Below are 72089 nucleotides of genomic sequence, written 5' to 3'. Positions count from 1 at the left end.
GGTCATCAGTCTTGGACTGCTGCAATCCAGTGAAGTGCAGTCCTAGTACTGTAACGTACAGTGGACCAGACTGCAGAGAGAGAGAGCGAGGGAGAGAGAGAGGGAGAGAGAGAGAGAGAGAGAGGCCAGAGCGTTACATTTACTGTGGTGCTGAGCTCTGCCGCTGCACTGCAACTCTGCCTGGTGATGAAGTTTCTCTAGAGCGCTGGGCTCTGTGCGTTACTGCTCTGGTGCCTCACTTCAATTAGGGTTTGTGTTTCATTGCTACATAAATCAGTGCTGGCTAATATCTGAGAAATCATTTGTGTGGATGCATATTCCACTGAGGATTTGGGTAAGTGTAAATATTTGTGTAAAGATTCTCTGTGATAATTTGACTAAGCAATGCTTAATGGTGTCTTTCAGTAGATCAACCATGTATTTAGAATATGCTATGCTCTTTTTTTATTTTTTGCAAAAAAATGCATTATTAATTATTACATCATTATTAATAGTTATTTTTATTATATACACATTTTTAGATACATATATTACTTTATACATTGTGAAAAATATTATTTGAAGAAATTCATTAGTAATTGAATTAGATACAGATATTATTTTGATTTTATTTTTTTATTACTTAATATTTATTCATATTATATATATATATATATATATATATATATATATATATATATATATATATATATATATATATATATATATATATATATATATAATTAAAATGAGCTTATATCCTAAAAGTAGAACAGTACACCTTCAATTTGAACTTTGGTGCAGTAAGTCTTCACCACCAGGGGGAGCAGTGCAGGGTCCCATGAAAATCTCCCTCAGGGAACAAACCGGCTTACTGCGCGTCACTGACAAAACAGATCTGCTCTGTCTGTTGTACATGATTAAAAGTGAACTAAATTGAGTTAGTAAGACGCTCACTCTTCTATTTATATTTTAAATGAAAACCTATAAAGTTTTAATAGATTTAATAACCGTGCTACGATTATGTTATGCCCACTCCTAATCGTATTTTATCTTTAATTATTGTTAATATGTAATTCATTATTTCAAGGATCTAATTGCTTCTACCTTAAAATTAAACTGCTAACAGTTATTGTAAATTTAACTGCCTAAATTATTACTGCAAGATTATATGTACATTTCTGAAACCACATACATCGGACAGTCACCTCTCATGCCAGATTCTCTATTGTAATGTTGACATGCATTCTCTGTAAAGCTGCTTTGAAACGATATGTATCATGGTTTTAATTGAAATATTAAACAAAATAGCCTATAAAATAGAATAGGAAAACCTACTGTGGCAATTATTTTATAGGCTTCTTTTAGAGGCCTACTTTAATCCAACTTAAGTGAATGGGTTGGAAATGCCTGTGCACACAAAAAGTGTAAATGTGAATGAAATATAGTAGTTTTAACACATTGAATAATACCCGTCATGTTGAATTTGGCGTAACTGTTTTCTTGCGTGTGTCTGTACGTACCTTTCCTCACACATCCTGTCTGAGTCACTTATTCGCGTGTTGTTGTATTGCGCAGTGACTGTCTGAACATGCTCCTGCCTGTAAAGAGAGTGCAGTGACCTCTGAGAGAGAGGTATCTCTGATTAGTCCTGTCACCTCTGATGCTAAGCCTTCTCTTCTCTCTTTGCTCCTCCTCCAGTTCTCCCAGTTGAAGCGGTAGAGCAGAGGGCGCTGTGCTGAGCAACAAGAACATGCCTTGACTTGTACCGGCTTGTCAGGAGGGAGTTGAGACTTGTGGTCAGCCCCAATAACTGTTTCTCATCCAACTGACCGGTGAAAGACGAAAACAGCATAGTATCGACTGTATGGATATTGGGACTGACTGAACAGACCCAGGTAAGTGTGTCACTCCTCAGGTGTAGCTTAAGAATAGAAGTGCTTTTATTCAAAATGCCTTTTTGCTATTTTATAATTACAGTGTAGGCTACTTAAAAGTACATCATTACACTGCATACAATTCTTTCTTAATCTTAAAGAAGCAAAACTGCATGAGATAAGACTTGATTTTAGAGAATGTCTTGAATTCAGTTTCTGACAATTTCTTACTTGTTTTAAGCATAAATCTAACAAAATGCAGTGTAATATATATATATATATATATTAAAATATATATTAAATTTTAAAAAAGATTAAGAATTTTTGCCATGTAATTGACTGCAAAATAGATTATTTTGATTTATGAGCTGCTGTTTGAGCTGAAGTGAAAAGGCTATAAAAATCATTGGTGTCTCTTAGTAAACCTTGCCATTAATTCATTTCTTCAAGAGTCACATTATTTCCGCCTCTGTGTCTAAATGTAAGCTGATTTTCACAGACATTATTGATAAATTGTTCAATGACTCTGCGCTCATCACCTTTGGTGCGCCGTGAACAATTACTGCTGACCTTAAAAATAGAGAAAATCAATCTGAAGCAATGGACGAATAATGAATCTCTTTGTGACTCAGTCTTTTGTGTTGTCCGAGCAAACACATATATGAACTTGACTGACTGTATAAAGGAATGTTTTTGCCTTTGATTAAACAGTTTCTGCACTGGATGTTCCCTCTCTGGAAGATCCCTGACCTCACCTCGGCTTATCGGATGTCTTCTGACGACACGACCCCTGAGACAAAAGGTGAGATGTTTTGCCAGTCTTGTTTTATGTGCTGACTGATGTCTGTACATTTATTTGGTGGCTTCCAAAGTGTTGGTTACTCCCGTGAACCAGTGGTTAGCTCGTAAGCACCTCTGCTGTTGCCAGAAGCATCAGTGTGCTGATAGTAATGTATTTTACTGGCTGAAAGGTGGGCTGTGTGAATTATTAATGCATTCTAGCTCTACAAATAGAGCTTGCATTGATCAACAGTCTCTTGAGTAAACTGATATTGTTTAGGAATGCAATGTTTGCACTTTGTCTCCCCATATAGCCTTGCAAAGACTTGAGGTTCTAGCTTTTTTTGGTAAACAAACTGTTTTTGACCTATCAGTCCCCTATGACTTTTTCCAGTATCCCTCAAAAATGTTTGCCTATTGTTAGTCATTCTTCTTCTGAAATATTATTTATAGCTACCAGGGTCAGAATTTAATGAGGGCTCAGGGCAAAAATGCAATTAAAATGTGAGAAAAGTATCCCTGAAATTTAAATTTTTGTCTGATATATTTCTTAATATAGTTTTATATTATGAATTTTAATAAATATACTTCAATTTAAGTATTAGGGTGTATTCAAGCTTTATTTCAGTTCTCTTGGTTCTTCTGGTCCGGACCGGACCTCTTATTTTTAAGACTGGACCTAAAGATACAAAAAAAGTGTATTTTGCGACGGAACTTACCAAACTTCCAAAACAATGTTGTGTTCGGGGCTAAATACGCTCGATGTATGTACGTACGTATGATGGTATTTTGCCAGCTGAGAACTCGTGAAGAGTTTATAAAATGTGTAAAGGAGTCAAAACAGCTCCAGCAATTCCTCCGTTGCACACAAACAGAGATCTGCTGCAAGGAGACAGCATTTCTGACGCCTGTACCAAACTCTAATGGGCAGCGTAGCTCCTATGATGAGAAAAAACAGGTATGCTTCAGCATTCTGTCCTTTTTAGGGTCGCATTTGGTGAAGTCACGTCCTGTTTTTGATTCATTTAGATGTCTTTGGTCCATGTTGGGTTCATATTTCAATCGAGTTCATTTGGAACCGGGTCGAAACCCACCTTTCCAGGGGTCTCGGTCCGCTTGTTTGGTGCGCACCAGGGTTCGGATGGCCGAACTAACAGAGCAATCGCACCAGCGTTAATTTTAATTGAAACAAACATGCCTAGTGTGAATACACCCCCTTAGACATAAAATAATGACCATTTTATATGGTTTGAAGAATATAGGCTCTTAAAGTATTGCCGTGTAGTGGAGAAATTAATTTCTGACCCTAATAGCAACTTTATTCATTTATTTATTTGTATTTATCTTTTGATTATAAGCTAAAATCATTCTTTGGTTTCCAGTGACTTAACTCACCCTGTTTAATCTAAAAAAATAATAATAATAATGAAAAAAAATCTATTTTTATCATATTATTTCTAACAGTGAAATACCAACTACTCAACTAAAATCCCAGAGAGAAGCTTGCTGGCACAGTAATAGTTGAGAAGTTTTGCCAGTGACATTTATCAGTACTTTCCCTTTAAGATGATTAAGTCTGAGGAATTTAAATGACTGTTGTACTATAGACAAAGTGACAATCGTGGGAGAAAGAGGGCGAGAAAACAACAATGCAGACGGTGGTAAAAACAAAGTGCTTCTTTTTTTTCTTTTTTTTAACAGAAGTGTATCCAGATGTCCTGGAGACGATGAGAGATCTGGAGTCAGCAGTAAGGTGAGTATCTGATTCTAGTTATTCAAAATTTTAACTTGATATACAGTTTTCTTTCTTAAATTAGTTTCAGTTTTAAGTGTAGTTGCATTCGACATATTTTTTGACATACTATATGTTGTCAAAATGTCGAAAGACTTGTTTTTAAGAAATCTAAAAAAAGGAAAAAATGCATATTTAACCCGAACATTTTAATTTTGTTATTAACTCATGGATTTACTCATGAATCCTTAATGCAGCGCCTGTGTTTCTTGGTTCTGATGTACGTCAGAGTCGTACAGGCACACGCCAGTGCCAGCTGGCAGGTGTGTGTGTGTGTGTGTGTATGTTTTTCCCCTGCTTCCTGAAAGCCTGTATTAGAGATTACATCAGGCCCAAAGCAGCCAGGAATTCCTGCCATCATGTGGCCTCAGCAAGCCGTCAGCCTCACGAGACAGACACAGGGACACAACACTGCAATTTAGCAACTGCAGCAGAAACCAGATCACGAGGCGTGTGTTTGTGTACGAGTGTGTGTGGGGCTATATGAGGGTCTGAATGCTTTTACAAGGCGCTGCATGTGATATAATGATTTTATACATCTGTGCTGGTTTGGGTGGCATACATGTAGCGTTCCTCTTTTTCTAAAGACCGCTGTCAGACAGCTGCGTGTGTGCTCATCCATGGGTGCGTGTGTTTATCTTTGTCTGTCCAAAGAGGTGATCAGATTTCCTCAAAGCAGCCTTCAGATGTGGTCTAATGATATTTTTGGCTGATAGAATTCAAAGCCTTTAATATGATAATACATACCAGTGCTGGGGATGTCATTTAGCATGCATCCTGTCATGTTATATCGCACAAAACACCTACGTTTGACGCAGTATACACATCCAGTAACTAAAAAGGCAGCCAAGCAGGACTGACAGGTTGACAAAAACAGAAATTATGATGTACAGTCTGATGGGCTTCATATTTTATAATCTTTATCATCTGTATTTTTGTCTTGTATTTCAGTACTTAATACTTTGTGGATTTATTAAAAAACTTTAACTTTAAATAACATCTTTTTTAAACTTTTTTAAATAAAATCCTTAAAGTAACAATTAAACAAACCTGCATAAGATGTTTGCAAAAGGCTTATTATGTCTTGAATTTTCTTTTTTTGTAATCTAACAAAATTTAATGCTTAAACGATATACTGTAAAAAACATAAGCATACATGTATGTATATATATATATATATATATATATGCGCTTGTATGCATGTTTATAAATGTGTCCATTTATACTTATTATATATTATTTCTTATATATATGTATATGTAAATATATATATATATATATATATATATATATATATATATATATATACACACAGAAAATTTTATTTTTATTTTATTTTAAAAATAAATTAAAAATGTTTAATAAAAAATTAAGAAATTATAATTACAATTATATGAAGATTTATGATATATATATATATATATATATATATATATATATATATATATACACACACACACAGAAAATATTGAAATGTATTTTACATACAAGTATATATTTATATCTTAAATTGTTTACTGTTTAAAAAATTTAAAAATGTTTAATAAAAAAATTAAGAAATTATAATTACAATTATATGAAGATTTATGATATATATATATATATATATATATATATATATATATATATATATACACAGAAAATATTAAAATATATTTGACATACAATTATATATTTATATCTTAAATTTTTTATTGTTTAAAAAAATTTAAAATTTTTAATAAAAAAAAATAAGAAATTATAATTACAATTATAAGAGGATTTATGATACATATACACACATTAAATTTATATCAGCATATCATAAAATACGCATAAGAATTTATTTATTAGTTTATTTATTTATTGGTTCTACAAATTCGGTGAAACTTTCCATTTACTGTTTGTTGTTCCTTGAAAACCAGTCAAAGAAATCCCCCCAAATATATATAAATATATATATAAATTTCATAAATTGTTAACAGTTTGGGTGAATTGTAGAAGTAAAAGAAGCTGTTTGAAGTTTCTTCTAGGAAAGCCTCACCCTGTTTCTGCCCCCTCCTTGGTCCTGCGGTGATGTAAGCATTCATGTGATGTACTGTAGCAGTCAGCGCAGGGCTGTTACTGAAATAGTCTCATAATTACAGGTGTGTTTGCTCAGACTCAGATAACGCTGCGGACGCAACGGAATATTGTATCAGCAGTTGCTGTAAAAAGGCTTTACTGGTGCCTCTCGCTCAGACTGAAGAGTAGGGAATGAAGATAATATCACATGCACTACTTAGCCCTCTCCTAACCTCAACCTGTTTTCATAGGCAAATGCTCATTTCAAGGGATAACGTGCATGCGCGCACTTGACAACTCAGCTCTATGGACTTATTACGTGCCGTAACACGTCACCAAACAGCACAGGAAAAAGAGTGGTACAAAAGGATGCCGATCCACCTCATCTGGGTCACAATGCCTCGTATTGCTTGAGTATGGGATTTCGAGCGTCTGATGACAGTGACTAAGCCTGGTGTTGCGCACATCTATTGCCGCAAGCGCTTCTACCGCATTTCAAGACCCTGATCTGATTTAACTGTCACCCGCAGCCACACAACCCTTTTTTCCATCACTTTCTTTCTCTCTTTCACTTTTTATTTCTCTTTAATTGTGCCTCCACTTTCTCTTTCTCACTCTTCCGCTCTCCCACGCACACGCTAACTCTCTCCCACTCTGTTCTAAGCCTTCTTGCTAAGTGAGCAGAGGCCCTTCTTCTCTGGCAGAGCCCTTAAGAGAGAGGCTGTCTGCCCAAAATAGCTGCACTGTGGGGAATACCAACAGATAGGGCCTTCACACTGCTTCTGTAGGTGAACAACAAATCAGGGACTGGACCAACCCCCTTCAGTCATCTAACTCATAAACATATGACACACTCATGCGAGCGATCTTGCTCTTTCACACACATCTGTTCTCAGAGTTTCTTACTGGCAAATATAGGCTGAACCCTTTGAACCTAGATTCAGCGTTTATTTGAGAATAAGTGAGTCACGGCTCTATTTGCGGTGTAGAGGGTGAGCATAGTTCATATAAGTAATAAAGGAAGGTGTGCTCTCCCCTCCCTGAGGTGTGGCGGTCTCTCAAACTCTTTCTCTTGTAAGCTTTGCAGGCTTGTTTACATTGGAAGGAGTATTAGCAAGCTAGCGTTACTGTCGTAAAGTGTAGGAAGAGAGCTACGTCAGTGTATCCTCAGGGTTTTTTTTCATCTATCTTCTGATTATTGAAGGTAAGTGTTCTGTAAGGGTTCTGTCATAGCTTTTCATTGAATGCTAACCTGGAAGTCACGCAGCTCTGATGAAATGACATCACAGATAACTGTGATTTTTGGTACTTTCTACCCTTAGTAATACAGTTGTCATTGTCCCTTTGTACTTTGGTTTAATTTGGTTTAAAAAAAAATCTTAATCGGTACTTTTGTCTTCCAATGTTCCCAGTATTTATATATTTCCAGTGAAAAATATTATTATAAAAATAAATATTTTAGACAGTTTTAAAATTATTTTAAACAGCAAGGATGTGTTAAATTGATTAGAAATCATTTAAATAAATCAAAGAAAAAATATTAAGCATCACAGCTGCTAATTGAGCATCAAATCAGCATATTAGAATGATTTTTGAAGGATCATGTGACACTGAAGACTGGAGTAATGATGCTGAAAACTCAGCTTTGACATCAGAGGAATAAATTATATTTTAAAATATATTAAAATAAAAACAGTTATTTTAAATTGTAATAACATTCACTATATTACTGTATTTTTTGTAAAAGAGGTGGGTTTTTTTAACCTTTTTTATTATACATTTATAATAATATTCTATTTTTATTGTTTATTTTAATATTTTTTCACTGGAAAACAATGTTTTTGAATGTCGTCATTCCCTGTTTTATGTCACACAGTTCTGTTTTCGTATTCAGCAATGGTGAGGTGTAATAAACTGGAAGTATGAGATGTTTTCTGTGTTTTCAGGCGACCTCTCTACTACTGTCATCTTTTGGAAAGTGAAAGCAGAACAAAGGCTTATTCGGTAAGGGGAAATCTACCTCTGTCCCTGGCTGTCATACAAGAACTCTGGACATTCCATGAGCAGAGTATTAAAGTGTCCAGAGCTCACCTGCAGCAGACGGGAGAGTCATATATATACGAGGAGCCTTTACAGTCACCGACGGATGATGGCGAGAGATGCTGAAGTGATGGAAGGAGAGCGAGCGAGCGTTGGAAGGGCGCTGCTGTGAGTGGTTCTTTGGCAGTGTCTTAGCTGGTTGTTGTGTGGAGTGAGAACGAAGCAATCAGCAAGTATACTGCCGCAGAAACTCGTCACCTTGGGAGGCCCATCTATCCGACTCCGCTCAGGCACTCTGAGCCTGGAGAGAGACAAGAAAAGAGAACCTCAGTCTGTACATATTACCAGGCTTCTCTTTCCATTCATTCTTCTAATTGTGAGTGTGAGCTTTTGTTTTCGTCACTGCCGCTTGATCACGTACAGCGACTTATTTCATGAGTGTTTCAAGTGAAAGACTGATTCATGGTCACAGTATCTTTGGTCATTCTTTCCATGACGTTATTGTCATAGTTTAGATTAAATTGGTTTTTTTTTTTCTTTCTCTTCCATGAGATCAGGAGTGATTTAGTCATGTGTTATTGTGAATATCAGCTGACCAGATTTCAGTATTGCCATTACATGGTGTGACCTGTTTATGCTTGGACTATATGATGACATATTCAGATGACATTGTGTTGTAATATGTTCTTTATGAAGTTTGGTTTACATTATCATCAATGATGAACAAAAATACTTATCATTCTGGTTAGAAAAAAATGTCTAGAATATTTTTTGAAAATAAAAATATATAAATACACAAATATGTAGAATGTAATTATTTAATAACTATTTTAAAAATATATTTTTAATATTTGTATTAATATTTATTTACATTTATATTTAATAGACTGTATTTTTCCAAACAACAATAAAAACAAAAAAGAGTTTTTAAAATGTCGTCATGTTGTGTTATTTCCCTATTTCTGGTTTCTCTTTAAAGCGATTCATGTGTATCAAGTCAAGTTTCATTTTCAGGGAATTTCATTAGTGATTTGGTTTCGGTTGTTGATCATCAAAAGGGCGGTTTGCGCAGGTGAATGAATTGCTCGTAACTCACTTGAGGTTTCGATTTAAACAAAAAAGGTGGAAATCAATTTAGTAAGGTCTTTCACAACTTATTAAAGCACTTTGTTTTAAATCATACCGTAAAAGTGTGCTTATATTGCAATGCAACTGTGTAGCCTTCACAAATTCAATATCACAAATGTTACTTTAAAAGGTTGGAACAAAAAGCAGAATTCATATGAACTGTGTGGATAATCTCAGATATATGTCTTTTAGACCAGTTTACTCACTTGGTTTGGATCTTAATGTCACAGACACTGTCAATCACATTTTTATGCACAAAGCAATGTGCATGACACATTTTTGGGGCAAACTCCATAGCAAACGTATCATGTTGTTTCTGCTGTATGATTAATATAGCCAGTAAGTATTTTGAATTTGTTTAACTCTTAAGTCTGAATTGTATTATGGCAGTGGCTCCAGAATTTTATTTGCATATTTTATCTGTGATAACCGATCGAAACTGTACTCGCCTTGTTAACCAGACCTCCTGATGTCACATATCATAATACAAAATGGAAAAGTCCCTCTCAAATATGTACATTGGATCACACAACATATAAAATATATTTTTTAATGTGGTAATATATATTATTCAACACATTTAGAATATAACCAGTGTTACTTTTAAAAATAATGCATTACAATATTGCATTACTCCCTAAATATTGCATTACTTGGTTACTTTTTATGAAAAGTAATGTGTTACATTACTTCTTCGTTACTTTTTCTCACCTGGGCTAAGCTTGCTTGTCTGTTCTTTAATAACAACAAAAAGAGTTCTATTTTTGACAAATGTAAAGGCCTTTAAACACCAAAAGTGAAATGAATAAGCCTCAGGCTGAAGGAAATGCATATTTACGCCTGTACAGTAGAGGGTGCAGCTCAAACAAACCTTTCAGATGTGCAGCCATTCTGGATTAAAGAGGAATAGGATACAAGAGAAGGAAGCTCAACACTCTTTTTTCTAAATCAAATTTAAAGTCATTTTTGCTTGTTATTAAGGTTGAATTAGGTAAATAAAGATCAACAGACAGTGAGATTAAATACATAAAGTATATTTGTGTAATTTAACATATTTAATTATTACATATATATATATATATATATATATATATATATATATATATATATATATATATATATATATATATATATATATATATATATATATATATATTATATTTAAGGTTTGCATAAAATTCTGAGATTACATTTGACTTTTTATTCATTTTGTGGAATACTGAATGTTTTCGTGCAAGTGAGATGATTAAATGCATGTTCACATTTAGTCTAGAACTACAATAACCATCATGTTCACACAGCGCACACAACACCTCTGCACTTTATTACTCTCAACATTGAGACAGGAGAGGTGTCAGTCAATAAATGTGAAAAAGTAACTTGTGTTACTTATTTGAAACAATAACTTGGATATGTTGTTGTAAATTGAAAAATGTGTTACTTTACTAGTTACTTGAAAAAGTAATCTGATTACATAACTCAAGTTACTTGTAATGCGTTACCCCCAACACTGAATATAGCTTTGCCCTCTGCTGAAAGCCTCATAATTTCCACTCCCTGTCAACAAAGTTTAGGCTGCATCTTTACACCTTACGGGCAGAATTTAGGAATTCATATAATTAATTATGGATGCACGGCAGGAGAATGCAGAGAGCCGATGTCATATTTATGTTGGTGATATCTGTCAAGTTTAACAGTATAGTTAAGAGCAAAAAAGAATACACTCACCTGGAGAAATGAGAATGAAAAACACTGAAATTCCTCTTAATAATACTCTGAATGCACAGCTCACAAAGGTGATGAGAAGAAAACTAAGGGTTGCCTTTAATGGAGGATCAAGCAAAGCATTGATTTTCCTTTTCTCTTCTCCTCTCTTTTTCTCTGCCGGAAATAAAATGATGCAGCACATTGGTACAGAATGCTGCCGTTCTCTGGGAGTTTAAACATCTTTGCTCTATTTGTGACAGTGAGATGAAAGGAGATGCATCTTCCTCAAATGAATCCTGGCCTAAATAGTAGACCAATGGGCACATAAATCATGCTGGAAACTGAAATATGGGATACTGTTTTTTACTCCAAACATTCCAGCAAGACAGCTCCAAAAACTGATAGGTCTACAATGAGTTTAATGCAATGCAGGTTAATGCATTGCAAAAATTAGCTTGATTACGTTACACAAATGTTTCACAAAGAAAAGAAAATGACTAAGATCTTGAATCTTGATGGAAGTTCATATTACGCCATCTAATGGTGCATTATTGTGATTGCAGATGTAGCCTGCTGTCAATAATTACAGACACATTTGCAGTGCCGCATTGCTTACACATAATAGTATTGCATAATTCTCTCACAGTTCCAGTTGGAATGCTGGAATGTAGTTGTTTAAAATGAACTAGACCCATCACCAATAAATAATAACCTATTGGATGAATGACAATTTTGGTTGACAAGGATGTTTGGAATATTTGCTCAGTCAACTGCTTTCTAGAGGTGTTCCGGAATGAATCTTTGAAATGAACGAATCAAATCTTGTGAGGGAAAAAAAAACAATAGCTCTACTTTATCGTCTTTTGTGAGGGAAAAGATTAAACATTCACCCTTTTAATAAAGCACAATACTTGTTTCGGTCGATTCTTTGTGTTTTTTAGCGAACGAATGGTTCCTTCCGTGACTTGAATCCACACTCACCTCGTGTCTGCTGTCGTGACGGTGAAACCAAAAGAAAGAGTCACTAAACGAATCAGTGAACCGTTCTGTATGAATCTTTTTAGTGAGTTGTTTCAAAGGATTCGAATCACTTAATGAATCAAGTCCCCAGCATTTCACCTTCTCAAACTATACAGCGCAAAAACAAATCTGAGTGAGTTTAGATTTTAAAGACTGGGGTACGTATGGTCTGTTTTTTAAAGACAATCGGGATTAGTAAGAAGAAGGCTGACAAATTGCAACATGTTTTGATTTGTTGTTATTGCCAAGACATTGTTTCACTGCCTCAGCTGTTTTGAAGAAGCTGTTGGACTGGCTTTTATAAAGTCTTTTACACCACTGGATCTTAAAGCCCGTCTTGTTTTCGGGGTAATGCTTCGTCAGGTGAAAGGTGGACTGGAAATATCTTTATTTACAAGAGGATTCGATAGTTTAAATAAGACTAAACTTTAACAAACATAAACACACAAACGAGGCGCCTGTAGATTTTACAGGAAAACTATGGCCGAGACGAACCGGACCGACGTGTATGTTTACGAACAGGTTGTTATCCTGGCATCATGTATACTTTCGTTTTTTGGGTCATTTTTAATCATATGCACATATGTACATTGGCTCGATCTGAGAACTACACCGAGAAAACTGCTCGTGTATCTGTCTGTCTCTGATCTTCTGTCTGCACTTTCGTACTTTTACGGAGTTGTCCGGATTTTTGACTCTGATTCTGCGGATTGTATTGCGCAAGGAGCAATTTCCACATTCGCGAACACCAGCTCATTCTTCTGGACCGTGGCTATTGCCATCTACTTATACGTTTTTATTGTGAAGTCCAGCCAGAGACAGGCCGACAACTTGGTGCTGTATTTTCATCTCATCAGGTAAACTCTTCAAAGCATAGCATTTCTTCACTGTGTAAGGAAAGTCTTAAAGGAACAGTTAACCAAAAAAATCCCTCAAAATTCTGTCAAAATGTACTCACCACCATTATGATGTTCCAAACCTGTATGACTTTTTATTCAGTGGAACACAAAAGCAAATGTTTGAAGAGTGACTGAGTCACCATTCACTTTAATAGTCTGGGAAAATGTGAACTTTCCAGGGTTGCTTATAGCGTCAATTAAATGAATTTCTTAACTGCCTCTTTGCATTCAATCTTAATTCTTCGTATTTATGTATTAAAGGATTAGTCCACTTTCAAATAAAATTTCCCTGATAATTCACCCCCTCACCCCCTTCATGTCATCCAAGATGTTCATGTCTTGCTTTCTTCAGTAGAAAAGTAATTAAGGTTTTTGATGAAAACGTTCCAGGATTATTCTCCTTATAGTGGACTTCAATGGACACCGCTGTTGAAGGTCAAGCTTCAAAGGGCTTTAAATAATACCAGACAAAGAATAAGGGTCTTATCTAGCGAAACAATCGGTCAGTTTCAGAAAAAAATACAACTGTATGCTTTATAAACACAAATGATCACCTTGCATGTGCTTCCGCCAAAACTGCACTTTCGTATTCTTCAAAAAGCTTACGCCGTATGTCCTACGCCTTCCCTATTCTACTTACGGAAAAAAATGGAACTGGTTCATTCCGTAAGTAGAATAGGAAAGGCGTAGGACATACAGCGTAAGCTTTTTAAAGAATACGGAAGTGCGGTTTTGGTGGAAGCATGTGCAAGGTGATCATTTGTTTATATAAAGCATATACATTTGCATTTTTTTTTTCGAAAATGACTGATCGTTTCGCTAGATAAGACCCTTTTTCCTCGTCTGGTTTCGTTTAAAGCCCTTTGAAGCTGCACTGAAACTGTAATTTTGACCTTCAACCATTCGGAGGCCACTGAAGTCCACTATAAGGAGAATAATCCTGGAATGTTTTCATCAAAAACCTTAATTTATTTTTGACTGAAGAAAGAAAGACATGAACATCTTGGATGACATGATGGGGTTGAGTAAATTATCAGGATTTTTTTTTTTTTGAAAGTGAACTAATCCTTTAATATTTATTGAACATGCAATAATTATTCATTTTAACATACTTTATTTACCTTTTGCAGTCGCAGAGTTTAGTTTCCGCGTAGTTGACGTTTTAATGTAGCCTAATACTATTTAATACATTCAGTTGTGATATCTAATATTTGTACTTTTAAAAATGAATTTGAAAATTTGATATGGAAATTATAGTCTAATATCTAAATGTTGAAGAAATTAAATGTCCATGTGCATATATCATGCTTAACTTTTAATTCAATTTGCATGTAATCAGGAGATTATTTATATTATAATATTTTGCCTTAAGAGTCATATTCTTTTAGCTTCATAAATAAAAAAGAAAGTTTTTGAATGTCAGTAATCTTCAAACACTATAAAATAGATTTAGTTTGATAAGGCTGGTTCTCATGAACTCACTTGCTTACCCTGTAGATGTCTGTTTCCTTTCTGATCTTGTGATTTGTGGTTTGTGTCAGCTGGGGCGTTCCTTTTGCCATCACTGTGGCAGCCCTGTCTCTGCACAAGATCGGCTATGATGCCTCTGAAGTGTCTGTAGGCTGGTGCTGGGTGAACATCCAGGCTGAAGACCATGTGCTGTGGATGCTGCTCACGGGAAAGATCTGGGAGTTCATTGCCTATGCCACACTGCCAGTCCTGTACATCCTTATTAAGATACACATTAAAAGAGCAGTAAGTCCAACTCTGCTCATAACAGAGTTTTACATGACATTTTCATAAACTCTTTAATGTGTGCAATAGGTGAGTTAATGTATCTGAGAAATATAATAATATCATAAAATAGGGATTTCTAGGCCTGGAAATGTCATGGAAATTAATAAAATCTTAAAAGGTCATCAAAGTTTCTGTCGTCAATAGATTTTTTTAGTTACGCTGAGCAATAAAATATTTAAAAGCCTATAAACTGACTTTCAATATTTAAAAAATAAATTCTGAAAAAATCAATTGGATAAGTTATGGAAAATCACTGGTAAAAAGGAGTGGTAAAAACCAGTAAAGTTCATTGTTCGAATTAAATATGCAAATAATTCTTGTCTGACATTCTTGTCATTGTAACTGCATTCTGCAAACCACAAATAGTGATGGGGTGTGTGGTTGTGCTGTTTTTTTGCAAAGGAAAAATGAAAAAGTTAGGAGGTTTTGAGGTTTGCCAGCCACTTTCAATACATTTTTTAATTGACATGTCAGCTAAAAAAAAAAATTCTGTCATTATTTAAACTACTGTCCAAAGGTTGGTGTCTGTAAGATTTTTAATGTTTTTAAAATAAGTTTTTATTTGATGAAAAATACAGTAAAAACAATAATACTGTGAAAAATTACAATTTAAAGGTGCTAAAGAGGATGTTTTGTTTTATACATTTTTGCAATATTACTTGAAACTGTCTTTTCTAACTGATAAAAGACTATTTATTAGGTGCACTGAAAGGAATAATATTAATATACATCATCTGTGCACGAGGTAGGGCCTTAAAAACATCAGCCAATCATTTACGCGATCATCGCGTAAACGATTGGCCCTCTGGCTTGTCAGTCACTGCTACGGCGTCCTTGTGAGAGACGAGCGCGGATGCGCGCTCCAGTAACTTTCCACACTCCACAGGCGCCGCATGCGATGTTTTTGTCCGGAGACAGGAGTAACAACTGCAGATTATGAGTTACCTGCGGTGAGTCCGACATAATGAATCCACGAACAAGACACAGCGAATGCAGGTGGTAAACACTCGTGTTCCAATACTCGTGCACGAGTTTTGGGAGGTGTTCCCTTGAAATGAGCTGTAAAGGAGGGGGGTTGTTCTTACGCATGCACTCATTTCAAAAACTCAGTAATGGTCTTTCTCAGTCGACGAAAAGATCCTCTTTAGCACCTTTTAAAGTAACTAAAATTTTCTATTTTAGCATGTAAGATGGCAAAGCTGAATTTTCAGCGTCATTACTCCAGTCTTCAGTGTCACATGATCCTTCAGAAATCATTCTAATATGCTGATTTGCTGCTCAAGAAACATTTCTTATTATTTTCAATGTCAAAACAGTTGTGCTGCGTATTATTTTTGTAGAAATCGTGAGATTTTCGTTAGGATACTACAATGAATAGAGAATTCAAAAGAACAGCATTTATTTGAAATAGAAATCTTGTCACTTTTAATCAGTTTAATGCATCCTTGCTGAATAAAAATGTTAATTTCTTAATGTTACTGTATGCAACCATATGCATAAGTCATGTGTAAGTTTTCATTTTAAATTAGATATTGCTTTAATATTAAAGAATCGCTTTTTTGTGCTCTTTTTATTCTCTCTGTGATATTTTTAAGCATGCAGCCCTTTCTGAGTACCGTCCCATCCTGACCAGCAGCCCCGTCTCTCACTCGCTGTCTTCCATGGCAGACAGGAAGCTCACTCTCATCCCCATCATCTTCATCATGCTCCGCGTGTGGAGCACCATCCGCTTCCTGCTCCTGCTGGCTGGCTCCTCTGCAGGGCACAACCCGGTACTGGTGACCTTGCACGTGAGTCACCTGGTTCCACTTAGTTAGCCCAAAATGAACTTAATTTTCCTCCACCTGAAGTCCAATTCTCCTAAGCGTCATGCAGTTTATTTGTGTACTTCATCAAAGTAATTTATCCATACTTGCCCTTACTGCATTTGGCAACCCAATAATTCTGATTTAATTTATTTAATAGGGAATTGGAAACACCTTTCAAGGTGCTGCGAACTGCATCATGTTTGTGCTGTTAACTCCCTCGATTCGTTCACGACTGGTGGCTCTGCTGTGCTGCAAAGGTCAGAACAGACACTGGAGCTCGGAATCAGTCCCTCAGAACAGGGCAAATGCACATACGCCTTCACAAAGGGAGGAAAACACCAGCCCCCGAACCTTGGAGAACAGTGAGGAGTAAGAGATACTATGATCCTGCATTTGAACGCACAAGGCTGGATGATAATGAAAAGCTCTGATTTTATGGCTATCTGTTGTGGTTGTTTGAGTTACATCAGAGCCTTACACTAAGCCTTCTTGTTTGACCAAGCGCCTTCACGGATTACAGGGGACTGCGGTCACATGCACAAAACCCTCAGAGCATGGAACACAAACGCACTTTCTGTTACAGGTTTAGCTCAGCACTTTAGGCGAAAGGCTTTCTGTCTTCCAAATCTGTTTTCATTCTGCTGCCGCAGATATCTCATGTTCATTTAAATAGAAATGAGATCTGTAGCTCAGGGGAAGCGAGGATACGGCAGTTTATTAACTAGTGACCAAAATGGCAAATGTACTGTGAAGTGTTTTTACAAGGGATTTTTTTCCTCTTTCTCCCAACAGAGCACATGGGTTCTTAATACAAAGTTATTACTGAACATTACATCTATTATGTATTTTTAAGGCATGATTTAAATGTATAATATACTGTATTTATATGTATAAACTTATAGTATTTTCCTGGATTTATGTATTATGTCATAATCTCAGTTCTCTTTATTCACTTTTCACTGTATATAATTACATGCACCTAGTTGGCCAAAATTGACACAAGCCACAACATGCACATTTATTGCTATTTCACACGGTGCCTTTAAAAATGCCTTTGAATATTGGGGAAGAAGTGCCTTTTAATCTTTGTATATGTAGTTATCAATTTGAACATGTAGTTATAATATCAACTGAATTCAATAAAGTGATTTCCTGTCAGATTAAGTGTTTTTATATACTATTATAGTTGTCATTAAAGGGTTAGTTCACCCAAAAATGAAAATTCTGTCATTTATTACTCACCCTCATGTAATTCCACACCTGTAAGACCTTCGTTCATTTTTGGAACACAAATTAAGATATTTTTGATGAAATTCAAATGACTCGTCCATAGACAGCAATATAATCAACAATTTCAAGGTCCAGAAAGGTACCAAAGTCATTGTTAAAAAAGTCGACGTGACTGCAGTGGTTCAACCTTAATTTTACAAAGCTACAAGAATACTTTTTGTGCGCAAAAACAAGGACTTTATTCAACAATATCTTCTCTTCTGTATCATTATCAGAATATATATCAGAACGCCGACTCATAATTGTCCGGCTCCTGCGTCAGAATCGCACGCATGCATCGTGCTGCTACTTGATCAGCTTTGGCCAATAATGAGCCGACGTTCGGACATAAATACAGAAGCCTTCACTGAACTGCATAAGGTTAATGACAGGGAAGAGAACAGATTGTTGAATAAAGTCATTATTTTTGTTTTGTTTTTGCGCACAAGTATTCTCGTCACTTCGTAAAATTAAGATTGAACCACTGCAATCACGTCGACTGTTTTAACGATGTCTTTAGTACCTTTCTGAACCTTAAAAGTGGTAATTATATTGCTGTATGGACCTCTATATACGTCTCGGATTTCATCAAAATTATCTTAATTTGTGTTCGAAGATGAATAGGTCTTACAGGTGTGGAAGTTGGATATTAATTCAACTGGATTTTAGTTTAATTTTAAGTCATTTTATGTTTTTATTAGTTTACTTTTTATTTAGTTAATAGGTTTAGTGCTTTGATTTAAAGGTGCCCTAGAACTTTTTTTAAAAAAAGATGTAATATAAGTCTAAGGTGTCCCCTGAATGTGTCTGTGAAGTTTCAGCTCAAAATACCCCATAGATTTGTTTTAATTAATTTTTTTAACTGCCTATTTTGGGGCATCATTATAAATGAGCCGATTCAGGGCTACTGGCCCTTTAATTCTCCTGCTCCCCGCCCACGGAGCTCGCGCTTGCCTTGAACAGTGCATAAACAAAGTTTACACAGCTAATATAACCCTCAAATGGATCTTTACAAAGTGTTCGTCATGCATGCGTCGGATTATGTGAGTATTGTATACTGTTATATTGTTTGCATTTGATTCTGAATGAGTTTGAGGCTGTTCTCCGTGGCTAATGGCTAATGCTACACTGTTGGAGAGATTTATAAAGAATGAAGTTGTGTTTATGCATTATACAGACTGCAAGTGTTTAATAATGAAAATAGCGACGGCTCTTGTCTCCGTGAATACAGTAAGTAACAGTCGGTGTTATGTTGAGATTCGCCTGTTCTTCTGAGGTCTTTTAAACAAATGAGAGTTATATAAGAAGGAGGAAACAATGGAGTTTGAGACTCACTGTATGTCATTTCCATGTACTGAACTCGTTATTCAACTATGCCAAGATAAATTCAATTTTTCATTTGAGGGCACCTTTAATTAAGTTGCTAATGCAACACTTCTAATTTTAATTTAGTTTAATTTTTCTACCTAATATTTATATATATTTTTTTATGTCAGCTTTAATTCATATTACAAAAATTCTATAATAGTTAATGATAATATCCTTGAACAGATTATTGCACTTGATATTTAATGATTCACTAACATTGAATACTTCTGATATTTCCTAAGCTGTGTCTGAAATCGCCCCTATACCTTATATGGTGCACTATTTGAGAGGACAGCCATTTGTAGTGGTGTTCAAAACCATACTGGGCAGCCCTGCACATTATCCAGTGCACTCATTCGATCCCATAATACACCTTTAAAATGCACCATCATGCCAAATTACCATTTACTGCATTTTGTTATTCTGTTCCAGTTATTTACATATAGTGGCTAATGAATCAGAATTTCACGCACATTCACAGAAAATAGCTATACTTAGACGTTGCAAAATAAGGTGGATATGCAAATGGAACCATCTTGCATCTAAGTTATTGATTATAGCGTAAATGACAGAGGACTTCTGTTTTAATATTACTGTATTATTTTTTTTGCTATTCCGATTGTAAATACATTCTAATGGACTATTTCTTAGTAGACACTTTAAAATCATGATTAAATGGACAGGTCTTTTCTTCCATATTGTGACCTGTACAGTTCATCCAGAAAGTATTCACAGCACTTCACTTTTTCCACATTTTGGTATGTTACAGCCTCATTCCAAAAGGGAATAATCAAGTTATTTTTTTCCTCAAAATTCTACAAACATTACTCCATAATGGCAACGTGAGAGAAGTTTGTTTGTCAGAAAAAAAAAGAAGTGTACACACAGATGAATCATTCACAATAAGATCAATAACATGCATTTGGAAAATAGATACGGTGAAATTTTATTTTTATGCTGCAGGTACTGAAATCAATATTTCAAGAAAGGTAATTTTTAAAAGTATTACATAGCTCCATGTCTGCTAAAAAATCAGAGGTGTCTACAATCACAATTTTCTTGACAATAATTTCTGTATAGTTATGGAGAGAATCAATTTGGTAATTATTTGTAATTTTTTAAATGATTGCTGCAGATCTCTCTTGACATTGGCTAATATACGTACATATAGAGTGGTGCTGGGCTGTATCTGAGCTTCTCTAAATATTTGATAATAGCCTACATGCTGTATAAGAGATTCTGTCCATGCCAGTTTTACCACAGTTAGGATACACCAGCGACTTCTCCATTATCTCAGCATGATACCAGATCTGCTTTCAGTTAAGCAAGAAGAGGAACTATTCTGAGGATAGCTGGGGAAAGGGCACAAGCTGAACACAATGGCAAATCTTGTGTAGATTGATCATGTGAGCTGAGGGAAGAGGATGTTGGATATATACCTACTCTGATATCGCTAACACTAAGGCAGTTTCAGTTGACAAGCCAGTTTTAATGAGTAGCTCATAACCACAGTTTATTGACTGGAAACACGATTCAACAGTCATTTTTGAAACATTTATTATAAATTTTGGCATGTACACCAATGCAATTTAATGTTCTACTGGCAAGCTAGAACAAAAAAAAAAATCACTTGATTTTGTTAGGTCCTTTTAGGGACTTGTCACTCAAGCACATTATAAACAAAAGTGTAATTTAGAAAAATGTATCATTGTCATTTACAGAATATTTATTGGATTCTGTCTTTGTATTATGTGGTTTTATGTTAGTTTGCTCCTTGAATCTCCTGTATATTCCTTTGTGGATCAATAATGAAGTGTTTGTTTGGATTCTCCTGCATCATGCGATTACTACATGCGATTACTACTGGACCTAAAACAGTTTGCGGCTTTTTGCAGCGTAATCTCGAGGACCACACCAAGGACTTCACCGATCTACGAAAATACGGTTTGTACAGTATAAAAACCATTACACCTATGGAATGTCCCAACAATTCACAAAAACAAACCTCTCAATCTCTCAGGCGCGGATTAACGCACAGGCTTGCCTAGACTGCAGATTAGGGGCCCCACATGTGCAGGGGCCCCGGATTGGCCAGACTATTTTTTATTATTTTAAATTTATGTCAGCGTGAACAAAAAAAAAGACCCTCATTGGCCCACAAGAAAATAAATAAGCAGGTGATTGGTTAGATGTGACATTTGGGTCAAATCTGTCCAATCAGCTGCTGATCAAATCATGTCAATAATTTTCATTTACGTCACTGCTATTGCTAGACGCCATTGAGGCAAATGTCTGAAAGAAATAACGGTAGTGGTTAAAAGAAGGTTAAAAGAACATCGTGAACAAGATATACTGAAAAAAATCCCAAATTGGCTTGATACTTCAAGGCATTGGATACAAGTAATGCAGATCGTGAGGGAGAGATCGTTAGGAAATCCAAACATTCGCCTATCATTCATCGACCTCAAATATGGCTTATCACTTGAAACATGTAAGTAGTAGCATCTTTACAAGTCCACTAATGTTAGCCTAGTCCTAGGGTGCGTCTCAATCAGCTCCCTCCCAGCAAGCAATAGCCGTCATTTCACCGTCTCGGTTAACTATAAACCCGATACAGTCCGGTTATGAGTAACCCACTTTTAGCCAAAATAATCTTTACATAATCTGACATCATCAACAATCAGCTCCCGACAGATATGGGGGTATGGGATGCCAGAAGGGCCAGACAGCCATTGATCTTTGTTCTCAATCAGGATAGGTGCAGTTTTGTTTTTATTTAAATTTGAAGTTTGCTGAATAAAAGTTCTGTCATGACAACTCTCTGAGTGTTTGGCATGGTAATGGATATGACAATGTTGATATGTTTGGACTTGGAGGAATACATCTGCTACGCTGCTGCTGCTTTTATTGCTGCTGCTGTTGATTATTGCTGCTGATGCTGCAGAGCAAGTACGGGATTTTCTACTCCCAGTACATACACGACACGCTGCTGTGAGCAAGTAAGACATGCTGCTGTACAATATAGCGTACATGAATTACCCGTTGCAGATCTATACAGGTGGAGCTGGGGAAGGTGGAGGGTTTCTGAAAGCGTGCTGCACTGCTAAGGCAAATGCTACTCATGTATTTGAAGACTGAGCATGCAAGCTTATTGGCTACTAATACAGCAGGAACCATAGATGTCCTATAGATAATGATGTGATTACGAGCAGTTGAGTTAAGGACCTATTAGCCTGCCCATTTAGAGTTTCATGACAGAACTTTGTATTTTTTATTTTCGAACCAATTCAAATGGAAAATACATATTCTCAGATTATGTAATCCGTATGAAACATGCATATCGCATCCACTACTGCGGATATGACGAATCAGCATCGTACAGATGCTAGATAGTCTTCATCTTTGCAGCCGAAAACCGAAAACATTATCAGTAAATTATTAAAGTGTTTAGAAAGTCTCCTTGCTGTTTTTTACACAATAACTCACACAAAGAGCAGCCTATAGGGGCCCCTGACCACCTTAATCCGCCCCTGTCTGTGTGTGTGTGTGTGTTAATATTAATGGTTTAAATTTGCCAAGTAAAAATATTTAAATTAGTATTAAAGCAAATGTAGTTGCTTTGCCTTTTGAGAATTTTGTTTTCCAAATTTTAAGAGTTTATTCTGACATTTTGAATTCAGAATAAACATGTATTTTAATTTATTGTATTTATTATATGCACACCATTTAAAATTGACTCAATTTGATAATTTGTCATACATCTGAAATGCAATCTAAGACATCATAAAAGTCTGAAGTTTATAGACCTTATTTATTTTTCAAAGACACATTTTCAGAGTAAAATAATGTTGTTTTTTTCTGGTTTATGGCTTATGTTTGGTATAAGTCACATAATACTTGCCTTTCCTTAAACCTCTGTTCACTTCACTGTCCATGGCTTGGGAATGTGTTGGCATCTGCAATGACTGCATATCACTGCAGAGGACAGTCACCTAAATGAGAGCTTTTTTAAACCCGCACAGACCTGACTGTGAGGACACACACCTCACCACAATCCCCAGAGGGGTGTTCAGCCCTCGACCTGCTGAAATAAACAGCTGAGGATCTCTGTTTAAGTTGATGAGGTCCAATCAATTTGATTAATGACTTGCTGAAGGAGGAATAGGAATGAGCGAATCTGCAGTGCTGCACTGCAGGAGGGAGCAGATACTGGTCAGACAGAGACCCCTGCTGTCCGTGTTACACTGATCAGTGTTGGGGACGCTGCTTTTTCTCGAAAGTGCCTCTGTATCTAATGAAATACATTTTTTAGGAATAGATTTGATTGGTTGTACTCGTTTGGGAAGTAAAATAATCATTTCATTATTTTTTTTTTATATGTTAAAATGTAGTCTCAGTTGGCTATTCCAGCCAGGAGATGAAGTCATGTTAATGAAAGCTGCAAATGTTTAACAAAAACATTAATTGTAGGCTTTTGTGACCTGCGTTTTGCAATTTAATCGCATTTTAACTGCACAATGGGTGCCAGTAGTCAATTATTAATTTGACACTTGCCTCTATCTAATTTACACGTTTTTGTTTTATTTTATTTTTTTATAGATGCTCTATTATCAAGCTGGCCGCCCTTCAGGAAATGCTCTGGATCATGTCGCTCGCTCATGTCCCCGAGTCATGTCCCTTGACTGTGTCCCTGCATGATGTCCCTCTATCATGTGCCTGGATCATGTCACTTGATCATGTGCCTGGATCATGTCCCTGGACCATTTATCCTCAGTGCCAAACAGTTTTGGAGAGAGTGGCTATACAAGCACGCTAGGCTACTTTTAAATTTCCATTCAGCCTATTTACTCAAGCACTGAATCGTTTGGAGGATTACTTCAAGGTGCCCTAGATTCAAAAATTTAATTTACCTCGGCATAGTTGAATAACAAGAGTTCAGTACATGGAAATGACATACAGTGAGTCTCAAACTCCATTGTTTCCTCCTTATATAAATCTCATTTGTTTAAAAGACCTCAGAAGAACAGGCGACATAACAACATAACATCGACTGTTACGTAACAGTCGGGATCATTAATATGTATGACCCCAATATTTGCATATGCCAGCCCATGTTCCCAACATTATGAAAGGCATTAGATATGGAGGCATTTTAATGGCATTAATGACCGAGCGCACAATTGATGCTTGCGCGCGCAGTAAATCACTTCCGCGAGAGGATAACAGATCTGCACGCGAGGAAACGGGAGCCCGCGAGCTCATTTTAAACCCGCACGCGCATGACATCTCCTCTGCGCGCAGATCAAGCCCTCGCGTGCTCGGACAAGATTCGCAGCACGTGCGTCATCATTCCCCACACTCGCGCTCAATCTTCTATTTCGCTCGCGCGGACACTTTTGATTTTTGTCAGTCGTGGGGTGGGACGTTACTTATTTCAGTGTAACCTCAAATGTCATTGGTCAATTCAGTTTTTCCAGAAGTCTGTTTTGATTGGACGCCTGTTGTAAAATGATCAGACATGGCTTGGACCAGATGAAAAAAATACTATAGTAATTTATAGTAAATACTATAGTGTTTTTGAACCATACTATAGTATAGTAATTTAATTTGCTGTGGTAATTCTATAGTTGTTGAGGGTAATATAAACAAATTACCCAAATACTATAGTTTTCTACAACTATAGGGTATATTACTACAATATACACTAGAGTTTACTGTATAGTAAAAACTAAAGTAGCCTATACAGTATTTATTACAGTTTATCAGTTCATCATAGTTAATACACTGTATACTGAAGCATTCATTAACAAAGTGTTGTAAATAGTATAATGTATACAGTATACTACACTTTACTATAGTATGGTCCAAAACACTATAGTATTTACTATTATTATGCAAGTGAGTTAAACTTTATTTATTGACTGATTGATTGCATTATTATTATTATTATATGTCCTTATTAGATACTATATTAACTTGATTTATTACTTTTATGGAGCTGTAGCTGCTGGGGAAAAATGAGAACACATAGTAGTTCACTGCTACATTATCATTATACTTCCACTAAACAGTATCTGTTATCCATGATAGTATACAAAAACAACAACAAAAAAACTAATATGTCTTAGATATAAAGATTTCTAAATTGGGTTTCGGGGGTTATGATCATTCATACTGTGTACTGCATCTTAACTTTAACTGCAACCTTTCAACAGAGTGAAATGCTGAAACCATTTTATACTATATTTAATGGAAAATATATTAACCTGATAATATATATTACACTGACAAAGAATGATAACAAAAAGCTTACAAATAACTCTTGCTGATATGAACAAGTAATGTATCTTTCATCCAAAGCCACATGAAGCAATTCTGGATTTAGAATCATAGTTACAACTATTTAATTGACACTTTTGACATTTCTGTAGTTCTCAGAACTGATATAATTTTGGCTGGGTAAACAGATACTGTTTAGTGGAAGTATAGTGGTAATGTAGCGGTGAACTACAGCAAATATAATATGTGTTCTCTTATTTCCCCAGCAGCTACAGCTCCATAAAAATAATAATAAATCAAATTTGTAAATTGTCTTTCTAAATGTTTCGTTAGCGTGCTGCTAATGTACTGTTAAATGTGGTTAAAGTTACCATCGTTTCTTACTGAATTCCCGGAGACAAGAGCCATCGCTATTTTCATTTTTAAACACTTGCAGTCTGTATAATTCATAAACACAACTTCCTTCTTTATAAATCTCTCCAACAGTGTAGCATTAGCCGTTAGCCACAGAGCACAGCCTCAAACTCATTCAGAATCAAATGTAAACATCAAAATAAACACTGTACTTACGCAATCAGACATGCTGCATGACGAACACTTTGTAAAGATCCATTTTGAGTTTTATATACGCTGTTTGAACTTTTTTTATGTTGTTTAAGGCAAGCATGAGCTCTTGGGGCGTGAAGCACAGGATTTAAAGGGCCACACACCCTGAATCGGCTCATTTCTAATTATGCCCCAAAATAGGCAGTTAAAAAAAATGAATAAAAAAAAAAAATCTGTGGGGTATTTTGAGCTGAAACTTCACAGACACATTCAGGGGACACCTTAGACTTATATTACATATTTAAAAAAAAAGTTCTAGGGCACCTTTAAGGCACAGAACAAAAAGAGCACTGGATAAAGTGGAACATTTAGTTAAAATCCACAATTAAACAAAACAAATTTTTTCAGGCAAAGAGGAAATTCTTTCAGATCAACACTGAATGTGCAGCTTGAACAACTCCATAAAGGTAAAGGCTGTACATGAAAGCACGTGCATGGCAAATCCGGTGTGTTATTTTTTCAGCATGTGTAGTAGCCCATAGTGCAAACACTGTACACATGAATATTAATATCAAAAAGCTATTATTGAAAATAAAACATTTGGTATGCTTTTTGTAGACAATGGGGTGCTTTTGCAGCCAATCACCCAACATCTGTCAGACTAAAGTTATCCCTGTAGGAGTAAAATAATAAATCAAAATAATACATCAAAGCTTAGCATATGTTGACATTTAGTGGAAAACAACAGTCTGGGACTCAGAGGTCACCAGTTAGTGGACTGCAGTCCATATTCACAATCCAGAGATGCTGGTGCTACTAAGGGAATCATTACTGTTGCATTTCCAATTTTACATAGGGCAAAGATGCCTTGGTAGTCTTTTATTTGACTTGGTTAGTCTATTTAATCTATTTCACCTACTGTATTTATGATTTTTTATGTTATACTATTGCTACCAACCTGGAAATGTACACTAAATACTCCTGAATTGCACATTGTTTATTTAATTGCATAGCCATCGAAGATATTGTCTCCTAAAATAGTGCAAGTTGTGATTTTCTGGACCTTTTGGTTTAAGACCCTGGTTATGCTGATTAATTTAGCACATAGATTTCAGCATATTTTCTTTCTTCTTCTTCTCCCCCCCCCCCCCCAACTTATTTTATTAACTCAGCCATAGTGAGGCTGAGAGAATTATATATGAATATTCCTTTTCAAAGTGTTATGGAAATCCTTTTACTCCTGACTATAATGTTTTTTCTTTAGAACCCTGACATTGAGTAATTATTCAATTACTAACTCCAGCATTAGTTCTGATAAGTCAAGGGATCCATTTTTAAGATTTACCATTATTTTCATAACTCAGGTGTAAACCAGAGATTGTAATTATAAATAGGGTCTTAATTAAAATATGCTAACTTGCAGGTTGTGCGTGAAGTCCTGAATTGAGTATGGAGGTCTCTTAGAGGACAACCAGCAGTGAGACCTGAAAACACCTTATTCATTTTGAAATAATCTTCAAAGGATTTTCTTCTTTATGTCTGAGAATCTGTCATTATTCATGTTAAATATAAAATCAAAATTTACCTGTTTTTATTTTACATGGCAAAGTGCGAGTTGCATATTTTAGGTAAAGACAAAAACTACTTGTCATGTACACTTGCATTAACACTTTTCACCTATAAGGGGTGCAAATGTTCTCCAAAAAATAGTATGATTTTCTTTTTTTAGTCTTCTGAATTCTAAAGAAAGCAGAAAGACTAAATGTTTTGTTTGCCAGTCTGTTTCCCTGTCAACATTACCTTTTAAATATTTGAAGAAACCAAGAATACACATGAGGAGCAGAAACTTTATTTGACTATGTGCATTATGGTGTGCATTCTCCTGCTCAATGTTTTGCTGCAGGATATCCTCAAACTACTCAGGCTTTAGTATCATAGTGTGCATGCACATATGAACATTCCAGAACATTAAACACACCAGGGTTAGTCAATATGAGATCTAAAATATATAGGAAATGGCACAGAAAACAATAGAGAGGACTCAAAATCTGCTTGCATTACTTTCATATTAAGGTATTATATTAGAATAATCACTTATACAGTACTAGCACCCCAATAACTGAGACAATTAATGTCATGCGGTTCCCTTTATAGGTGAAGATACTTTTATCTCTTTATATCTGTTTTTTTAATACCAAACAACTTTAACCTTGGTTTTCAGGGTTGGCTCCAATGTCCAAAGTACAATACACAGCGTGATTTCTTTTCTCTGGTGTTCTTTCTAACCATACTTTAGATTTAAAGCATGAAGGCAGAGGTGAACATGGAGAAACATGAGAGGAAGGGGGTGAGTACTTTTTACTATATTACATTTCGGCCACAAATAAAATTAAAACACTTGTTTTACATTTTGACACTTCCATTTCTAAATAGCTAACAGACAGACAACAAATTAACAGTATTTTTTGTCTCTTCCAATATATTGCAGCAGCTTCCATATGACTTAAAAAATCATGTTTAAATGAGAATTTTAGTAGCATTTACACATTTTTAAACTTGCAAATTTGCAGAGGGTGACGCTGATCCTGGCTGCAGCTTCTTTGATTGCCGGGTTTGGTTCGTCTTTTCAGTATGGATACAATGTTGCTGTGGTCAACTCACCTGCCCCGGTACTTATATTATATTATATTATATTATATTATATTATATTATATTATATTATATTATATTATATTATATTATATTATATTATATTATATTATATTATATTATATTATATTATATTATATTATATTATATTAGTTATTGCATATTTAAACATTCACCTCTGATGAACTTTACACTGATATTCTGATAAAAGGAAATGCAGCTGTTCTACACCCAAGTATATGAGAATCGTTATGGTCCAATGTCAGATGGTCTCCTGACCCTCCTGTGGTCCGTTACTGTGTCCATGTACCCACTGGGTGGGTTTTTCGGATCTCTCATGGTAGGCCCATTGGTGAACAAATTCGGAAGGTAATTTCCTTTGAATTGTATGGCGTTGTAAAAAAAGAAAGAACGTTTTTTTGCCAATACATTGCATTAAATCCCAATCATAATTCACTCTAACGTGAGGTCATTTGCTTACAGAAAAGGCACACTCCTGTTCAACAACATCTTCTCTATTGTTCCTGCTATAATGATGGGTGTGAGTGAAGTGGCAGGGTCATTTGAGATCATCATTGTCGCACGCTTTTTAGTGGGCATCTGTGCAGGTCAGTAGAATATTCCACCCGTCCGTATGGATCAGCTGTACTGTGTGTTTGAGCATGACAGTATGTGACTGTGTTTTCTAGGCTTGTCCTCCAATGTGGTGCCCATGTATTTGGGAGAGATTGCTCCCAAGAATTACAGGGGGGCCGTTGGGATCGTGCCACAGCTTTTCATCACCGTTGGCATTGTTGCCGCCCAAATTCTCGGCATCCGCAATATCCTAGGAAATAAAGAAGGTAACGCACAGTGCGTGGGATATTAGAAATATTTCTACTACTGCTGTGTTATTTTAGTTTCTGAGTGCAGTTGGAAAAGCGTGCCCCTGCTGCTGCTCATGGTGATGTGTAATGTTCTCTCTTTAGGCTGGCCCATCATGTTGGGTCTCACAGGGATTCCGGCTGCCATTGAGCTGCTGCTTCTGCCTTTCTTTCCTGAGAGTCCACGCTACATGCTCATACAGAAGGGGGATGAAAAAACTGCCAGGAAAGGTACAGAAGGAGTTATTTTGGTCTATGTAAGAGCACACAAAGAAAACGTGAGGTTCACAGCGGGATGTGCACCAACAATGAACTCATCGAGACTGCAGTGGTTTTATGGTGGAGTCGGGCTGGCTTTGTCAATTTTATTTCTTATGTTATGAATTTACAACATTTGGAGACATTTCAACACTTTTTTTCCAAATGAAGGTTCTTTGTAAGCACCTTAAGGTCTTGTGTACCCTGCAAATATAATTTTCTTAAAGTGTTAGTTCACCCAAAAATGACATTTCTGTCACCCTCGTGTCGTTCCAAACCTGTAAAACCTTCGTTCATCTTCGGAACACAGATTAATTTATTTTTGATGAAATCTGTGAGCTTTCTGACCTCACTATAGATAGCAACATCATAACCAATTTCAAGGTCCAGAAAGGTAGTAAAGACATTGTTAAACTAGTCCATGTGACTACAGTGGTTATGACATTGCTATCTATATCAGAAATCTTTCGGATTTCATCCTAAATATCTCAATTTGTGTTCCGAAGATAAATGGAGGTCTTACGGGTTTGGAACGACATGAGGGTGAGTAGTTAATGACAGAAATTAAATTTTTGGGTGAACTAACCCTTTAAAGGTGCCCTAGATTCAAAAATGGAATTTACCTTGGCATAGTTGAATAACAAGAGTTCAGTACATCGAAAAGACATACAGTGAGTCTCAAACTCCATTGTTTCCTCCTTCTTATATAAATCTCATTTGTTTAAAAGACCTCCGAAGAACAGGTGAAACTCAACATAACACCGACTGTTACGTAACAGTCGGGGTGTACGCCCCTAATATTTGCATATGCCAGCTCATGATCCCAACATTATGAAAGGAATTACACAAGGGCAGCCAGTATAAACGTCTGGATCTGCACAGCTGAATCATCAGACTAGGTAAGCAAGCAAGAACAACAGCGAAAAATGGCAGATGGAGCAATAATAACTGATATGATCCATGATATCATGATATTTTTAGTGATATTTGTAAATTGTCTTTCTAAATGTTTCATTAGCATGTTGCTAATGTAGGCTAATGTTGGTTAAAGTTACCACCGTTTCTTACTGTATTCACGGAGACAAGACTGTCGCTATTTAATAATAATTCATAAACACAACTTCATTCTTTATAAATCTCTCCAACAGTGTGTAATGTTAGCTTTAGCCACGGAGTACTATCAAACTCGTTCAGAATCAAATATAAATACCCAAATAAATACTATACTCACATGACCCGAAGCATGCATGCAGCATACATGACGAACACTTTGTAAAGATCCATTTTGAGGGTTATATTAGCTGTGTGAACTTTGTAAATGCACTGTATTATAGAGTCGCGAGCTCGATGGGCAGGGAGCATGACATTTAAAGGGCCAGCAGCCCCTGAATCAGTGCATAGTTAATGATGCCCCAAAATAAGCAGTTAAAAAAAATAATTTAAAAAAATCTATGGGGTTTTTTGAGCTGAAACTTCACAGACACATTCAGGGGACACCTTAGACTTATATTACATCTTGTAAAAAAAACGTTCAATGGCACCTTTTAATAAGTATTTTTGGTCCTTTTTTCAAGTTAAAAATAAATATATTTAGTGTGAATACAGGTACAAAGAGAGACACTTTCTAATAATTTGTTTTTAAAATATTGTCCTATTCATGTAAATGACTACATCAAATTCATCCCATACTATTCTAGTGTTTTGGTGTTTTAGTAGTGTAAGAATATGCTTCATACACAGACTGTCTTTATGAGTGTGCCATTGAATCATTCACATTTATTCAACCGATTCTTTTTAAAATAACTGATTCATTCAGGAACAAAGCAAGTGGCTGTCTTTAGGAGAACGTCATTGAATCATTCAAATTCATTCAATCGATTCATTCAAAAACACAGATTCATTCAGGAACAAAGCATGTTGCTGTCTTTATGAGGTAATCAATTAATCATTCACATTTATTCACTGAATCACTGAGGTAACGAAACAAGTGACTGGCTTTATGAGTGCATCGTTATCATTCGTTCAACCGATTCGCTCAAAAACACTGATTCATTTAGGAACTAAACAAGGGACTCTCTTTATGAGTGCATCATTGAATCATTCACATTTATTCAACTGATTTGTTCAAAAACTATGATTCATTCAGGAGCAAGTGAATCTCTTTATGAGTGCATCATTATCATTCACATTCATTTAACCGATACATTCAAAAACACTGATTCAATAAGGAACGCAAGACCAATTGTTTAACTCAGAGTGGTTCATTCTGCTTCGGATTAGTTTGGATTTTTGTTGTCAGAGCAAATATAGACCACTTAACTGACAATATTGTTTCTGAAATATAAGTTATTCAATATTAACCTCTTGTTCATTGAAATGTATTAAAAGCAATATCTCACTAGCAACCATGCTGATGATCTGAATACACATTTAGTATTCACATATTATATTGCTTGTGTGATATTGCTTAATTAAACCGATTTGTTGTGCTGTGTTTTAGGCCTGCAGCGGCTGCGGGGCTGGGAGGATGTGGATGAGGAGCTGTGTGAGATGCGTGTTGAGGTTCAGTCCGAGCAAGCAGAAGGTCGACTCTCTCTGCTCAACCTCTTCACCTTCCGCTCACTGCGTTGGCAGCTGCTGTCTGTAATCTTCATGAACATGGGCCAACAACTGTCAGGAGTCAATGCCGTAAGCACCAATTTGAAAGAGCACACGGCTAATTATTTTCAACACAATTCTCTTCAGAAAGCTTATGTTTCAAATAAGTTTTGCTTGACTAAATCTTAACATTAACCCCATCTTCAGATTTATTACTATGCTGACAGCATCTACAGCTCAGCAGGAGTGAAGGATGAGCACGTTCAGTATGTGACAGTCGGAACAGGAGCGGTTAATGTCTTCATGACAATAGCAGCTGTAAGCCACTTTGTTTTGAGCTTATTAATGCTCTTCACAGAAACATGAGTGTAAATGATATGATTTTCTGCTTCTGTAGGTGTTTATAGTGGAGAAATCCGGCAGAAAGTTGTTGCTACTGATCGGCTTTGGTATTTGCTGTGCAGCCTGTGTTGTCCTGACCATAGCGCTCTACTTCCAGGTATAACAATGCTGTATTTATTCCAGTACAAGCTAGGGATGCATGATTTATCGGCCAGTATTAGAATTTTATCTAAACTAAATTGAATATTTATCTGCTGATTATTATATATTTAATTGTTCATGCTCTGTGTGTTTGTGTTTGCCCTGATTTTACATTTAGATTAAAGATTAAAGTTAATCTTTAAAAACATCAATAATATAATAATATTGTAAATGCAATCTTTAGCAAAAATCTAAATAAATATCTTTGTCTGATTGTCTAAATAATGTCAGAGTAATATTTCAATGTTATTATGACATTATTTAGACATAATATTTTAAAATTAAAATATAATTAAAATTAAAATATTATTGTGTAAATAATGTCAGAATAATATTTTTATATTATGACATTATTTAGACAAAATGTTAATATTAAAATATAATTAAACTTAAAATATTATTGTCTAAATAATGTCAGAGTAATATTTTAATGTTATTATGACATTATTTAGACATAATATTTTAAAATTAAAATAAAATTAAAATATTATTGTCTAAATAATGTCAAAGAATAAATGTAATATATTATGAGATTATTTAGACATAATTAAATATTGTCTAAATAATATCAAAGTAATATTATTGATATTATTCAGACAAAATATTTAATATTAAAATATAATTAAAATTAAAATGTTATAATGTCATTATTTAGACATAATATTTTAATATGAATATATTAAAATTACAATATTATTGTCTGAATAATATCAGAGTAATATTTTAATATTATTATGACATTATTTAGACATAATGTTTTAATATTAATATATTAAAATTACAATATTATTGTCTAAATAATATCAGAGTAATATTTTAACATTATTATGACATTATTTAGACATAATATTTTAATATTAATTTATTAAAATTACTATATTATTGTCTAAATAATATCAGAGTAATATTTTAACATTATTATGACATTATTTAGACATATTTTAATAATATTATTTAAAAATAAGTTTAAAAATAATTATATTTATAAATATTAATATTTAAAAATAATATTATTATTTAAAAAATAATTAAACCTAAAACAGCACTGTCTAAATAATGTAATGGTAATATTTTAATATAGGTCTTTTATTGCTTATCGTCCATAGAATAATTAACAGTTTATCTGTATCGAATAAGAATGTAAGAATTTTAATTTTGGTCCATCCCTAATACAAGCTCAAAGGATTCAGATATTCTCATTATTATGACCAATCAGGTTCACCTTAACTGAATAAGTGAGAGTTACCTTATGTGGCCTATTATGGTTGTAATAAATTCTTGTTTATAGACAGATGGCTGTAAAATCTCACTCCCAACAGAGATTTTAATTTTAGAGCCATGAATGTACTGGCCTGACAAATTTGCCTCTAGGGTCTATGTGAAATGCAAGGCTATAAATGTGGTAGAATAACTGCTGCACATTCCACCCACAGACTACACTGGACTGGATGCCCTATGTCAGCATCGTTTGTGTCATTGTTTACGTCATCGGACACGCTATTGGCCCAAGTGAGTTCGGTTCACGCCAATCCCGTCGGGGCATATTGCAGATGCACAGGGGAGCTCGCTGCATCTCAATAAATTCACTCCCTCCCTTTCTTCTTGTTGTATTCCTTGGTGGGGAATGACAATAGATTTATGCTGCAGTTTCTAGGATTTTACATTAAAACCCTGGAGTGAATGTGAGAGAAGTGCTTTAAAGTGGCTGTAAAACAGATTGTAAAAGCAGCACAGTGTTTCAAGCAATCACTTTTCTCACTGCCTATAGAAAGATGAAGTGTGTTGCGATCGAATATCTAGTTTTGACAGCTTTTGCTGCGTCCCTTTGCAGGTCCTATTCCTACTGTAATCACCACAGAGATGTTCCGGCAGTCTTCTAGACCACCAGCCTTCATGGTGGGCGGCTCGGTTCACTGGCTTTCGAACTTCACAGTCGGCCTGGTCTTTCCTTTTCTAGAGGTCAGAGGTCTAATGCCACACTAACAAACATTCACAGTAGTTGTTAACTCATTAATACTTGAAATTTCTGATGATTTACTCAGTTTGGTCATGGAATCAGTGCAAATCCTAAATTATGAAAATTGTGGATCATGTAAGATAAAAAAAGAATTCCTCATTTGTGTCTACAGAGAGGCCTGGGTGCGTACAGCTTCATCATTTTTGCCTGCATCTGTCTTGCGACACTTATCTACATCTGGGTGGTCATCCCAGAGACCAAAAACAAGACCTTTCTTGAGACCAGCAAGCTTTTTGCTCAGAGAAACAAGGTGGATATTGTGGTGGAGGGTGAAGACTCTGAGATCAAAGAAAGAGGGGAGGAAAGCAACAGACAGGAAATTAAAAACACATTTCTCTGAATGGGTAGGGGGTCATTCACACATGACACATTTTTGCGTCTGTCTGCAGTGCTTTGAAAGTTTTTTTTTTTTTTTAACACTTTTATTTTTTTAGTGTCAGAATTTTTGAACTCTGTATTTGTGTTATGACAAATGAGAATGTACAAGAAAGAAATGCACCAAATTCTTAAAAATGTACTCTTTGTATTCAAATTATTTTCACATGGATTTTCATATTTAAAAAAAAAAAAAAAAACTTTTATACCAATTTATACCAATTTCAACATAATTTTGAATTGAGTGACATGTGATTCAACCATTATGTAAAAATATATGATTAAAATGTTTTCACATATATTTTTATGGTAAAAATGTATTGTTTTTATCATTTATAATTTTTTATACTAATTTTGTTGCATATTTTACAATCTGAACCAAACTTGCATATCATAAAGGTCAAATGAGCTGATCTTTTAAAGAGATTTACTAACCTTGAGGGTGTGCAGGAATCCTGTCTATAATATCATTTTCTGTTTTAAGTTTTTTTTTTTTGTATGATTCTGCCTGTCCGTTGCATCATATGATTTTGATTTGGTGGAAAATGTTTTTCAAATATTTGTATAAATAGTTTAGCAAAGGTGCTTCACTGCTTTTTTTCCTTTTCTAAGAAATAATAATAAAAAACATTGAAATGCTTTCATCTAAAATTCAGAGCGTATAGAATACATCTTTTAGCTTTAAAGGGTTAGTTCACCCCAAAAATGAAAATTCTGTCATCATTTACTCACCCTAAAGTTGCTCCAAACCTGTATGAATTTCTATCATAAAAGAAGATATCCCACAGCAAGATAGTGTTGGCTCAGATCCGGCCCGCATCTGGTCCGTGTGTAATCCACATGTACCAGATGTGGGCTGGATCTGGGCCTTGTTAATGTACAAGAAAGAAATGTTGTTCTTTTATTTAGAACCAGGTTTAAAATGCACCAAATTCTTAAAAATGTACTCTTTGTGTTCAAATTATTTTCACATGGATTTTCATATTTTAAAAAAAACGAAACTTTTATACCAATTTCAACATAATTTTGAATTGAGTGACATGTGATTTAACCATTATGTAAAAATATATGATTAAAATGTTTTCACATATATTTTTATGGTAAAAATGTATTGTTTTTATCATTTATAATTTTTTATACTAATTTTTTTGCATATTTTACAATCTGAACCAAACTTGCATATCATAAAGGTCAAATGAGCTGATCTTTTAAGAGATTTACTAACCTTGAGGGTGTGCAGGAATCCTGTCTATAATATCATTTTCTGTTTTAAGTTTTTTTTTTTTGTATGATTCTGCCTGTCCGTTGACTCATATGACTTTGATTTGGTGGAAAATGTTTTTCAAATATTTGTATAAATAGTTTAGCAAAGGTGCTTCACTGCTTTTTTTTCCTTTTCTAAGAAATAATAATAAAAAATATTATATTATATAAAGATTTTTTTTTTTTCAGATGTCAGGAATTTTATTTCAGAAATTAGAAACATGCTCTTCGTTGATATTCAAAGTTATTGTAAGTGAATTTTGAATAAATATGGAGATATTCTGAAAAAAATGTAATATTTTGAAATATATTCAGACATATTTCATTTGACCATTTATTGTATATAAAACATTTTGTAAAACACAATGTTAAGAATGCAAATATTGTTTATTGAAATTCTTCAGATATGATTCACATTATTCAATTGGGTAAAAAAAAAAAAAAACATTGAAATGCTTTCATCTAAAATTCAGAGCGTATAGAATACATCTTTTAGCTTTAAAGGGTTAGTTCACCCCAAAAATGAAAATTCTGTCATCATTTACTCACCCTAAAGTTGTTCCAAACCTGTATGAATTTCTATCATAAAAGAAGATATCCCACAGCAAGATAGTGTTGGCTCAGATCCGGCCCGCATCTGGTCCGTGTGTAATCCACATGTACCAGATGTGGGCTGGATCTGGGCCACACTATGTTGTTGGTAGCCAAACAGTTGATGCATACAGGTTTGGAACAACTAGAGGGAGAGTAAATGATAGCAGAATTTTAAGTTGCCATTGAAGTTGCCGTTATTCCCCTGGGAGAGTATACATTTCAAGTTGGCAGAGCTAATATTGCTGATATTAACATTCGTTTCTGAGTCTGTGGTGCTCTTTCTTTCTTTCTTTCTTTCTTTCTTTCTTTCTTTCTTTCTTTCTTTCTTTCTTTCTTTCTTTCTTTCTTTCTTTCTTTCTTTCTTTCTTTCTCTCACTCAGTGGCAAACCTGCTCAGCCTGCAGCTGAACTCCTCCATACAGACTGAGCTGAGTGGTTCCCCAGCTCAGGACATTCCCTTTCATCTTGCCATTATCACAAACCATTTGCTCCCCAATCTCTGCCGCAGTCAGCACATAATCCCATACATTTACATCGGTCATATGGCCTACAAAAGCATCGGTATCAGAGATCCCCAAAAAGCCATCCTGGTCCTTCCCCAGAATGAGTTTTCCTCCAGCTTGAATGGTGTAGCCTGCCTTAATGTAGCGTTCATCCCCGACCAGTCCGTTCACCCACAGTTCAGCCCCTCCGGTATGTGACGCCCAGGTAAAGCAGTAGTTTGTCCAGTCGTGGGATTGACGTTCAAATGGTAAATTAACAAACTCGTCTCCGATCCAGAGACCCACTTCAGAGCCCAGTGTGATCATGAGCTCGTTGTCATGTGAAGTGGAGTAAGACAGCACAGTGAGGTCTTGTACGGGTGGGATACGGACGTTCATGCAGGCTGTGAAGGATTGGAGGTTCATGGGGTGGGACAAGTTCACCAAGGCGTAAGTCTCCAAATTCTTTGCTGGGAAGTACAGGACCAGTGGAGACAGAGGTTGCGGGCCTTGAGAAGGAAAGGTAAGGTAATTATGCAAGTTGGTAAATTTGAAATCTCACTTGGTTACATTTGTTGTCATGGTATATTTGAATGTCTACTGGTTCTAAAACTACAAATGCACCCACTGCAAAAAATACTCACCTGCACTTGTAGTTGATGGTCCTTGAAAAGGATACACCAAATATCAATGTCAAAGCAAATTTTTATTCAGAGACAGATGATTAATGTATATTGAGAATGACACACTTTATATGTAAAGGGACAGTTCACCCAAAAATGAAAATTCTCTTATTTAATTACGCCTTGTGTCAAACCTGTATGATTTTCGATCTTGCATGAAACAAGTTGGGTTTTTTTTTTTCAAAAATATATGAACATGCAAGGAAAATGGATGGTGGTCAGGGGCTGTCAATATCCAAAAAGAATGAAATAAGTGACCCTGGACCACAAAACCAGTTATAAGTCGAAGGGGTATATTTGTAGCAATAACCTACAATACAATGTATCGGTCAAAATGATTGATTTTTCTTTTATGTCAAAAATCATTAGGATATTAAGTAAAGATCATGTTACAAGATATTTTGTAAGTTTCCTACCATAAATATACCAAAAATGTATTTTTGTGAGTGGATATGCATTTCTAAGGACTTAATTTGAACAACTTTAAAGACGATTTTTTCAAATAGTTGTATCTCAGCCAAATATTGTCCTATCTTAACAAACCATACATCAGTGGAAAGCTTAATTATTCAGATGATGTATATTGACCCTTATAACTGGTTTTGTGGTCCAGGGTCACATATCATAAATGTAGTCCACATGACTCCTACACTATATTCCAAGACTTCTGAAAAGTGTTGTTATTGTTAACTAAAACTATAAAAAAAAAAAATATTATTATTTTTTCATTAAGTCTGAAATACAATAAAATATAAATATTAGATGAAAAACTTAAATCTAAAAAACAAAAATTAAAAATGTTTTCTTTCAACTAATTGTACTAAAATTATTAATGCAAAAACTGAAATAAAAATATATTTAAAAAATTTAAATAATAAAAATGACAAAAACTAATTTTGAAAAAAAAAAACTATAATATTTAAATTGTATTTTTTTAACTCTGATTTCTAAAATTCACTAAAACTTTAGTAATCTGAAAACTGAAAATATAAAAATAAAAGCTAATTCAAAATATGAATAATAAATACTAGTACATAAATGATATACAATACAATATACAATAATAGTACATAAATGATACTAAAATTTTATAGCCATATGGTAGATTTGTATGAGAAACAGTCACACAAATTTAAGTCATTTTTCGCTGTTTGACAGCTTTGGTCACCATTCACTTTCATTGTATGTAAAAGAGCAGCTTGTACATTCTGCTACAAATCACTCTTTTTTTGTTTTACGGAAGAAAGAATGTCATAGTAGTTTTGAAAGACATAAATTTTTTTTTTAAAAATATTTTTTGGGTGGACTATCCCTTTAAGATTACCTGTAATCTTGACATTTCTCATGAAAAGTTATACCTGGAACCGTTTTTTTGTCCAGTGACACAATGAGGCTCTCAATCCTTTTAAGCTTAGCCTCAATCTCCTCTTGACGGCAAATTCCTGCAAGAAACCAAAGAGGAGAGAGAGAGAGAACATGCTCAGGCACTGCAGACCTAACAAAGAGAGTTTTTCGTAAGTGCTGGAAGGGATGTAGCTCTGCCCTAACCTCCTTTGCCCAGGCGTGGGAGGAAAGAGGACTCCACCACTCTGTCATTCAGAGGCTGGGCCATGCGGTAGTCGTTCCACAGGGTCTTATTTTCATGGTCCATTAATGTGCTCTCCAATTTCCTGATCTGAAGGTCACCACATTAAAAGTTAAAGGAACAGCAAAAAAGATAGCAAACTATTTCATGTGAACTTTTTGAGGCACCTGATTGTGCGAGAGGGTGATGGGCGTTTCAAACACTGTCCACAGAATGCTCTCGTGGCACGGCGGTGTGGTGAGAGAGCCTTGATATCTGAAAAAGTGACTGAGGTTCTCTGGGAGCATGGAGCGTACGTTCAAGTTCGTGATATTCATGGACTGACCTGCAAAGAGCAAGAGAAAAAAATACTGAATAGAAGTGCATAGGATAAAATATTTTTGAGATGCTCATCCAAAATGTTTTGCATTACCTGCATACTTGATGTTTGCCAGGTTTGCAAGAAAATCGCTGTAGTATGTATTCTCAAAATGCCCATCCTAAACACAAAGTATCCATTAATCAAATATACCGCTACATGCAAAACACTATATTTGACTATATATATATACAGTATATTTATGCTTCACATCATTTCACCAAGTAAAACATTTTCCTGGATCAACATCTTTGTTGACCCTGGAACAACATTCCAATCAACCAATCAGATTTGAGGGATAGGTTTACAGTTAATGTCAAGTTAAGATATATTATTTCTAATATTATTTCTCTCTGATTTTAGGGATAAGTTATGGGTAGGCTTAGTTTTAGGGGTAGGGATAGCGTAAGGACTGTTTTTGGACAGGAATGTTATTCCAGAATCAACAAAACATGTTAATCCAGGAACATCTCTTATATATATCTGTAAAATTTGTAAATGTAAATATAAAAAATTACATTTATTTATTTTTAATAATAATACAAATATATAAATATGCTTTTATATTAATACAAAAATATTATATTAATATAATGCATAAAAAAATTGTATATTATATAATATTAATACTATATATATATATATATATATATATATATATATATATATATATATATATATATATATACACACTACCGTTCAAAAGTTTGGTATCGGTAAGATTTTTAATGTTCTTAAAAGAAGTTTCGTCTGCTCACCAAGGGTGCATTTATTTGATTAAAAATACAGTAAAAACAGTAATATTGTGAAATATTATTACAATTTAAAATGACTGTTTTCTATTTGAAAATATTTTAAAATGTAATTTATTCTTATGTTGGCAAAGCTGAATTTTCAGCATTATTAATCCAGTCTTCAGTGTCACATGATCCTTCAGAAATCATTCTAATATGCTGATCTGCTGCTCAAGAAACATTTATTGTTTACAATTGTACAAAATATTTTTTTTTTCAGGATTCTTTGATGAATAGAAAGTTCAAAAGAACAGTGTTTATTTTAAATCTAATCTTTTGTAACATTATAAATGTCTTTACTGTCACTTTTGATTAATTTAATGCATCCTTGCTGAATAAAAGTATTAATTTATTTCATTTCTTTTCAAAAAAATAAAAATAAATTCTTACTGGCCCCAAACTTTTGAACGGTAGTGTATAATGTTACAAAAGCTTTGTATTTTAGATAAATGCTGTTCTTTTGAACTTTCTATTCATCAAGGAATCCTGAAAAAAAAGTACACAACTGTTTTCAACATTGATAATAATCATAAATGTTTCTTGAGGAACTAATCATATTAAAATGATTAGTGATGAAGGATCATGTGACACTGAAGACTGGAGTAATGATCCTGAAAATTCAGCTTTGCCAACACGAGAATAAATTACTTTGTCAAATATATTTAAATAGTACACAGTTATTTTAAATTGTAATAATTTTTCACAATATTACTGTTTTTTTAATTAAATAAATTAAGCCTTGGTGAGCAGACAAAACTTCTTTTAAAAACATTAAAAATCTTACCTATCCCAAACTTTTGAGTGGTAGTATATATATATATATATATATATATATATATATATATTACAATTAGTATAAACAGAATGTAGTGTCAAAAACAAAATAGTTCACACAATAAAATAATTCATTCTTTACTTATTAAACTAGTGCCATGTTGTTAATAGCTATTAAACTATGTACATGTGAAGTTGCTTAAGCCATTCAGGTGTAAACATTCAGATAAAACTTTATGTAGTGATTTCATGAACACATTATTTATCACTATTAAAAGTCAAGCTATTACCCAAGCTATTATTGCAGAGAAACCAATGCAACTAAACTTCATATTGCACATTAGAAAGCCTATGGTTGTGTTACTAAAACATTGACCTCCCCCATATAATGGAAGCGGGAGCTTGTGAACTGCACACAATCTTGTGGGAACAGAATGTCAGGCAGTGGGCCACCACACAGCGGTCTGATCAATTAACCCATTTAGTTCAGAAAATGCAGATGACTAACTTTACTCGTGCTGTGTGCTTCAGGCAACGCCGGGTCATATAGTGCACAGCCCAGCTCTTAAAAGAGGATTCACACAGACAATAATTTGTATTTTTTCATGTAGTTTTTTCTCTTTTCTGTATATTTGAGGATAATTTGCTTGTCCATTAGATGGCAGTATTGCAACCAAAACAAACGGGGGGTGGGGGGGGGGATAAAAATAAAAACATTACTCCACTTTCCAACTAGATGAAAAATTATATACAGCCAATCTTACCTCATAAAAAAATGCTAAAACTGCAAGACCATCTGGTTTATCTTTGGCCTCTTGGAAGCTACTGTACTTTTGAGAGTTGTAGTGGACCACATGAAGCTGTGACACAAGTCAAAGAGGAAAGTGTTAGAAACCGCAATGCAAATTGAGTAATGTGAAGTTCAAAACTCATCTTAGATCGAACAAGCCCTTCCGTATTGTTAAACTAAAGTTTCTCAACATTCTTGAGCAAGTTAAATACAGAAATACTATTTCTTACTAAGTTAGAACAACGATAACTGCATATTTGTCTAAAATAGATCCCAACATATTAAAATTTCAGGCACATGTCCAGCAGCACTTGAATAGATAAGTCCCCGACCCTACAGTCACTAAAGAAAACAATGCCTTAAAATACACCACTTCTAACTAGGACATCTCCACAAGTTTTCTTTTTTTTTTTTTTTTATCTATTCATGTGTCAGGCTAAAATGAATGATGTACTTCTGCCATGTAGCGGATGCCGTCCATTGTGTGCTCTGATCCACTGGCCTCCAAGTCCCAGCCTCCCCAGTGCAGATGCATTTGGACAGCAGTGTAGTTCTCTGGAAACCCCTTGGTAATCTTCATAGTGTCTGGCAGCTGAATCTCCACTGTCAAAAACAAACAGGATTGTGGACTATATTCATGGAAAGCTAACCTAACCTGTGAAGATTACATAGAATGAAGTTTGAGTTCAAAGGAAGCATGTTTTAGGCCTATATAAAGACAGAAACTGTAAAGATATTGCCAAAAATACGTATCTATTTTGTAAGTACAAAATAGATACGTATTTTTGGCACTGTTTGACATGAGATGGCGACATAGCTTAAGGTGTTGACAACAGATGCACATAACAATTGCAGTTGGTATAGCCTACTAATGATTTAAAAAAAAATAAAATAAAAAAATAGAAGAAAGAAGTGTTTTTTAATATCAGAATTCATACCAGAATGTCCATTGTTCTTCATAAGAAAGCTACCGCGCATGTCCTCATATCCTGTCAGCACGAGCTGATCCATTCGCGGATTATAACGCACTTTGCGCCGCTGTATGTCAATGGGTGACTGTTGGTTGCCTCCACACTCGTGAAACTTCTCTGCCCAGTGCTTCTGATCCAGTTCTCCTTCTGTATGGAAAAAGTGAGACATTCAAGCAGAGTAAGACATATTTCTCACACAATAAAGCACTGATGCTTAAATACAGCATGCAGTTGAGCTGTACACCTAGCCATATTTATGTTTCTATCCTCTTCTATTTGCATATTTAAATTTATTTTGTAAATTATAATTTTAATACTAATTTTAATTGTCATTTGACAAATAAAAATTTGATTTTGAATAACTGCTACAGTAAGACCAGTGAGTAAAACTATTTAGGCTAAAGCTGAATGTTTATATACTGTTTTTAAACTAACTATAGGCTAAACGTAAGCTAATTACATTGCCTTACATACTTATTAGATATGTGTGCATGCATCTACCAGTCGGAACTCGGTGGGGAAAAAGAAAAGAAAAGAAAAGAAAAGAAAAGAAAAGAAAAGAAAAGAAAAGAAAAGAAAAGAAAAGAAAAGAAAAAGGCACTTGCCTGAATATGTCCACTTTTCTCCATCTATTCCAGCCGACGCGAAATTCACCAAACTGGCGTATAACAGGACTACTAACAGCTCCATGCTCAGAGTGCACTCAGTCTCAGGCAGTTCCCTCGTTCACAGGATTGTAAAGAGGTGCTGAGAGTGACATTGATTGCAATGGTTTACACCCAGAATGCCAAAGGCGTGTAGTAACATGGTCATTTGGAGAAGCTTTGACGTATTGGCAAATTAATGTTTGAGGCAGTTGTAGTTCTCATGATCACCAACAAGTCAGTCTGGTTTTGTTCAGTGGATTCCCCTTTCTCTTTTTCATGTTTTTTTTTAATGGTACTGGTAGGTACACCTTTTAAATAACAAAAAAAAAAAATAATAATAATAATAATAATAATAATTTCTTTGTTATGTGTAGGTTACTCTTAACATGTAAATCTATTTAAAATATGATCACATGATAGCAGCAGCCTAATAAAAGCTGATTTGTTTACATCATAAAATAGGCAAATAACAGCAATGGGTTTTAAAGGGTTCACTCAAAAATGAAATTTCTGTCATTAAGTACTCACCCTCATGTCGTCCCAAACCTGTACGACCTTTGTTTGTCTTCAGAACACAAATGAAGATATTTTTGATGAAATCAAGGGTATTTGATCCATAGGCAGCAACGTTATTGCACCTTTTGAGGTCCATTGTATTAAAGACATTAATAAAGTAGTCAACGTGACTACAGTGGTTCAACCTTTATATTATGAAGCTTCGAGAATACTTTTTGTGCACAAAAATAACTTTATTCATCAAATTTGTCTGTCCCCTGTCATTCTGCTACGCTATTTTCGTTGCAGAGCTTCCGTGTTTACGTTCGAACGCTGGCTCAGGATTGAATACAAAAAGTATTCTCGTCACTTCATAATATTAAAGTTGAACCACTGTAGTCACGTTGACTATTTTATCAATGTCTTTAGTACCTTTCTGGACCACAAAAGGTCCAATAACGTTGCTGCCTATATATGGATCAGATACCCTTGGATTTCATCAAAAATATCTTAATTTGTGTTCCGAAGACAAACAAAGGTCTTACGGGTTTGGGTCGATATAGTAAGCAGTTAAATAATTTTACGTAAACCAGCAATACAAGTGTGTTTATTTATTTTATCAGACATGCTTCTAATGTAAGTTTAGGCAATAATCAATTTCATATTTACATTTCAGTTGTTGTTTTTATATAATACCAACACTAAATGGCAAGCAAGGGTAGAGCTGCTTTCTAGAGAAAAGAAAATGATAACATGGCAGCTGGTAAACAGTCATCATTCAAACTTTTGTTGTTTCTTGCTACATCAAACATTCTCATGAATGAAGATGTTTAACAGACCGATGATAGCTGTTAAGACAAGTTTTTACAAGTTGTTCCAGGGAAGCGGAAATTTAAAGGTGAAACTGGAGCATGACATGAGACTGCATTGACAAACAATAGATACATTAAACAGTGCTTTAAAAATATTTAATATAAATCTAACATATTGTGATATTTTTATTTCAAAGCACTGAACTATCAATTAATTGTATCAAAAATACTCTTAACAGAAGTAATAAAAGAAATATGCTGTTTATGTATTCTAAAGATGAAGATTATGTAAAAAAAAAAAAAAAAATGCACAAATTAGGACAAGGGTATATATTTTGGATGTGGAATCCACTTCAAACAGGCCAGGCACTGATTAAATGAGGTACTCTGAGTGGTAGAGGTCAAAGGTTACTTTGAAGACTCCAGAGTTAAGTAGCTGGTAATGAAGTAAAGGTGCCCCAGTTAGTCATGTGCTCTGTGTAGTGCTGCCCATTACTCATTGAACTCTGTGAAAACATGTCTGGAGTTTGAAAAAGGCATAAAAGTAGCATAGTTGCAATGAGGGAAAACATGTTGTGATCAAGATGTACCTTTTACCTAAATACAAAGTGATATGAGGGGCAGACTGGTGACTGTGTTTTGTCAGATCAAAAAGGTAAAAACTCTGATCTTAATCTGACACAGTTGCTTTTTTATATATTTAATTGTAACATGCTTTTAACAAAAAATGTTACTAAATCTAACTTACAGTCAGCTGTGAATATATTTGTGGAGCAATTTCCATTTTCTTTTTAGATTATAGCAGCAAGGGAACATCAGCCACAATTGGGATATTATATATTATACAAGACATCAAAGCTGACAGTTCCTAAATTAGAACAGCAAAAATACAGCATTCATCCAAATCTATAGATCTAGCAAAGAGTACAGGAAAATAAGGGTACACAATCAGATAAAGGTTCAGAGATAAAAATGTTGATGAACGTTGCGTCCTACTAATGAACATTCAAAGACATGAAGTGAAAAACTGGTACATTTGTACAAATGTTAATTGTCTAGGCCAGTTTGATTTATTTATTTATTTTGTCAGCTGACTGGTGCATAATTGAAAGAAAAATTTAAAAAAGGTCTGTTGCAGTATTTTGCAGCACTAATAAGACTAATAAGATGTTTTTGTTCTAATTGCATCAAACCTTGTCAGTCTTCAGTGGTTTGAAATAAAAACTAAATTTCAGTGTAAAATCTGTGACTCAGCAGTGTTGTGGAAAGTTACTTTTAAAAGTATTGTGTTACTCACTAATTGCATTACTTAATTACTTTTTATGGAAAGTAATATGTTACATTATTTTTGCAAGACTTTTTCCTCACCTCACCTCGACTGGGCTTGTTTGTTTGTTTGTTTTATTTTTTATAGTTTTATTTTTGGCAAATGTACAAGCCCTTTCACACCAAAAGTGATATGAAGTGAAAGCTTCAGGCTGATCAAAGATGAAATATTTATCTAAAGTCATTTTTGCTTATTAGTATGGTTGAATTGGATCATCGAAGGACATTGGTTAACTAGATAAAAAAGTTTGAAAACAAACTTTAAGTTGGCTTGAAAGAGCCGGTCCAGAAAGTTTGAAGTAATTTTAAAAGTTTGAAGTTTGAGAGTTTTCAGTTTGAAAGTTTGAAAGTATCAGTTTTAGTTTCCATTTTCTTTTTAGATTATAGCAGCAAGGGAACATCAGCCACAATTGGGATATTATATATTATACAAGACATCAAAGCTGACAGTTCCTAAATTAGAACAGCAAAAATACAGCATTCATCCAAATCTATAGATCTAGCAAAGAGTACAGGAAAATAAGGGTACACAATCAGATAAAGGTTCAGAGATAAAAATGTTGATGAACGTTGCGTCCTACTAATGAACATTCAAAGACATGAAGTGAAAAACTGGTACATTTGTACAAATGTTAATTGTCTAGGCCAGTTTGATTTATTTATTTATTTTGTCAGCTGACTGGTGCATAATTGAAAGAAAAATTTAAAAAAGGTCTGTTGCAGTATTTTGCAGCACTAATAAGACTAATAAGATGTTTTTGTTCTAATTGCATCAAGCCTTGTCAGTCTTCAGTGGTTTGAAATAAAAACTAAATTTCAGTGTAAAATCTGTGACTCAGCAGTGTTGTGGAAAGTTACTTTTAAAAGTATTGTGTTACTCACTAATTGCATTACTTAATTACTTTTTATGGAAAGTAATATGTTACATTATTTTTGCAAGACTTTTTCCTCACCTCACCTCGACTGGGCTTGTTTGTTTGTTTGTTTTATTTTTTATAGTTTTATTTTTGGCAAATGTACAAGCCCTTTCACACCAAAAGTGATATGAAGTGAAAGCTTCAGGCTGATCAAAGATGAAATATTTATCTAAAGTCATTTTTGCTTATTAGTATGGTTGAATTGGATCATCGAAGGACATTGGTTAACTAGATAAAAAAGTTTGAAAACAAACTTTAAGTTGGCTTGAAAGAGCCGGTCCAGAAAGTTTGAAGTAATTTTAAAAGTTTGAAGTTTGAGAGTTTTCAGTTTGAAAGTTTGAAAGTATCAGTTTTAGTTTAGTAGTTTTGATAGATAGATAGATAGATAGATAGATAGATAGATAGATAGATAGATAGATAGATAGATAGATAGATAGATAGATAGATAGATAGAGTCAGGGTACTCAAGGAGGTTGCTAGGGTGTTATGTGGTTGCTAGGGTACTCAGGCTGGTTGCTAAGGTGTTGCTATGCGGTTGCTAGGGTACTCGGGTGGTTGCTAAGGTGTTGCTATGCGGTTGCTAGGATACTCTGAGTGGTTGTTAAGGTGTTGCTGTGCGGTTGCTAGGGTACTCAGATTGGTTGCTAAGGTGTTGCTATGCGGTTGCTAGGGTACTTAGGTTGGTTGCTAAGGTGTTGCAATGCGGTTGCTAGGGTACTCGGGTTGGTTGCTAAGGTGTTGCTATGCGGTTGCTAGGGTACTTGGGGTGGTTGCTAAGGTGTTGCTGTGCGGTTGCTAAGGTATTTTGGGTGGTTGCTAGGGTATTGCTATGAGGTTGCTAGGATATTCTAGGAGGTTGCTATGCTGTTCTGGGTGGTTGCTATGCGGTTGCTAGGAACTCTGTGTGGTTGCTGTGCTGTTGCCATGTTGTTCAAGGTGGTTGCTTGGGTGATCTGGGTGGTTGCTATGATTAACGATTGTAAGGCTGATTATGAATGTACATTGATACTTATGACTGATCGCGCTCAAACGCGTCCAGTCAGAGCCGGTTGCGTTCAGTCTGCAATTACAGTCGGTGTTCAAATTCCATGTGTAAGTATATAAATCTGCTTCAGTCGCAGGAAACAGTCGGTATGTGTGTTCAGTTCAGTCTTAGAATGTTTCAGCTAATCGTAAGGTGTGTCCCCAGCTTTAGTTTGATAGATAGATTTAGTTTAGAAGGACATTAGTTAATAAAAGTGAGATTAAATACATAAAGTATATTTGTTTAATTATTGCAGGTTTGTGCAATATTCTGAGTTTGCATTTCACTGTTTTTATTCATTTTGATAAATACTGAATCTTTTGTGCAAGTGAGATAAGTAAATGCTTACATTTAGTCTAGAACTACAATAACCTGTTTACACACAACACCTCTGCACTTACTCCTGATTTCTCTCAACATGGCGACAGGAGAGCTGTCAGTCAATACATGAGAAAACTAAGTAATCTGATTACGTAACTCAAGTTACTTGTAATGTGTTACCCCCAAAACTGTAGCTCAAGGTAATGAGAACATTGGTTAGGGGTCTAAATACTAATGCAAGTAAATATATTCACAGATAATGGGACATCCAAATCCTTCAGACCTATATCATTCAAAAATGTGAGTTGTTTTTTTTTATTAAATAAATTGATACTTTTATTCAGCAAGAATGCATTAAATTGATCAAAACTTACAGTAAATACATTTATTATGTTACAAAATATTTATATTTCAAATAAAAGCCTTTTTTTTAAAAAAAACTTTCTATTCTTTTTCATCTTTTTTTTTTTTTTTTTGGTGACGTGAAGGTTTTTTATGGTAATACATATTTGTGCATTTAATCCATCCAAGTTAGTGCACACACATTAGGAGTAGTAAGTAGTGAACACACACTTCAAACCGGACACACACACCCAGAGCAGTGGGCAATCATTTTGCTGTGCCATTGCTCAGTCATTTCCTGCTGGTAATTGAACACGCAACCTTTGGGTTACCATCTTGTCTCTAACCATTGGGCCACAACTACCCACAAAGAAAAACACAAGAGTATCAGGATATGTCCCACTTCTCTGAGCGGGGATATTAAGCAAGATGAGGACAAGTTTTCTATTCATGGTTTCCACAAAAATATTAAGCAGCCCATCTGTTTTCAACATTGATAATAATGAGAATTTTTTCTTGACCACCAAATCATCAAATTATGGTTTCTGAGGAATCATGTGACACTGGAGAATGGCTGTTGACAATTCAGAAATATTAATATTTCACAATATTACTGTTTTCTCTGTATTTTTATATAAATATTACCGACTCCTAACTTTTTTTTAACAGTAGTGTAGAATTTGTCAAAAAATATATCTAAAAAGATGAACACTCATACAAACTCTACAAATCCTACTGCATGTATTTAATTACGTTTGAAGTGTCTGTCCTATCAGCAGCCAGAAGATGGCGCAATAGTAATCTTGCTCAAGGTCAATGAGTGAGGCTGCCATAGTTGAAGCTAGAAATCGCACAGCATCACTTGGTCCATCGTGTGTGTTTGAGATGAGGAAATGACATTGAAAATTAATTTACTACGAGTCTGGTTGTAAATGATCATTCTTACATACTGTGCCCTTTATATATTATGATATGTTGGGCTACTGAATACATAAAATAGAAAGTAATCATCTAAACACACTTGAGAAAGAAAAAAATTGAGAAAAAAGATGATTGCTTCGACTAAAGTGAATTAGCTATCAAACGAATTATAGTAGCCTATCATTTAAACAACACTTTAGGCTACTTAAGTTCAAATTATTTATACAAACATTGTTTAAGAGATGGTGCCATCATCATCATCGTTAATATTATTAACAATATACCCTCTGAAACTAGCGTGCAATCGTATGTACATAATTTTATAAATCACAATGTAAACTGAGCTCAAAATGACTGCCATGTTCAATCAGTGTCTCAGTTCACTCATGTGCGCGCTCACTATGACGCATCACTTGAAGTAGCTGATGCTCTGCACGTACTCCACAATGCACCAGTTTCCACCATAAAACACGTAAATATTTGATGCAAAAAGCTTCAAACACAGCATCCACAACTAATATCCGCCATAACGTCAAGGACATTTAAACCATAGCCTTTATATAAAATGAAAACAAGCTTTTAATCAATGAATTAATATTTCCGCATCCTTGTCGAAGGCGGAGTCTTGCCGTTTGAAAACGTGCCTTTTGCCATGCAACCTCATTAGCGTGCCGCGTGACCCGCGTCTGACCAATCACAGCACGAGAAGCGCGCTCGCGCTGACCGCTTCCTGATGCTCTACACTTAACAGTGCGCAGCACCAGCCTTCTTCTGCCTTCTCTGCTCTGCACCACGGTCAGCATTCGACTGCCCTTGCACTGGTTAGGCCAGATAAGGTAAGGTCAATACAGGGCGTCTGTTACTTTTTAGCAGTTAGAAACATTTGTCATGATAAATAAGATGTGCTGAATCAGTGGTCGTGATGTTCGACCGAGTTACGCAATACTGAAGGTGATGCTGTGCGGTGACGTCCTCTAAAATCTCAGTATTCAGTTACTGTTGTCTAATTTTAACACTGCAACATTGCATAGATTTGACTTGTTTTAAGAAGATAAACAGCTAAGTTGACTTAAACATGTTCATTCAAAAATATAAAAGGACATTTGAGGTAGGAAGTTGTTCGTCTTAGGTTACAGCTCGTCTACCTGGTATTTTGACAGCAAACTAAAACGAGTCCCAATTTGACATCGGATATTGGAAAGGCTTGTAACTGGAGACGTTGCTGTTATTTATGTTGTAGCTTATTTAATAGATTTATTTTAGACTGAATGAAATGTAGTGACAGATGTTAGTGTTATAACCACACCCATTTTAATGGTCATTACAATGTTTAAAGTCTTGAATTTAATGTAATTCAGTCTTAAAATTGAGAACAACAGATTCTCTACCCACAGCAGACAGGAGTCACTTGTTACTGTCTGTCTCAGTTAACCCAACCCACTGTGTTGTGGCCAGTGGGAACTTTCCACAGACATTTAAGGCTACAGGATTTTCCATTGGTCCAAATGAAGTGGATATCTTTTTAGTTGTTGGTTTTATATGTTAGCACACCATGTTGATAGAGCAGGAAATGGTGATGATGAGGAAATGAGTCTTGTGATATTCATGGGAAGGGGTTTTCTTGTGACATCCTGGTCTGACAATGAAAATATGAGTTTTTGATATAGAAAGGAAAATTCTTTGTTTGAGTGCACAAAAGGTTCAGAAATCAAATTATTTTAAAGAAAGTCAAGTAATTAATTCATTTAACGGATGATTATTGTCCCGGATTAATTCAAACCTTCAAAGGCATAGAGGATTCGAGTGTTGCTGCGTATTTCCAATTGTCCAGTACAGCTGCATTTTTAGGTGAACAGGTGCTGACAGCTGAAAGGCTCAGCTTTTCTTGGCTGGAGGGGGAAATAGTCAACTGTAAGTCATAAAGTTAGTTTGTTCTCAACTCCTGCTGCCTGTTGCTCATGTTGACTGTTAAAATGTGGTGTATTACTCAGTTTGAACGTGTAAGTCCTCTGGTGGCTGCATTAACTGAAACTCCAAATCATAAAAAGAGTATGCTGATGTAACATGGTGAAACAGTACCTTTTTCATCTTTGACTCAGTTTGGAGTTGTTGAGTCATTTCTTGGTGGGTAAATCACCATAAGGCCTTCAGTGGGATTAGCTGTAACCAAATGTGCAATTTATCATAAAGCATTAATAAAGTAATAACCTAATTATATTAACTATTCTATTTTGTCTAAATGAATTAAAGTACTGAAAACTGTGAACTTGTACAGAATTAAAAAAGAAAGAATATAATTTATTTTGACTTTGGCTAATTATTACATAAAATGTGTTCTTAAAGATGTAAGTGTAACCTTAGAGGACATGAGCTTGATATGATAATTAATATGGACCGATACGGTACCAATATATTGTGCATCCTCAGCCATATTTGTGTTATTTTGTGACTGTCTGATGTCTCTATCAGCTCTTCATGTTCTTAACATGTTCTTTTCTCCTCAGAAACTGCACCATGTCTATCCTGAAGATCCACGCTCGTGAAATCTTTGACTCCCGTGGAAACCCCACTGTGGAGGTTGATCTCTACACCAAAAAAGGTTTGTAATCAAATTGTCAAGCACTTTTAACATTTTTGAGGATTTTACATTGTACAAAAATAAAATAAAAAATATACAAAAATGGGACCTTTTCAGAGATAAAATTCATTGCCCATCATGAATGTCTCTTCAACTGTTGCGCAGAACAGTCCATTACAAGTCCAAAATCAATATGATGATATTGACATTGTATGTGATGTTATTGGGCGTAGAGTCTGAATGCAGTGGCAGTTTCACATGGGTGAGCTTCTGAACAGCTCTTTGCCTATTCAGGCCCTCATGGTGTCCAATAGCTCAGAGTCGACGTATCAGGTGGTATACGGTTATAATTAGCCAAAGTAATACATACCACTTGGATTGCGTTGCTAAAGTATGGTGGTGCTTTGCACATGAACACAGAAAGAAATGATATGGATGGTACATACACTACTGTTCAAATTTTAAAGAAATTAATACTTTTATTTAGAATGGATGCATTAAAGTTATGAAAAGTGGCAGTAGAGATTACATCTATATTTTAAATTGTAATAATATTTCACAATGTTACTGATTTTACTGTATTTTTGTTCAAATAAATGCAGCCTTGGTGAGCATAAGAGACTTCATTTAACTTTTTAATGGTAGTGTACATTTAGACATTGCCTTATATTAATGATTTGTTCATTCATATCAAGGTTCAAGTATATACTTGATTTTAGAACTTGCTTTTTGTCTAGTGCCCTAGTCTATCACAAGGCAGGACCTTGGCCTCTAACACAGGCCCAGAGTTTTAATTATGTTCAGTGAATGACCATTTTGAAAGATTGAAGCTGGCATGTTAGCAAATATGTAGAATGTCTCTCCTGCCAGATTGTATTGAAGAGAGAGGGGGAGATGGCATACTCTGCCAAGCTAATATATACTACACTGTGAAAGAAGAATGTGTTTTTTTTAGGGACTAACGTGTAGAATGTATATTCATCCTCTGCTGACGTTCATGCACTACCCTCTGTCCCAGATGTATGAAAACGTGTGGAGACAACTCACCCAGATCTAATGTGTCTGTGTGTATTTGAGCGCAGCTTAATGAATGTGGTTTGATTTTTCCGGGCTGGAAAAATACAGCCTAAAGTATAGCTTAGAGTTGTTTTAATAGTGCGCAATTTTTAAGAATTTGTCAAATTGGATTGGCAAAGCGCTTGATGTGATAATGATTGGATCAGTGTATTAACACAGATATGCTACTAAGATCAAAACTAGACATTATTCTACTCGGTTTTCTTATTTTGTAGGTTTGGATACTCCACCATTGCTTGGTGGAAATGATTGGTTAGGTACAAAATCATTATGTAATAGTTGATGTGTTTCTGGTTAAGCTTTAAATCCGTTTTCATCTGCACGCTCTGGCAATCGACTTATATTCACCCAGCCGAGCTGTTTGAATATGGATGTGCAGATTTGCCACACTTGGAGATGAAATGTGCCATCCCAAGTGCACGTGTGCCAACCTCAATCAGGGGGTGTCCCTTTCTCTCACAAGAGGAAACCCCCTGAACAACACTTCCCACACTGAGTTTAGGTGATAAAAAATAGGCTTGAGGTTTCATGCTTTTTTATCAATTATTTAATCAATCAATTAGTTTTGTGTTCCTTTAATGATATTATGCACTATATACACTACTGGTCTGCAGAGATTGTGATTCTGTTGCGTAATCTCTTCTGCAGTGAGGAGGCGTGTCCTTTCATTCCTTATATGGTGCTGTGACCTCAGTGGTTCTAGTAGGGAATTCTGGAAACAGATTTGAGTAAAATCAGCAGAGTTGTTTGTGCATATACATTATATGAGGAAACCTGTGAATGGTTATATGTAATTATTGTTCAACAGGTCTCTTCAGAGCTGCAGTGCCCAGTGGCGCATCAACTGGCATCTATGAAGCCCTTGAACTCCGTGACAATGACAAGACACGTTATCTGGGCAAAGGTTTGTATTTCAGATATTCAGTATGTACATGACGTATTTCAAAGCATCTCTATCCTTTTATGAGATTTGTGAACTACTGCATAAAAAATGCATTAAAGTTTTAATGTTTGAAAAGTTTTTGAACATTATTGCATTATTGTTTAGATAAAAATATAAATAATAAAATAAAAATATGTAATATACACTATTCAGTAAGAATTAAATTAATATTCATTCAGCAAGGACACATTAAATTGATCAAAAGTGACAATAAAGACATTTATATTGTTACAAAAGATTTATATTTCAAATAAATTCTGTTCTTTGCAAAAATATTAAGCAACACAACTGTTTTTGACAATAATAATAATAAGAAATAGAGATTTTTGAGCACCAAACACATTAGAATGATTTCTGAAAGATTATATGACTCTAAAGAGTGGAGTAATGATGCTGAAACGTCAACTTTGCCATCACAGGAATAAATTACATTCTAAATTATATTAAAATAGAAAATGGTGATTTAAATAAATAAATAGCATAAAAACATGAGACTTCTTTCAAAAACAATAAAAAAAAAAACTTACCGACCCCAAACATGTGAACGTTAGACTGCATATAAAAATCAAATTCAATTTTCTATGTGAAACCCATTTTGAATCATGCTTTTATTTGTAATATTATACAAATATACATAATATAATATGTATATTTCATATATCATAATACATTTCCAGTAAGAATCTGAATGAAATTCAGAATATACTTTTATTTATTTTAACATTCATTTCTTAATTTCTGTGAAATATATGATTTCTTCAGTGTTTTATATATAGTTATATTATATATGATTTTTTCATATATAATTAAATATATAATTTCTTCACAGTTTTTCAATCCATCTGCACTGCAGTGTTTTCCTCTTCTCTCATCCTCTGTTTCTTCTGCCATCTTTTCTCCTCTGTCAGGGGTGAAAAGAGCTGTTAAATATGTAAATGAGTTCTTGGCCCCTGCTTTGTGTAATCAGGTAAATTAGCGTGTGTATTAACTGAAGTGAGGAACTTAACCCCTTTTAATATAGCACAGAAGCAGCATGAGCCTTTGGTTTTGCTTTGATGACTAACCACGGCAGGTATTTGTAGGTGATCACAGATGTTCTCATTGACAGTACAGCAGTTCTATGCTCTGTGATCATCTAGTCATGTCTGCTCTGCATGTTCATCCACTCCTTGGCCTGGGTCAGTGATGGTCTGCTTGTGTCCCTGCAGGTGTCTCAAAAGCTGTTGAGCATATCAATAAAACAATTGCACCTGCTCTGGTTAGCCAGGTAGGAATATTTGTTCTTTGACTAACATGATAATGTGTTGGTGATACTGTTGTTGAGATGTGGTTATTTGTAATATGCAAGACAAGTACTGTAAGATTATTATGTTTGGGGCCATTATTTGAAGTGGTAAGTGTCTTGTTGTGAACACTAACTAATGTTTGAAAGAATATTAGAATTAAGTCATTTCTAAAGACAGTTATAAAGATAAAACCCTCCCCCTAATCTCACAATGCTGTGAATGCCATAACCTCGCATTTGTTCTATGCTAAATGAAGTTTGTGAAGTTTCATAGTCCTTGAAAAATGATTGATATTTTTTTATCAATTATTTATTAATAAATTTCTTGTGCTTAAACAGAGCGTTTCAGTCTTGGAGCAGGAGAAGATTGATAAGCTGATGCTTGATATGGATGGCACAGACAACAAGTGTAAGCATATTAATATGATTAAGTGTTTTGTTATTGTTACAATTCCCTTAATTGCCAAAACAGAATGTATTTATGAGATGAAAGTGTTATTTATCACAGCTCTTCATGCTAGTTTATAAAGACTTTCAAATATGCATTCATTATTTTAATGAATGTGCTCACTTGAATCCACAGCAAAGTTTGGTGCTAATGCCATCCTGGGCGTTTCCCTGGCTGTGTGCAAGGCTGGTGCTGCAGAGAAGGGCGTCCCCCTCTACCGCCACATCGCAGACCTTGCTGGCAACCCAGAAGTCATTCTCCCAGTGCCTGTACGTGCTCAGAAGCATAAGCAGAATAAATATCAGTCTTTCCTGCAATGTTTTGATGTTTCCCTCCACCTATTTTTTGCAAATTTTGGGATATCAATTTTTTGGGGCTAATAAATCAAAAGGCAAACACATTCCGATACACAAAAAAGTCATGTGACTGAACAACATCAGGTTCATCAGAGCGTTTTGTCTGCACACTTACTAAACCACTAGTAAGTTACTACTAGCTTTGTTTCCATTCACCTATTTTTATGTGCCTTTTTCACTTAAAAAACACTGAATAGAATTGGCAAGATATGTATAAATTCTTTTTTAAAAAATGTATCCAATAAGAAGACATGCGCATAAACTATAATGGAAACACATTTACCGAATAAATCCCTCGATGCGCAACAAAAACCTCATGTGTCTTTGCCTCAGCAGTGAATGTGATTGGATAACTGGACTAAAAAAAGTCTGTCATCACATTGATTTGGTATAATGACCTCCCAGAAGTGTCACGTGATTACACTAGAACTTTCTCTTTTGCACTATTTTGTTACGCTTTGTAACATTACTTAAACAAATTGTTGCAATATTTATTTAGATTTTTTTTCAACATTTTTTTCAACAGTTATTTTACTTACAAATATCAGATTGTATCAACCAAAACTGCTGAATTGGTTCATTCTTAATTGTTCTGATCTGGAATAAATGCCCCATGCACCATAAACATAACTGAAGTATGCAAACTCTGGCACACTATTAATAGACTGTTTGTTTCCAAAGGCCTTCAACGTTATCAACGGCGGTTCCCACGCCGGCAACAAGCTGGCCATGCAAGAGTTCATGATCCTGCCCGTTGGTGCCAGCAACTTCAAAGAAGCCATGCGCATTGGTGCTGAGGTCTATCACAACCTGAAGAATGTCATCAAGGAGAAGTATGGCAAAGATGCCACCAATGTGGGTGATGAAGGTGGCTTCGCCCCCAACATCCTTGAGAACAAAGAAGGTGAGATTCTGGAGTTTCAATAGGGAGTCTAGATCTAGAAGTTTTTATGGAACAGATTTTTAAGAATGTAAATACTGAAGTACTATGAATTGATGTAAAATCAACCATATTTTCACACAGAACACCACCATAAATATAAACATATTCATGGTAAAACAAACTTGGGGAATTAAAGGTAAACTACATGAGAGATGACATACATTTATAATCAATTCATCCTGTTAGCCTCTGGTAAGCAAACTAGTACAGATAAGTACTGATAAACAATATGGTATAAGATATACTGATTGTAGATGACACTGAGATAACTCAAGGAGTCAGAGATTACTGTTATCTTGAGTTTACAAACATGACCATTTGAATAACAAAATCTTTGAGTCACTGGGAATCTTTACCTGAAATTGCACTTAAAAAAACAAATGGTTTTCATTTTAAGATCTGGTGCATTGGTATAATTGAATTGAAACAAGCAAAGTTCTGCAGCTGTGGCCCAGTCTCTAAGGAATTCTGGGAATGCTCTTGACCTCTGTGCTGCCTGCAAATCAGTCATAACATCTGCTGATTTAAGAGAAAAATAATGTAGTTCTTCACATTTAACTGGATGTTTATATATGAACTTTAAATGTTTATATACTTATCATCATCTTTATCCATATTATTTGTAATTTTAAATGTTAATTTAGTTGTCTCAAGTTAAACTATTAGTCAGGAATCCAAGGTTAAAAGCTTATGTGTTATAAGCATAGTTCAGTGCCTGAACTCACCATTTTGCTGTCACTAATATAAGCTAAAGAAATATTGATGATTTGTTATGAGCACTTTATATGGGCATTTGACATGAAACCCCTTTGGGAAGTTAACAACAGTATGACGTGCCAGTTTTTATGAATGTATGAGACACCTAAAACATATACACTTTGCTTTATACATTCATATAACATTTTAACCTAAACTTTTGCTGTTAATTGGAAGAAAAAGCATCAACTACAAATCTTTTTCAGCTCTGGAGCTGCTGAAGAATGCCATCAGCAAAGCCGGCTACACCGACAAGATTGTGATCGGCATGGATGTGGCCGCCTCTGAGTTCTACAAAGGTGGCAAGTACGACCTGGACTTCAAATCACCTGATGACCCCAGCCGTTATATCAGCCCTGACCAGCTGGCTGACCTCTACAGGAGCTTTGTTAAGGATTATCCTGGTCAGTTACCATGATCTTTAGTGATACTATGTGTGAGTGTGTGATACTCTACTGCGATCCTTAGCTGGCCAAATCTGATGTCAGAGCATCTAAATAAACAAGTTATGTGATAAATGAGTATATAGATCAACATTAAACAGTTTGTTAGTTAAGGATCTATGATGCAGGCTAAGTATAAGTTGTTTGACACAATTTCAAAATTTCAGTATTTAATACCACTACCAGTAAAATTTCATGATCAAAAGCAAAAACTAATTGATCAATCCCTTATTTAAAAAGTTGAATATATTGATATAAATATTGACATATTAAAATAAATAATGGCTTTAATTATTTTGAAAGCATATCTGAAGTAAACATTGCACATATCTATTTAGTTGCATGTACACGGCAGTACCTAATAGAGCCAATATTTTGATGTAAAAAAAAAAAAAAAAATCCCCACCTGTTTACATTTCCAAAACCAGATATTTCCAGATGTCGATTGTGTGATGTGTGCCAGGTGATAACTTCCGCTCCAGCCCAAATCAATAAAGTCTCATCTTTGCTTCTCAGTGGTCTCCATTGAGGATCCATTTGACCAGGATGACTGGGAGGCCTGGACCAACTTCACTGCCAGCACTAGCATCCAGGTGGTGGGTGATGACCTCACAGTGACCAACCCCAAGCGCATCGCCAAAGCTGTGTCTGATAAGGCCTGCAACTGCCTGCTGCTCAAAGTCAACCAGATCGGCTCCGTCACTGAGTCCCTTCAGGCGTGAGTGTTTCTGATATCTCACACAATGGTTGTGGATATTTTTAAATAAAAACTAACTAAAATGATGTATGTAATGTGTTTTGTTTCTGTTTTCCTTTGTTTAGCTGTAAGATGGCCCAGTCTAATGGATGGGGTGTGATGGTCAGCCACCGTTCTGGAGAGACAGAGGACACCTTCATCGCTGACCTTGTGGTCGGACTCTGCACTGGCCAGGTACGTGGATTGCCAAACACCCTCTTATATATGGCCGCCCAATGTTGTGTATAGGATCACAAAGTAAATTGTCTTTTTCCCCTTAGATCAAGACTGGTGCTCCCTGCCGGTCTGAGCGTCTAGCCAAGTACAATCAGCTGCTGAGGTGAGCTTTTGCATCCATATATCATTATTACATTCTAAAATGGATTCTGATTATGCTCCGTTATGCAGTCAAATAGTTTTGCATAATAACAGAATATTTGACTGTTGTCCCTAGCAATTGAATATGCCTGCTAGTATTGATTCTGATAATGTATGACATGCAGGATTGAGGAGGAGCTTGGTGACAAGGCTCGTTTCGCTGGCAAGAACTTCAGGAGGCCCATCTGAAGCGGCGGCCTGGCATCGGTCTTAGTGTGCTCATCGTGCTTACTCTCCCACACATAACGCCACGCAAAGCCAGCTCCTGTAGAATGGAGAGTAGAAGGAAAAGCAGTGAATTCAAAGGTCCCGATCTGTAGCGTATGGCACAGTACACTGCTCTCCGTGACAGCCCCTTCTCCTCATCCCCATCTATGCTTTGGTACAAATAGCATCAGTCCTTTAATTGTGTCTCTGTGTTGTGTGAGAGATCTTTGTTCAGCTTCTTGTGAGTTGTAGTGATTCTGGTGCTCCACTGAGTATTTTAGGAGAGAGCTAAAGCTGTTCACTGTGCTGCAGTGTGCACCATGAGTATGTGTATTGTGTTGCTTTTGAGAAGTGTTAGTTCTATATGCGTGGCATAACAAATAAATTATCCCTATTAAAATGGAAGAGTGTGGGTAAAGTTTATATTATTATTATTATTATAATATATATCCTTCCTTCTGAGGTCCTGATTCTCTGTGGTCATTAAAAATCCCAGGATTTCCTTCGAAAAAGTAGGGGTGTAACCCTGGCATCCTGGCCAAATTTGCCCATTGGCCTCATATATATATATATGTATATATATATATATATATATATATATATATATATGTGTATGTATTAGGGCTGTTCAACGATAATCGTGATTATCGTGTACAAAATAAGAGCCTGTCTTTACATAATATATGTGTGTTTGTTATGTGTATAATTATTATTTATATATACACACACATGTATATATTTAAGAAATATATGCATGTATATATATATATATATATAATTTTATATGTATTTATATTATATATAAATGTAAATATTTTTATAGAAATATAAGATATTTTTTCTTAAATATATACATGAATGTATGTTTATTTATATATACATAATAATTATAAATGCAAAACAAACACGCATATATTACATAAACACAGACTCTTATTTTGTACACGATACAGCCCTTGAATGCCCTTGAACAGCCCTTATATGTGTGTGTGTGTATATATATATATATATATATATATATTTATATATTTGTGTGTGTGTGTGTGTGTATATTACGTATACTGATTGGCTTCACATGAGACAACATGGCTGCCTTCGCGTTATTGTGGGATGCTGCACATTGGATCCCTTCCATATGTAAAACGCTTTGAGTGTCAAGAAAAGCGCTATATAAATGTAACAAATTATAAAAAATATATAAAATACTGTATAATATAAAAATATTACTATTAAATATATAAATACAAATTAATTATTAAAGTGAATACATTTTATCATTTTAAATAATATATCTATAAATATATATATATAAATATATAAATATATAAATAAATATATATATATATATAATTATATATTAAAATGAAAATAGTTAAATTAATAATAAAAAATAAATAGTTAAGCTAAATTTTGATTAAATCCATTACACATACTCATTTACATGATCAGTTCATACAATAAAATATCAAATCAATTACTAAAAATATACACTGAAAACTATTACTGAATGTGAATTGAAAAGCCCTTTCAAATGCATTAGTGGAGGGTGAGGTTATAACTGAGTGCAGAGATCGGTCTCCCTTCTTGCTTTCAGCAAAACAATTTAGTGTTCAATAGGTCGTCCTGTATAGAAGGTGTTTTCTGACAAGCATCAAGTAACATTTGAGCTCTTCACCCAGTAAAACTAAAAGCCCTGTTGAGTTGGTTTGAAAGAACAGGTCAGAAAGGGAGCGAGGGGTACTTAGACAGGTTATGAGCACGAGTGCCAGGTTACCAGGTTAGTGCTGCCACAGTTATGGAAAACCTGAAAATGTCAGGGAATCTTACAATGTTTTTCGGGCCTGAAAACATCATGAAAATTAATGTAATAAAAAAAACGTGCAGACAGTTTCTGCAGTGTATATAATTACTCAGCTAAAAATCACTCTAAATTCATTACTCACAAGCATCTGGAAAAATCAGTAGAATCTTAAAATGTTACAGAAAAGTCATGGAAATTCATCAATGCATCGCAGGTATTTTTCAAAAACTTTCTGCTTCATTACAAACATTTTTAAAATTTGTCATGAACATTTTGTCTTTGCAAAAATACATATTTAGTCCAAAATCCATTTCAGACTAGTCCTTTACAGATGCCTGAAAAAGGTTCATTTGTATATTGTTCTTAACAATGTTAAAAGGATAGTTCACCCAAAAATGAAAATGTTGGCATCATTTACTCGCCCTCACGTTATTTCAAACCTGTATGAGTTTATTTCTTCTGTTGAACACAAAATAATATTCTTTAAAGAATGTTGGTAACCAGACAGTTGACTGTAGCCATTGACTTCAACTGTTTGGTTAACAACATTCTTTAAAATATCTTCCTTTGTGTTCAACAGAAGAAAGAAACTCATACAGGTTTGAAATAACGTGAGGGCGAGTAAATGATGCCACTATCCCTTTAAGTGTCACTAAACATGTTTCACGTCTATACCCAAAATGAGCAAGCAGGATATGACAGTAATATGAGACAAACCCTGGAGCAGCAAAGGCAGAAGAGAGCAGCTCTCGTTAGCGCCACCCAGTGGTTGTATCCGTCATACATCAGTGTAATCAGTATGCTGCTGAGTGAACAATCTGACAGTCACGGATTTGTGTACTTGAGCTCGGAATTGCCATCTCCTGCCTCCACGAGTGATTCATTTTGTCCTGAGGCGATTCTGCTCTCTCGGTATACATGTATAATTCAAATATTTTGAGAAAGAAACGTTTCTTTTATGCATAGTTCTACCACTAGAACTATACATTAAAGTGTGTTATTTCACACTGCCCTCTGCTGTTGTTTTAGTGTAACGCTCAGTCTTAGCCAATGTCACTTATTTTCTTTGCTGCCATGCTACTAAAAGAAAAAAAAAATGCTGAAACCGCATTTATGAGTTTCTCCCAAGAATATTTTTATACAAATGCTCCTGTTTTTGAGATAACTGCCCTTTTGAAGCAAAGTTCAGTTACAAACATAAAATTTTACTGATTACACAACACAGTTAAAGGGTTAGTTCACCCAAAAATGAAAATAATGTCATTTATTACTCACCCTCATGTCATTCTACACCCTTAAGATCTTCGTTCATCTTCGGAACACAAATTAAGATATTTTTGTTGAAATCCGATGGCTCAGTGAGGCCTGCATAGCCAGCAAATGACATTTCCTCTCTCAAGATGCATAAAGGTAGGCTACTAAAAACATATTTAAATCAGTTCATGCGAGTTCAGTGGTTCTACCTTAATATTATAAAGCGATTAGAATAATTTTTTGTGCACCAAAAAAACTAAATAATGACTTTTTAACAATATCTAGTGATGGCGGATTTCATAACACTGCTTCTTGAAGCTTCGGAGCTTTAGGAATCAAATCAGTCAGTGGATCGGAGCGCCAAAGTGAGCGTCACGTGATTTCAGCAATTTGCTGGTTTGATACGCGATCCGAATTCTTGATTCGACTCAAAAGATTCGGAATGCTCTGAAGCAGTGTTTTGAAATCGGCCATCACTTGTTATTGTTAAAAAGTAGTTTTGGGTTTTTTTTTGGCGCACAAAAAATATTCTCGTCGCTTTATAATATTAATATTGAACCACTGTACTCACATGAACTGATTTAAATATGTTTTAGTACCTTTATGGATCTTGAGAGAGGAAGTGTCATTGCTCTCTATGCAGGCCTCGCTGAGCGATCGGTGTTAATCAAAAATATCTTAATTTGTGTTTCGAAGATGAACAAAGGTCTTAAGGGTGTAGAACGACATGAGGGTGAGTAATAAATGACATTATTTTCATTTTTGGGTGAACTAACCCTTTAAGTAAACATAGTCTAAGCAAAATATTCTGATTAGTATATTAATATACAAATTCACCAGGAACAGGGTTGGTTAGTTAATTCATATTATGTGCTTTTACTACTCTACATATTTATAAAAAGAAGAAAAAAGAAACCTTCATGCTCTGGTATGATGAAAAAACGTCACGGCTTGGGGTTTGAATGCACTGTGATTATTAGGGCTTTTCATTTTAGGTGATTATGATGTATTAAATGAATAATTCTCATCTGCATAGCATGTGTGCCTGCATACATATTTTCTTCTGTTTTTTCTTTGCCATCACTGTTCCACTGGGAGGATGAATCCGCCCACAATTCGATAACAATCAAATCACACTGTGCTTTATTGTCTCCTGTAATCCAGATCCTCATTATATTTCAATCCTTAAAGCTCCCACAACAACACACTACCCATGCCTTCATTCAGTGCCGTCAGTTCTTTGATTCTAAAAAAACAGGGAATTTGCCAGATTAAAGTTGCCATAAAACCTGTAATGTACATTATACCTTGACACACAGTATGTAAAAGATAACTAATAGCAGTGTTTCAGATGAGCTGCCAAGACAAGGTAGCACGACAGTGGAAATGAGATTCAGGCCATCTGTCTTGTGCTGGCAGGAATGATCGAGGTATGGTATTCTGTATCAAGAGCATGCATATTTCAAATTACAAGAGGTAGGGGGAGGTGTGCTGTTTTTCTTTCTTTCACAAAACCTGTCTCTTAACCGCACTTGTACGTTTGGCTTTGTCTCTCTGATTACAGCCACCTCCTGAATCCACTTTCCTTCCTCTCCCTCTCCCGCTGAAATCAATCACGGCATGCTCCTTCTCCTCCAATCAAGGCCCTCGGACAAAATTCTCTCTCTTCCCCCATTTTTATTGTTCATTCAGCCTGTCATGTCACAATAGAATAACAAGCCATCCGTTTCTCACACAATATCTCGGTGCGAGCCTCTTGATACCTTTATCATAATGAGAGGAGAAAACAGCCAGCTGTGATCATTACACCGTAACACAAAACAGTTAGACTTCAGTCTGTTTTTTTTTTTCTCCAGCACTATGATGCCACGGCATGTCCATTTATCATTTTCCCAGCTTCCTTTTCTTTGTTAGACAATGCTGCACTTAATATAGCAGGTGGTAACACTCACAGCCCTTGAATCTAATCTGTGAATCTAAAACTAAGAAAATGGCTGTGCACGCTTCAGCCATCTGAAAGGGTATATTTTTAATGTGCTGACAAAATAGGCTAATTGATAATTATTCTTTTTGTATATACTTGTATATTTATACTAGATTCGAATGATTTTTTTTAAAGATTTTGTGTTGACTAAATTATATATATATATATATATATATATATATATATATATATATATAAATTAAATTAATTAAATATTAAATTATTTTAATTAATATTTTTATTATTATAAAAAATGGCTGTGCAAGCTTTAGCCATCTGAATATATTTTTGTGTAGACAAAATAAATAAGTTAATTAATAATTATTATTTTTGTATATACATAGTAAACTTGATCAAGATGTTGTGTTGACTAAATAATATATAATAATAATAAATAACATTAATTAAAATAATATATATATATGATTTTATATATATATATATATATATATATATTGTTGTGTTGACTAAATTAAAATATAATTCATATATATATATATATATATATATATATATATATATATATATATATATATATATATAATTATTTTAAATATTATTTATTAGAAATATATTAATATTATTTCTTTTTACAAAATAAATAGGCTAATTAATTATTTTCTTTTTGTATATACTTGTATATTTATACTAGATTTGGTTGATCTTTTAAAGATTTGGTTGTGTTGACTAAATAATACATAATAATAGATATAGACATATATATATACATATATAATTTTAATTAAGATTATTTGTTATTAGTCCAATTGTTAAACAAGTAAAAAAATATTAGTTGGCTATGCTCAGATTCTTCTTCGTGAATTAAATGCACATTTTCAGATGCTTAAAAAAAATGAATTTTAAGTCATTTTTTTAAAACAGAGATCTGTTCATTTGTCTGTTTATTAGCATTGTGACCTTATATTTCCAGGATTCCCAAGCTAAACACCTGGCCGAGGAGGGACCACATTATTTTTGCATTGCTCTTTCAGAATGCTGTTCTCCAGTGTGCTTTATAAGCATATACAGTGTGCGGCTCCCTGCTGTGGAAATGATTGGTTTATAGTGTAGTCTTCCACACTTCATGTTTCTCCCTCTCTGAAATGATGCTTCAGTCAGTCCCAGAGGATTCATTCAGCAGTGGGTCATTGAACATGACCGCTGAGCCCTGAATGCTCTACTTAACCTTCTGCTGTTCTGTCATGGATGTAATCACACAAAAACAACATCATATCATTTTACATTTAACATTTTTTTCAGTTGCCATGTGTATTTTATGAAGTTTACAGCCACTGTGCATTTAACAACATTGGTAATCTATTAATGAAGCTCTGGAATAACTGGCACAATCCTGTTTTGCATTTTAAAAGACGTTAGGTGAAAATCTGTTGCTCTTTTGCATTTTATACATTACGTACGTTCAAGGCAAATGAACTGGATCCAGATCTTATCTCATTCTCTATTAGACAGGCAGATTGAACCAGAATGCAACGAGAAAAATAGTAAAATGATACACACGACAATAGTCAGGATTTTGATCCACCCCAACGATTCGAATCTTTAGATCTACAGGTTACGTCGTTACGCCAGTAGGTGGCGACTCACCTGAACGAGTCATTGAATCAATTGAACAGCTTCCTTGTACTGACTCATATTACTCGTTCGCTGAAGATAATCTTTTAAAACGCGTGACTTGTGCCTTTAAAAATTAGAAATAGAAGACTGAAGGAACAACCAATTTTTTCAATATTATTGTGTAAAAACGACTAATCAAAAATGTCGTTAGACCATGAAATTTGTATAAACGCAAATCTGACGCTGACTCGCTCATAAATTAACGATTAAAACGCAAAAAACAACAATAAGACGTTTGTCTAGTGCATGATTAAATATAATGATTAAAAAGAAGGGGGAGATTAAATAGAAAAAATAAATAAAAAGCGCAATTGATCACAAAGCACTTTCTGTGTGAACCTACAGAAATCACAGAATGAATCTTTTTAAACGGATTCAATAAAACGATTTGCTGGTGTGAATCAACCTGCCCACCATCATAGCAATGTTTAGTCAGTCATACACACATTACTACTCGCACACACATACACACACACGCGCGTTTTTAAATCACAAAATGTCCAACCTGATTGGCCCGCGTCTCACGCTCTGCTCGCGTTCAACCAATCGCAGCGCACGACACTGGAAAGTGGGCAGAGCGTTTTCACGCGCACATTATTCTTCTCGCAGGAAGAGCGGCTTTCAAGCGAGGGGGGGTTTCTTTCTTACAGAAAAGAGAGAGAGAAAGAGAGAAAGACAACACTGTGTCCCAACACTGACCCGTTACCAACACTCCTCACTACCATAAATATTGATAAGTGACAGCCATATCATTAATATCGGTGTGCTAGGGGTGTAAAACGACTCCAAAACACTTGAAGCGGCACTTGACTCTCATCCGCTAACCGCCGCTGCTCAGTTACAACAACATCTCAAAACGCCAAATCTCTGATGTTGTAGAGAAGGATTTCAGGTAAGTTCCGCCTTTGACCGTCTTCTCGAGTATACGGAAGATGAGCTGATTAGCTTATGGCTCTTGCAATTAGCTACGTGTGTTAATCACAGCCGCTGTAAGCTGCCGTTGAGGGGGTGTTATGCTTTATTAATACAGGAGACATTAGCTAGCAGGCTAGCATAATCATCATCATCCTCATCATCAGTGTGTGTGCGTTCCAACGATTATAGTGTTTGACAAAGATACATCTATCTTTTTATTCATGTTCTGATATAATCATAACGCCGCTACATTAAGCCATCGGAAGGACAGTGGACCCGGTCAGATGGGTTATTGAAGAGTTTAGACAGCATTGAACTTGATAGTTTGGCTCTTGTTTTATTATGTCTTGCACCCGAGTCACGAGCGCTTTGTTGGCAACTTGTGCGCGCGCACAGGCACGCATGCATCTCGTTCACTGTGCAGTTTTTAATTGCACTTACCCTCATTTTGATCTGCTGTGAGATAGTGTCATTGCAAGATTGCGAGGTTACCCAGACGAATCAGTCTTGTGTTGTGTAACTCAAACCTGGTTACCTGACCACATAGTTTTATTGTCAAATGTGTCCTGAGAGGTCAGCTGACAGTATTTACATCATGTTTGCTCTGTGTCTGGCTTGTCAAATATGTGCTTTGAAAGATCAGTCCACTGTTTTTATGGTGCTTGTCATCAAGGTTCAGCTGGGCGCTTGTATCTGTAGTTTTTATGGCCAGAACTGGCTATATAAGCAGCTTTCACAATGATAATTTGTTCTTTGGTTGTTTGAAAAGAGATGAATAGATAAAAACACAAATGAAAAAGATTGACCTTGAAGATTCAATCAGTGTAAACCACCTGTTTACATTTCTATTTTGAGTGTGATTTTTGCATGTTTGCAAAAACACTGTGCAGAATGATGATTTGATAGATCTTCCGATAAACAATTAATTAAAACTGTACAGCAATCAAAGTCTACCACATGCAATTAAATTAATACAGAACAAATGGGAGAAGTTGACATTATTAACAAAATAATTACACTATATACCCCATATGCATTACAATAAATGTCTGAAAACAAGCACTCGCACTTCAGTAGTATAGTAAAAACTGAAATAATGTTGATCTAGGTGTATACCACTTTGAAAGTTGTGTAGCCTTATTATGCTGGATGGCGTTTAAACATTAAATTATCCAGCTTACACATGGGGAATCAATAAACCAGCTAATTAATCAAATGTGAGGCCCAGGTTGTGAGCTGCTTGCCATTGAAAAATGACATGTTTTTTATTTATAGATGCAACTGGTTTTCATTAGGACAGTGATTTAGGTAAAGTGTTGCACAGCCATGAAGATTTGACAGATTCTAGGATGTAGAACTTGAGCTGGCTAGTCACACTTGGTGATTGGAAATATACTGAATAAGATCATAATCGCCGCATTGTTTTTCTGTCCATTCAGCATGCAGTAAACACAGGCTGAATTGTACGGCCACCTGCCACTGTGTTGCACTAAGACCAAATGGCACTCTCAACAGCTTGTCATTGGAGGAGGCAGAAGTGTATTTTTTGTGGTCATTTTTCTCCAATGTGTTAGATAATCCCTCATACAGTACTCAGCCAATCTGTTCTGTTTTGCTAAAAAATGTAATTGCAAATTTAATGTGTAAAACTGTTATTTTATGCTTCTTCACTTGTTAGTATACATGGCATTTTTCTGCTTGTCAGGGCTTAATAAGGATGGCTGGACCGAGGCCAGTGTGAGAGGGTTTCGGGCCAGTTTACAGAACAGTCACTTGCCCTTTTGGGCCAGTGCTGTGTTGCAAATGATATGAATTTATATCCACTGAGCTTGTACATCCGTGTTTATGCTTTGCAAACTCAGATTTTTGGTTTTCTGTGGTTCTGTGTTGTTGTTGCAAGTTCTGCTGATTTGTCACTGAGATTCTAGCTGGTTAACAGACAAGGTTTGCCAAAATTGCAATTACTTGTTGTCTCAAAGAAATTTTATATTGTTGTTTTCCTGCAAAAGGGTTTTTATGAATTAATGGATTCACATTGTAGCGGAATATGAGCAAAAATATTTAGAAAAAAAGTAATAGGGTTAATAAAATCTCGATTAATTGAACATTTGACCTCAATTGCGATTAATGAACGATTGTGGGATACGAAGGTGGGATATTTTTTCCTAGTGAAAGAGTGATCTGACATAACAGCTCACTTTCAGCAGTTATTTGTAAGTAGTTACTTCAAAAGTAGGAAAATATATGCTATTTTTTCTAAGTTACTTTAGTGATAAATCACAGGACAGCGTTGACGACGAGTTTCTGCGCTCCTCTCTGTGCGCACAATCTTCACGTCATTAGATGTGCAAACTAATGTCTGTATGAGTGCTTGTGTGCCACAATGCATCGGAACAGTAGGTCAATATAATAATAATACACATACATGGTCTAAAATCGCTTAAATGTCCAAACTGGCAAAATTAAAACGCATACAATTGACAAAGTTTAGTGAAGACGCAAGTAAAAGTGATCTCTCGCGTGTGTGTTGACTCGGCATTTGAGTTCGCCTCCGTGTGGCTTCTGTGCTGCTGACTGGACAGGGCGGAGTCACGTGACTACACGTGTGGTAGTATGTTTTTAAGGGGAAGGTATTAAAAACCAAAAAAAAAACAACATGGAAAGAGTATGTCGGTTAGAGGTTCTGAATGTCGGTTTTGATTACTTTTTGATTAATCATCAGATTATCAAGTAAAATATATTACTTAATAATAATAACATACACTATATGCAATTAATATATTAGTTAAAGCAGATATAAAAATACATAGCGAAAAAATAAAAAGTGAACATTAATTTATGGGTCCAGTGAAAATCTGATCGACTGCCAGCAAGAAAAATCCTTATTGTTGAGCCCTGCTTGTTATCTGATCTATTGTTTGTAGTGATACTTTGATCTTGCACTAGAGATGCAATTGAGCCATAGTTGGCAATTTAATTACTTTGCAGAATTCTGACATTAAGTGACATTCTCCTCACAAATAGACTTATCTTAAGCACAATGGCTTAGCTTTATGGTTGCTCCTTAACACTGATTTTTAGCACCATCTGCCTCGGGTTATGCGTTTATCTAGCAGGCTGAAAGAAAGTAAAAGAGAATCAAACAAGCTGGGATTATCACATGAGCGTTTGGTCGTACACAGGCCTCAAAGCTGATGCCACCCATTTAACAAAACACTTAGACCCACAATTATGCCTTTTAATGAAGAATAACACTGACATGACCACAGGTTCTGGTTTGTTGCTGCTGTATTCCTGCACATAGTTGTCAGACACTTGCAAGCAGATAGAATAACTCTCAATTTGCTATTCTCTGATGATCTTGTTATTTCAGCGTCATGCTACAAAAAGAGTGTGTGGGAGTCTTAACAGTGTAGGAGAAAGCTATTAGTAATCATTCTCTGCTGGCCAAAGGGCATGAGAGTACTCTCAAGGGTATCACAGAGCAGCTATGTAAACTGTTGAACAAAATCAGTGTCACACTGACTCACAGCTGTGCTCATTTTTCACCCCTAAAGGCGACGGCCTATTGTATTTGCCTGTACGTATAGGGCTGGCTCAGCTTTTGAAAACAGGTT

At 35.1% G+C, this 72089-nt stretch overlaps 5 protein-coding genes across 10 annotated transcripts in view; 4 read left to right on the top strand and 1 right to left on the bottom strand.

Moving 5' to 3' along the window:
• Window positions 1–12342: 12342 nt before the first annotated feature.
• On the top strand, window positions 12343–18066 carry gpr157 (G protein-coupled receptor 157). The gene is made up of 4 exons (XM_067371340.1): window positions 12343–13223; window positions 14807–15020; window positions 16658–16852; window positions 17028–18066. The coding sequence occupies exons 1-4, from the start codon at window positions 12847–12849 to the stop codon at window positions 17241–17243; spliced, it is 1002 nt and encodes a 333-aa protein (XP_067227441.1). The 5' UTR covers window positions 12343–12846; the 3' UTR covers window positions 17244–18066.
• A 10571-nt stretch (window positions 18067–28637) lies between these two features.
• LOC137009468 (solute carrier family 2, facilitated glucose transporter member 5-like) lies at window positions 28638–35600 on the top strand. The gene is made up of 12 exons (XM_067371720.1): window positions 28638–28679; window positions 28903–29001; window positions 29193–29350; window positions 29465–29589; window positions 29671–29823; window positions 29950–30075; window positions 32603–32790; window positions 32908–33018; window positions 33098–33199; window positions 34677–34752; window positions 35075–35202; window positions 35373–35600. Exons 1-12 carry the CDS (start codon window positions 28638–28640, stop codon window positions 35598–35600), a joined length of 1536 nt encoding a protein of 511 aa, XP_067227821.1.
• A 1666-nt stretch (window positions 35601–37266) lies between these two features.
• On the bottom strand, window positions 37267–44714 carry ca6 (carbonic anhydrase VI). 2 transcript variants are annotated; one of them, XM_067371718.1, is made up of 10 exons: window positions 44534–44714; window positions 43896–44075; window positions 43412–43560; window positions 42932–43027; window positions 40654–40720; window positions 40409–40566; window positions 40205–40331; window positions 40015–40098; window positions 38618–38638; window positions 37267–38482 (listed from the first exon to the last, which is right to left on the bottom strand). In XM_067371718.1, the coding sequence occupies exons 1-10, from the start codon at window positions 44616–44618 to the stop codon at window positions 37869–37871; spliced, it is 1581 nt and encodes a 526-aa protein (XP_067227819.1). In that variant the 5' UTR covers window positions 44619–44714; the 3' UTR covers window positions 37267–37868. The 2 variants fall into 2 exon arrangements, with proteins under 2 accessions (XP_067227819.1, XP_067227820.1); XM_067371719.1 differs by lacking the exon at window positions 38618–38638.
• A 6719-nt stretch (window positions 44715–51433) lies between these two features.
• Window positions 51434–61307, top strand: eno1a (enolase 1a, (alpha)). Of its 2 annotated transcripts, none has more exons than XM_067371260.1 (12): window positions 51434–51569; window positions 53238–53332; window positions 55197–55292; window positions 56240–56298; window positions 56956–57025; window positions 57200–57333; window positions 58102–58324; window positions 59326–59523; window positions 60079–60280; window positions 60385–60493; window positions 60580–60638; window positions 60802–61307. In XM_067371260.1, the coding sequence occupies exons 2-12, from the start codon at window positions 53248–53250 to the stop codon at window positions 60863–60865; spliced, it is 1299 nt and encodes a 432-aa protein (XP_067227361.1). In that variant the 5' UTR covers window positions 51434–51569; window positions 53238–53247; the 3' UTR covers window positions 60866–61307. The 2 variants fall into 2 exon arrangements, with proteins under 2 accessions (XP_067227361.1, XP_067227359.1); XM_067371258.1 differs by lacking the exon at window positions 56240–56298 and adding an exon at window positions 56540–56598 and having other exon boundaries at window positions 60802–61306.
• Window positions 61308–68209: 6902 nt separating this feature from the next.
• rerea (arginine-glutamic acid dipeptide (RE) repeats a) overlaps window positions 68210–72089 on the top strand; it is a 167621-nt gene continuing 163741 nt past the window's right edge. For 3 of the 4 annotated variants that reach the window (XM_067372436.1, XM_067372437.1, XM_067372434.1), the window contains exon 1: window positions 68210–68449. The gene's annotated coding sequence lies outside the window, so the exon portion shown is untranslated. The remainder of the gene's footprint in view (window positions 68450–72089) is intronic. The other variant, XM_067372439.1, reaches the window with a different exon arrangement.

The sequence above is a fragment of the Chanodichthys erythropterus genome, chromosome 20 (genome assembly GCF_024489055.1).
Source record: "Chanodichthys erythropterus isolate Z2021 chromosome 20, ASM2448905v1, whole genome shotgun sequence".
In the NCBI taxonomy this organism is placed as follows: Eukaryota; Metazoa; Chordata; class Actinopteri; order Cypriniformes; family Xenocyprididae; genus Chanodichthys; species Chanodichthys erythropterus.
This window is presented reverse-complemented; position numbering and strand designations above follow the sequence as displayed.

Excerpts from the sequence above, each read along its gene's own strand:
- ca6 (XM_067371718.1), bottom strand. The coding sequence starts at position 44,618 with ATGGAGCTGTTAGTAGTCCTGTTATACGCCAGTTTGGTGAATTTCGCG. Across the intron at positions 40,099-40,204 it reads CCCACGCCTGGGCAAAGGAG|GAATTTGCCGTCAAGAGGAG; the intron begins GTTAGGGCAGAG and ends GGTTTCTTGCAG. Across the intron at positions 38,639-40,014 it reads GGACAAAAAAACGGTTCCAG|GACCATCAACTACAAGTGCA; the intron begins GTATAACTTTTC and ends ATCCTTTTCAAG.
- eno1a (XM_067371260.1), top strand. The coding sequence starts at position 53,248 with ATGTCTATCCTGAAGATCCACGCTCGTGAAATCTTTGACTCCCGTGGA. Across the intron at positions 56,299-56,955 it reads CCCCTGCTTTGTGTAATCAG|AGCGTTTCAGTCTTGGAGCA; the intron begins GTAAATTAGCGT and ends GTGCTTAAACAG. Across the intron at positions 59,524-60,078 it reads CTTTGTTAAGGATTATCCTG|TGGTCTCCATTGAGGATCCA; the intron begins GTCAGTTACCAT and ends TTTGCTTCTCAG.
- gpr157 (XM_067371340.1), top strand. The coding sequence starts at position 12,847 with ATGGCCGAGACGAACCGGACCGACGTGTATGTTTACGAACAGGTTGTT. Across the intron at positions 15,021-16,657 it reads AGATACACATTAAAAGAGCA|CATGCAGCCCTTTCTGAGTA; the intron begins GTAAGTCCAACT and ends GATATTTTTAAG. Across the intron at positions 16,853-17,027 it reads CGGTACTGGTGACCTTGCAC|GGAATTGGAAACACCTTTCA; the intron begins GTGAGTCACCTG and ends TTTATTTAATAG.
- LOC137009468 (XM_067371720.1), top strand. The coding sequence starts at position 28,638 with ATGAAGGCAGAGGTGAACATGGAGAAACATGAGAGGAAGGGG. Across the intron at positions 29,002-29,192 it reads TGGTCAACTCACCTGCCCCG|GAAATGCAGCTGTTCTACAC; the intron begins GTACTTATATTA and ends TTCTGATAAAAG. Across the intron at positions 29,824-29,949 it reads TATCCTAGGAAATAAAGAAG|GCTGGCCCATCATGTTGGGT; the intron begins GTAACGCACAGT and ends TTCTCTCTTTAG.